Genomic DNA, 72,089 nt, shown 5'->3' on the forward strand with positions numbered 1-72,089 from the left:
TCACGCCGATCGGTTCAGTAGTTTTCGATTCTATAAGAAACATAGGGACAGACACAGACAGACAGAAATCCATTTTTATAGGTATAGATTTGTAGTGCACGCCGTTTTAAAGAATTAGTGCATCATACAGGCTAACAAATAACAACTTTGAGCTTTGTTTATGTTTTGAACATGAAGAAGAAATGATGAATTCGTGTTGCTAGTTCCAATATATTGGAACTATAGCGCGACTTGCAGCACTTGTACAATAAATAATTATTATACTAGAAAGTACTTACTTACTTGATTGACCTAACGACTTACGACAAGGCATGCGCAGTATAATTTCTCTATCTGTTTTGGTCCATGACAGCTAGTCTCCAGTTCCGCGGGCACCTAGTGCTCGCCAGATCTCGTTCCCCCTTGGCTTGCCACCTCGCTCGCTGTGCCCCTCTTCGTCTTGTTCCTACTAGATTTGATGCGAAAACCATTATTGCAGGATACTTGTCCGGTATTCTAGCAACATGTCCTGCCCAACGTATCCGTGCTGCTTTAACCACCCTCTGAATACTTGGTTCGCCGTAGAGACGCGCGAGCTCGTGGTTCATTCTTCGCCTCTATACATCGTTCTCTTGCACTCCGCCAAAGATGGTTCTTAGCACCCGCCGTTCGGAAACTTCGAGTGCCCGTGGGTCCTCTTCTAGCAATGTTCACGTTTCGCGCCTGTAGAGGACAACCGGTCTAATTAGCATTTAGTACAGTGCGCACTTTGTACGGGGACTCAAATTGTTCGACCGCAAGTGTTTGTGAAGTCCGTAGTAGGCCCGACTTCCGCTGATAAAACGTCTTTTAATCTCACGGCTGGTATTGTTGTCCTCTGTTGCCAGTGAGCCAAGGTATACGAACTCGTTGACTATCTCGAACTCATCCCCGTCGATTACCACGGTACTGCCCAAGCGGGCCCTGCCGCGCTCGGTCCCGCCGGCCAGCATATATTTCGTTTTAGACGTATTTATCTTCAATCCAATCTTCTCTGTTTCGCGTTTTTGTCTGGTGTACTGATCTTCCACCGCCTCAAATATTCTGCCGACAGCATCCACGTCGTTAGCAAAGCAGATAAATTGACTGGATTTATTGAAAATCGTGCCCCGCATTTCGATCGCCGCTTACCCGGAAAGCCGTTTTAGTCCAAAGTTTTCCATAGCTCTTGTCGGTTTACGCTATCATATGCGGCTTTGAAACCGATGAACAGGTCGTGCGTGGGGACTCGGAATTCGCTGCACTTCTGGAGAATCTGCCGCAGGGTGAAGATTTGGTCCGTTGTAGACCGGCCCTTCATGGAGCCGACCTGGTAACTTCCCACCAATCTATTAATTGGCTATTGGCGATAGTCGATAAAAGATGATTTGGGACAGCACTTTGCAGGCGGCATTCAGAATAGTGATTGCTCAGTAGTTCTCACAATCCAGCAGATCCCAGGGTTCCTGGCTGGTCCGGGGTGGTCCAAACTCCTTCGATATCGTGGTGCAATCAGGTCCTACATCGACCGATGCATAAGCGGAGAAAAAGCAGAATCCAGTGGGTTGGTAGCCAGCTCACAAATTCCAGATGGGTCCAATGGTGTGCCAATTCGGATTGTTGATAGCCGAAATAATACGCTCCGTGATAGTTATAAAACCAAGCGTTTAATGATGACACCCAGTTTCCAACTGGCAATAATATGCATCGACATGCACTGCAACCCGGCTTTCAGTTCGCGCCAAAGTCGCTCAGTTTCGAAGATCGGGGACGGACCACTCCCGAGATGCGTGAGAGAGCAACTCATGCTCATATCGTCGCTATCAGCTGCTGCTTGGGTGTCACTGAAGATGATTTTCATGATGATGACGGATCCCCACTATCGTCCGCCACAAATAGAGATCGACGAGTGTGTCGAAGCCGAGATGAAACGTCCCAGTGTTTCTCACACGACGTAATAGTAGTAGTAGTAGTAGTAGTAGTAGTAGTAGTAGTAGTAGTAGTAGTAGTAGTAGTAGTAGTAGTAGTAGTAGTAGTAGTAGTAGTAGTAGTAGTAGTAGTAGTAGTAGTAGTAGTAGTAGTAGTAGTAGTAGTAGTAGTAGTAGTAGTAGTAGTAGTAGTAGTAGTAGTAGTAGTAGTAGTAGTAGTAGTAGTAGTAGTAGTAGTAGTAGTAGTAGTAGTAGTAGTAGTAGTAGTAGTAGTAGTAGTAGTAGTAGTAGTAGTAGTAGTAGTAGTAGTAGTAGTAGTAGTAGTAGTAGTAGTAGTAGTAGTAGTTATACGTTATTATTTTCTATGCAAAAATATACGAAAAAAGACAAAAACGAAGGAAAATTTTTTTGGGCGGTTTTCGGAAATTCCATTGTTCGAAATTCCATTTCTGTTTGTTTCGTGCTAGAAGCACAGAGAACAGACTACCAGGTAATTAACAAAAAGTGTGTTAAAGGTTTTTCTGTAATCTACGAGTAATCCTTCAATAGAGCACCCCTCGAGCCCTAAGTGGCAAACTAAATCTTGATGTCGCTGCCATCGCTGCTATGTAACTCCAGCACAAAGAAATATTGATAAAGGTACATGGATATTTTTTGATGTGTTTGGCAAACTATTCCTGGAGGGCGCTACCGACAGATTTTACACACAAAAAGTCGATTACTTCCTTCGAGCCTGTTAATCTGTTCCCTGTGCTAGAAGCGTTAATTCAACTCGGAGACACATTTTTCGAGTCAATCGATTTTATAAAAAGAAATTTGACTCATATCCTACAAATTATTTTTTTTGCCCCCCGATTTTTCAAGCCAATTTTCAAGGTGGGGGGGGGGGTGTGACAAAAACTTTAAATATGATTTGCAATGGCCTTATCAAATGAATTTCGCACTAATGCTGTTACAGAAGGGCCAAAAGGGATTGGGCGGACCCACAAGCAGAGGCACTTGTGCGCATTCCGGGGTTATAAGAGTCGCCTTCCAGCATTTGGATCCTTCCATGTAATGATCAATTTCATTGTACCAGCTTTAACCCACCTGATGATTTGTTTGTTTTGAATTGAGAAGTGCCAAATTTGCTTCAGACCTGGATTCAGGTTGGCAATCCACTCCATCATCCAGCCTTCCACATATATAATATCAATAATAATATGATAATATGATATTAAGATGAAATGTGGTATATATTGGTAAAAATAGAACAATCTCAGCAGCAGTCCTTCGTATGAAATAGAGTAGCGTCCTTTGAGGTTCCATAAGTGCTTCTAATAGTTAATTTAATTTTTCATTCTGGTATCCATGCGCAGTATTAAAACTCGTTTTGGCTAAAGTTTTTACTGTATAGCAGGAGATGCCTCATAAGCTAAAACGAAAAAAAAATAATTAAAGTAACTTATTAGGCTTACCTATTAGCTAGGCCGTGTGGCTCCGCCGTCTGCCCAAAACCGCGGTTTTGAGATCAGGCAGCCGGGAACCACCCAGCATCGCACCTCCTAGCTTGGCTACTCAATAGAGCATTACCAGGTATGGCTACGTGGAGGCGCTAGGTAGGGGCTTGGGATAGCTAGAGCTATATTGGACGCTCCTCATTTGCCTTCCCCATTTCATATCCTATGCTTGGATGGATCGTTGTAGTCACTAACATCACCTTTCTTGTAGATAGGGCAGATAACCCCGTCTTTCCACTCCTCCGGTAGTCGTTGCGTATCCCAAATCTTGATAATCAGTTAATGCAGACAGCCGGCCAACTTGTCCGGGCCCATTTTAAAAAGTTTCCGCTCCATTGCCATCCTTTCCCGCTGCTTTGTTGTTCTTCAGCCGCTGCCCAGGTAACCAATAAGCATTTCCAATGCAATTTATATGCAAGCCAATAAGCATTTAAGTTGCCTTAAATGCTACTCAAATGCTATTTTGGCAAAATATGCGGCTACTTTACTGCTAGCCCTCTTATAGTGCTGACAATGCTTATTTGCAGCTAGTTACTGACAAGAAGAATTTAAATAGAATTGTGGATGCCAATTTACAACAGTTATGCAGTCAAAAAGCTGATAAACAGCAACCTGCAGTACAAAACGCCAGGGATGCTAATATACGATTGATTTACTGCTTATACTAATGCTTATTGGTTACCTGGGTGGATGGCTTCTTTAACTTCCCTTATCGATGGAGGTGGCACATCTTCGTTACTTGCTGTACCAATGTGGTACAATATACTAGACAGTACGTACAAAGTAAATTTGCATCTGTACGATGTTATTTTCTGCTATATGCTATATAAAATTGAAAATTGTGAAAAATTCCACGTGCCTTCAAAAGGCAGTTCGATGCTTGTGTATTAACTAAGCATTTCCACCGGATATCTTTAAAAAGCGATAGATGCATTTATGGTTTGAAATTACATTTATACTCATAATGTTGCAAGCAACCCCGTTTTTTTTAACGAGTAGGGAAATCTGCTATCAGACACCTGAGAAGACAACTCAGGGAGTGGGGTTTGGTATCCCGACCCCCCTACTGGGGCGTGAGGATCCAGACCCACTAAAACCCTACTCGAGTCTTCAGCCTCAATCCCCCCTGGCACCACCTTATCGGTATTACTTCAGGGAGGGGCTATTGTACTTAACGCACACTCTTAGATAACTACTGGACTATGGTAGTTAGGCTATTTATTCGCCGTTGATCGGCTTTCCAGCGGTTTTGTAGCTCAAGTACGATCGCTCCCCAGACGTCCGAGCTAGAACACATCTTTTCGACTAAGTTTTCCGGAGTAGTGTCCTGTCCGCTCACTGCCATCATGTTGCTTCTCACGCCCGCGAAACGAGGGCATATGAAAAAAGCATGTTCTGCAGTTTCCTCAACGTCCGCGCATGCGGGACAGCTACATGCAGTGAAAAATGAGTTTTTTTCAAAAAATCTGAGAAAAATAGAGAAGTGGCACTGCAAGAGGGATTCATCAATCCGTACAAAAATTTGAGAAATGGAATGTGGGGTCGGAATGAGTAATTATACCAAATTTGGTTGAAATCGGAGGTGGTCGATTACAACGGGTTAGATCACTTGAGAGGAAAAGACCCCTACGTAAACTTAAAAATTGAATTTTTCAAAAAACCCAAGATAGAATATTTCAAGACCTTTTTTAAATTAATCGTTTTGATCAATACTAACATCCTGTGAAGAGAAATCTGAGGTGTACGAAAGTTAGACAATAAGTGCCTTCGGACATAGCGGCGGTCTGTTTTTAGATTTTTGATATTTGATTATTTGTTTGAAATTAGATTGTTTAGCATTTTGTATAAAACTTCCTGCAATATATTGGAACCTTTTTTTGGAACCGGGCTGTCCGTTAGGAGTCAATAATCGAATGTCGACGCCATGTTGAATTCTAAGACAGCGAATGCTATTCCAGATATTTTGGTCATTTAGCATTAAAGCATGAAAATAATATAAACTTTTTTGGAATGGAATAGACTGTCATGTTTGCCGCTATTTTGAAATCCAATATGGCGGATAGCTATTTAAGATAACTTGGTTATTCATTGCGCCTTGCAGCAAATTTATGAGTCCTATACTAGTCCTATACGTAAATTCATATTTCAATAATAATTATCCTGTACCAAATGCATTAAAAATATCTGATATTAAATAAAAAGGAAACTTATCCAATTTAATTCTGCTATGTATATTTATTCGCGGCAGATACGTATTTCGCCTACGACTTGCAGGTTTCATCAGAATCTGTTTTCGAACTACAGACGGACACGAAAAAGAAAAAAGACACTGATGAAGCCTGTAAGTCGTAGGCGAAATACGTATCTATCGCGAATAAATATACATAGTAAAATTAAATTGGATAAGTTTTCTTTTTATTTAATTTCAGGTTTCGTATTCTACTAAGACGCTCCAAAAACTTCATTAAAAATATGCTTGTCAAGCTACTGTGTTACCTGACTCACAACAAATATACGTTATATACGGGGGAGGGTCTCGTAACTCACAAACTTTGTGGTTTTTCGTTTAATCTATACCTATAAAGAAGGATGTCTGTCTGTCTGTCTGTCTGTCTGTCTGTCTGTCTGTCTGTCTGTCTGTCTGTCTGTCTGTCTGTCTGTCTGTCTGTCTGTCTGTCTGTCTGTCTGTCTGTCTGTCTGTCTGTCTGTCTGTCTGTCTGTCTGTCTGTCTGTCTGTCTGTCTGTCTGTCTGTCTGTCTGTCTGTCTGTCTGTCTGTCTGTCTGTCTGTCTGTCTGTCTGTCTGTCTGTCTGTCTGTCTGTCTGTCTGTCTGTCTGTCTGTCTGTCTGTCTGTCTGTCTGTCTGTCTGTCTGTCTGTCTGTCTGTCTGTCTGTCTGTCTGTCTGTCTGTCTGTCTGTCTGTCTGTCTGTCTGTCTGTCTGTCTGTCTGTCTGTCTGTCTGTCTGTCTGTCTGTCTGTCTGTCTGTCTGTCTGTCTGTCTGTCTGTCTGTCTGTCTGTCTGTCTGTCTGTCTGTCTGTCTGTCTGTCTGTCTGTCTGTCTGTCTGTCTGTCTGTCTGTCTGTCTGTCTGTCTGTCTGTCTGTCTGTCTGTCTGTCTGTCTGTCTGTCTGTCTGTCTGTCTGTCTGTCTGTCTGTCTGTCTGTCTGTCTGTCTGTCTGTCTGTCTGTCTGTCTGTCTGTCTGTCTGTCTGTCTGTCTGTCTGTCTGTCTGTCTGTCTGTCTGTCTGTCTGTCTGTCTGTCTGTCTGTCTGTCTGTCTGTCTGTCTGTCTGTCTGTCTGTCTGTCTGTCTGTCTGTCTGTCTGTCTGTCTGTCTGTCTGTCTGTCTGTCTGTCTGTCTGTCTGTCTGTCTGTCTGTCTGTCTGTCTGTCTGTCTGTCTGTCTGTCTGTCTGTCTGTCTGTCTGTCTGTCTGTCTGTCTGTCTGTCTGTCTGTCTGTCTGTCTGTCTGTCTGTCTGTCTGTCTGTCTGTCTGTCTGTCTGTCTGTCTGTCTGTCTGTCTGTCTGTCTGTCTGTCTGTCTGTCTGTCTGTCTGTCTGTCTGTCTGTCTGTCTGTCTGTCTGTCTGTCTGTCTGTCTGTCTGTCTGTCTGTCTGTCTGTCTGTCTGTCTGTCTGTCTGTCTGTCTGTCTGTCTGTCTGTCTGTCTGTCTGTCTGTCTGTCTGTCTGTCTGTCTGTCTGTCTGTCTGTCTGTCTGTCTGTCTGTCTGTCTGTCTGTCTGTCTGTCTGTCTGTCTGTCTGTCTGTCTGTCTGTCTGTCTGTCTGTCTGTCTGTCTGTCTGTCTGTCTGTCTGTCTGTCTGTCTGTCTGTCTGTCTGTCTGTCTGTCTGTCTGTCTGTCTGTCTGTCTGTCTGTCTGTCTGTCTGTCTGTCTGTCTGTCTGTCTGTCTGTCTGTCTGTCTGTCTGTCTGTCTGTCTGTCTGTCTGTCTGTCTGTCTGTCTGTCTGTCTGTCTGTCTGTCTGTCTGTCTGTCTGTCTGTCTGTCTGTCTGTCTGTCTGTCTGTCTGTCTGTCTGTCTGTCTGTCTGTCTGTCTGTCTGTCTGTCTGTCTGTCTGTCTGTCTGTCTGTCTGTCTGTCTGTCTGTCTGTCTGTCTGTCTGTCTGTCTGTCTGTCTGTCTGTCTGTCTGTCTGTCTGTCTGTCTGTCTGTCTGTCTGTCTGTCTGTCTGTCTGTCTGTCTGTCTGTCTGTCTGTCTGTCTGTCTGTCTGTCTGTCTGTCTGTCTGTCTGTCTGTCTGTCTGTCTGTCTGTCTGTCTGTCTGTCTGTCTGTCTGTCTGTCTGTCTGTCTGTCTGTCTGTCTGTCTGTCTGTCTGTCTGTCTGTCTGTCTGTCTGTCTGTCTGTCTGTCTGTCTGTCTGTCTGTCTGTCTGTCTGTCTGTCTGTCTGTCTGTCTGTCTGTCTGTCTGTCTGTCTGTCTGTCTGTCTGTCTGTCTGTCTGTCTGTCTGTCTGTCTGTCTGTCTGTCTGTCTGTCTGTCTGTCTGTCTGTCTGTCTGTCTGTCTGTCTGTCTGTCTGTCTGTCTGTCTGTCTGTCTGTCTGTCTGTCTGTCTGTCTGTCTGTCTGTCTGTCTGTCTGTCTGTCTGTCTGTCTGTCTGTCTGTCTGTCTGTCTGTCTGTCTGTCTGTCTGTCTGTCTGTCTGTCTGTCTGTCTGTCTGTCTGTCTGTCTGTCTGTCTGTCTGTCTGTCTGTCTGTCTGTCTGTCTGTCTGTCTGTCTGTCTGTCTGTCTGTCTGTCTGTCTGTCTGTCTGTCTGTCTGTCTGTCTGTCTGTCTGTCTGTCTGTCTGTCTGTCTGTCTGTCTGTCTGTCTGTCTGTCTGTCTGTCTGTCTGTCTGTCTGTCTGTCTGTCTGTCTGTCTGTCTGTCTGTCTGTCTGTCTGTCTGTCTGTCTGTCTGTCTGTCTGTCTGTCTGTCTGTCTGTCTGTCTGTCTGTCTGTCTGTCTGTCTGTCTGTCTGTCTGTCTGTCTGTCTGTCTGTCTGTCTGTCTGTCTGTCTGTCTGTCTGTCTGTCTGTCTGTCTGTCTGTCTGTCTGTCTGTCTGTCTGTCTGTCTGTCTGTCTGTCTGTCTGTCTGTCTGTCTGTCTGTCTGTCTGTCTGTCTGTCTGTCTGTCTGTCTGTCTGTCTGTCTGTCTGTCTGTCTGTCTGTCTGTCTGTCTGTCTGTCTGTCTGTCTGTCTGTCTGTCTGTCTGTCTGTCTGTCTGTCTGTCTGTCTGTCTGTCTGTCTGTCTGTCTGTCTGTCTGTCTGTCTGTCTGTCTGTCTGTCTGTCTGTCTGTCTGTCTGTCTGTCTGTCTGTCTGTCTGTCTGTCTGTCTGTCTGTCTGTCTGTCTGTCTGTCTGTCTGTCTGTCTGTCTGTCTGTCTGTCTGTCTGTCTGTCTGTCTGTCTGTCTGTCTGTCTGTCTGTCTGTCTGTCTGTCTGTCTGTCTGTCTGTCTGTCTGTCTGTCTGTCTGTCTGTCTGTCTGTCTGTCTGTCTGTCTGTCTGTCTGTCTGTCTGTCTGTCTGTCTGTCTGTCTGTCTGTCTGTCTGTCTGTCTGTCTGTCTGTCTGTCTGTCTGTCTGTCTGTCTGTCTGTCTGTCTGTCTGTCTGTCTGTCTGTCTGTCTGTCTGTCTGTCTGTCTGTCTGTCTGTCTGTCTGTCTGTCTGTCTGTCTGTCTGTCTGTCTGTCTGTCTGTCTGTCTGTCTGTCTGTCTGTCTGTCTGTCTGTCTGTCTGTCTGTCTGTCTGTCTGTCTGTCTGTCTGTCTGTCTGTCTGTCTGTCTGTCTGTCTGTCTGTCTGTCTGTCTGTCTGTCTGTCTGTCTGTCTGTCTGTCTGTCTGTCTGTCTGTCTGTCTGTCTGTCTGTCTGTCTGTCTGTCTGTCTGTCTGTCTGTCTGTCTGTCTGTCTGTCTGTCTGTCTGTCTGTCTGTCTGTCTGTCTGTCTGTCTGTCTGTCTGTCTGTCTGTCTGTCTGTCTGTCTGTCTGTCTGTCTGTCTGTCTGTCTGTCTGTCTGTCTGTCTGTCTGTCTGTCTGTCTGTCTGTCTGTCTGTCTGTCTGTCTGTCTGTCTGTCTGTCTGTCTGTCTGTCTGTCTGTCTGTCTGTCTGTCTGTCTGTCTGTCTGTCTGTCTGTCTGTCTGTCTGTCTGTCTGTCTGTCTGTCTGTCTGTCTGTCTGTCTGTCTGTCTGTCTGTCTGTCTGTCTGTCTGTCTGTCTGTCTGTCTGTCTGTCTGTCTGTCTGTCTGTCTGTCTGTCTGTCTGTCTGTCTGTCTGTCTGTCTGTCTGTCTGTCTGTCTGTCTGTCTGTCTGTCTGTCTGTCTGTCTGTCTGTCTGTCTGTCTGTCTGTCTGTCTGTCTGTCTGTCTGTCTGTCTGTCTGTCTGTCTGTCTGTCTGTCTGTCTGTCTGTCTGTCTGTCTGTCTGTCTGTCTGTCTGTCTGTCTGTCTGTCTGTCTGTCTGTCTGTCTGTCTGTCTGTCTGTCTGTCTGTCTGTCTGTCTGTCTGTCTGTCTGTCTGTCTGTCTGTCTGTCTGTCTGTCTGTCTGTCTGTCTGTCTGTCTGTCTGTCTGTCTGTCTGTCTGTCTGTCTGTCTGTCTGTCTGTCTGTCTGTCTGTCTGTCTGTCTGTCTGTCTGTCTGTCTGTCTGTCTGTCTGTCTGTCTGTCTGTCTGTCTGTCTGTCTGTCTGTCTGTCTGTCTGTCTGTCTGTCTGTCTGTCTGTCTGTCTGTCTGTCTGTCTGTCTGTCTGTCTGTCTGTCTGTCTGTCTGTCTGTCTGTCTGTCTGTCTGTCTGTCTGTCTGTCTGTCTGTCTGTCTGTCTGTCTGTCTGTCTGTCTGTCTGTCTGTCTGTCTGTCTGTCTGTCTGTCTGTCTGTCTGTCTGTCTGTCTGTCTGTCTGTCTGTCTGTCTGTCTGTCTGTCTGTCTGTCTGTCTGTCTGTCTGTCTGTCTGTCTGTCTGTCTGTCTGTCTGTCTGTCTGTCTGTCTGTCTGTCTGTCTGTCTGTCTGTCTGTCTGTCTGTCTGTCTGTCTGTCTGTCTGTCTGTCTGTCTGTCTGTCTGTCTGTCTGTCTGTCTGTCTGTCTGTCTGTCTGTCTGTCTGTCTGTCTGTCTGTCTGTCTGTCTGTCTGTCTGTCTGTCTGTCTGTCTGTCTGTCTGTCTGTCTGTCTGTCTGTCTGTCTGTCTGTCTGTCTGTCTGTCTGTCTGTCTGTCTGTCTGTCTGTCTGTCTGTCTGTCTGTCTGTCTGTCTGTCTGTCTGTCTGTCTGTCTGTCTGTCTGTCTGTCTGTCTGTCTGTCTGTCTGTCTGTCTGTCTGTCTGTCTGTCTGTCTGTCTGTCTGTCTGTCTGTCTGTCTGTCTGTCTGTCTGTCTGTCTGTCTGTCTGTCTGTCTGTCTGTCTGTCTGTCTGTCTGTCTGTCTGTCTGTCTGTCTGTCTGTCTGTCTGTCTGTCTGTCTGTCTGTCTGTCTGTCTGTCTGTCTGTCTGTCTGTCTGTCTGTCTGTCTGTCTGTCTGTCTGTCTGTCTGTCTGTCTGTCTGTCTGTCTGTCTGTCTGTCTGTCTGTCTGTCTGTCTGTCTGTCTGTCTGTCTGTCTGTCTGTCTGTCTGTCTGTCTGTCTGTCTGTCTGTCTGTCTGTCTGTCTGTCTGTCTGTCTGTCTGTCTGTCTGTCTGTCTGTCTGTCTGTCTGTCTGTCTGTCTGTCTGTCTGTCTGTCTGTCTGTCTGTCTGTCTGTCTGTCTGTCTGTCTGTCTGTCTGTCTGTCTGTCTGTCTGTCTGTCTGTCTGTCTGTCTGTCTGTCTGTCTGTCTGTCTGTCTGTCTGTCTGTCTGTCTGTCTGTCTGTCTGTCTGTCTGTCTGTCTGTCTGTCTGTCTGTCTGTCTGTCTGTCTGTCTGTCTGTCTGTCTGTCTGTCTGTCTGTCTGTCTGTCTGTCTGTCTGTCTGTCTGTCTGTCTGTCTGTCTGTCTGTCTGTCTGTCTGTCTGTCTGTCTGTCTGTCTGTCTGTCTGTCTGTCTGTCTGTCTGTCTGTCTGTCTGTCTGTCTGTCTGTCTGTCTGTCTGTCTGTCTGTCTGTCTGTCTGTCTGTCTGTCTGTCTGTCTGTCTGTCTGTCTGTCTGTCTGTCTGTCTGTCTGTCTGTCTGTCTGTCTGTCTGTCTGTCTGTCTGTCTGTCTGTCTGTCTGTCTGTCTGTCTGTCTGTCTGTCTGTCTGTCTGTCTGTCTGTCTGTCTGTCTGTCTGTCTGTCTGTCTGTCTGTCTGTCTGTCTGTCTGTCTGTCTGTCTGTCTGTCTGTCTGTCTGTCTGTCTGTCTGTCTGTCTGTCTGTCTGTCTGTCTGTCTGTCTGTCTGTCTGTCTGTCTGTCTGTCTGTCTGTCTGTCTGTCTGTCTGTCTGTCTGTCTGTCTGTCTGTCTGTCTGTCTGTCTGTCTGTCTGTCTGTCTGTCTGTCTGTCTGTCTGTCTGTCTGTCTGTCTGTCTGTCTGTCTGTCTGTCTGTCTGTCTGTCTGTCTGTCTGTCTGTCTGTCTGTCTGTCTGTCTGTCTGTCTGTCTGTCTGTCTGTCTGTCTGTCTGTCTGTCTGTCTGTCTGTCTGTCTGTCTGTCTGTCTGTCTGTCTGTCTGTCTGTCTGTCTGTCTGTCTGTCTGTCTGTCTGTCTGTCTGTCTGTCTGTCTGTCTGTCTGTCTGTCTGTCTGTCTGTCTGTCTGTCTGTCTGTCTGTCTGTCTGTCTGTCTGTCTGTCTGTCTGTCTGTCTGTCTGTCTGTCTGTCTGTCTGTCTGTCTGTCTGTCTGTCTGTCTGTCTGTCTGTCTGTCTGTCTGTCTGTCTGTCTGTCTGTCTGTCTGTCTGTCTGTCTGTCTGTCTGTCTGTCTGTCTGTCTGTCTGTCTGTCTGTCTGTCTGTCTGTCTGTCTGTCTGTCTGTCTGTCTGTCTGTCTGTCTGTCTGTCTGTCTGTCTGTCTGTCTGTCTGTCTGTCTGTCTGTCTGTCTGTCTGTCTGTCTGTCTGTCTGTCTGTCTGTCTGTCTGTCTGTCTGTCTGTCTGTCTGTCTGTCTGTCTGTCTGTCTGTCTGTCTGTCTGTCTGTCTGTCTGTCTGTCTGTCTGTCTGTCTGTCTGTCTGTCTGTCTGTCTGTCTGTCTGTCTGTCTGTCTGTCTGTCTGTCTGTCTGTCTGTCTGTCTGTCTGTCTGTCTGTCTGTCTGTCTGTCTGTCTGTCTGTCTGTCTGTCTGTCTGTCTGTCTGTCTGTCTGTCTGTCTGTCTGTCTGTCTGTCTGTCTGTCTGTCTGTCTGTCTGTCTGTCTGTCTGTCTGTCTGTCTGTCTGTCTGTCTGTCTGTCTGTCTGTCTGTCTGTCTGTCTGTCTGTCTGTCTGTCTGTCTGTCTGTCTGTCTGTCTGTCTGTCTGTCTGTCTGTCTGTCTGTCTGTCTGTCTGTCTGTCTGTCTGTCTGTCTGTCTGTCTGTCTGTCTGTCTGTCTGTCTGTCTGTCTGTCTGTCTGTCTGTCTGTCTGTCTGTCTGTCTGTCTGTCTGTCTGTCTGTCTGTCTGTCTGTCTGTCTGTCTGTCTGTCTGTCTGTCTGTCTGTCTGTCTGTCTGTCTGTCTGTCTGTCTGTCTGTCTGTCTGTCTGTCTGTCTGTCTGTCTGTCTGTCTGTCTGTCTGTCTGTCTGTCTGTCTGTCTGTCTGTCTGTCTGTCTGTCTGTCTGTCTGTCTGTCTGTCTGTCTGTCTGTCTGTCTGTCTGTCTGTCTGTCTGTCTGTCTGTCTGTCTGTCTGTCTGTCTGTCTGTCTGTCTGTCTGTCTGTCTGTCTGTCTGTCTGTCTGTCTGTCTGTCTGTCTGTCTGTCTGTCTGTCTGTCTGTCTGTCTGTCTGTCTGTCTGTCTGTCTGTCTGTCTGTCTGTCTGTCTGTCTGTCTGTCTGTCTGTCTGTCTGTCTGTCTGTCTGTCTGTCTGTCTGTCTGTCTGTCTGTCTGTCTGTCTGTCTGTCTGTCTGTCTGTCTGTCTGTCTGTCTGTCTGTCTGTCTGTCTGTCTGTCTGTCTGTCTGTCTGTCTGTCTGTCTGTCTGTCTGTCTGTCTGTCTGTCTGTCTGTCTGTCTGTCTGTCTGTCTGTCTGTCTGTCTGTCTGTCTGTCTGTCTGTCTGTCTGTCTGTCTGTCTGTCTGTCTGTCTGTCTGTCTGTCTGTCTGTCTGTCTGTCTGTCTGTCTGTCTGTCTGTCTGTCTGTCTGTCTGTCTGTCTGTCTGTCTGTCTGTCTGTCTGTCTGTCTGTCTGTCTGTCTGTCTGTCTGTCTGTCTGTCTGTCTGTCTGTCTGTCTGTCTGTCTGTCTGTCTGTCTGTCTGTCTGTCTGTCTGTCTGTCTGTCTGTCTGTCTGTCTGTCTGTCTGTCTGTCTGTCTGTCTGTCTGTCTGTCTGTCTGTCTGTCTGTCTGTCTGTCTGTCTGTCTGTCTGTCTGTCTGTCTGTCTGTCTGTCTGTCTGTCTGTCTGTCTGTCTGTCTGTCTGTCTGTCTGTCTGTCTGTCTGTCTGTCTGTCTGTCTGTCTGTCTGTCTGTCTGTCTGTCTGTCTGTCTGTCTGTCTGTCTGTCTGTCTGTCTGTCTGTCTGTCTGTCTGTCTGTCTGTCTGTCTGTCTGTCTGTCTGTCTGTCTGTCTGTCTGTCTGTCTGTCTGTCTGTCTGTCTGTCTGTCTGTCTGTCTGTCTGTCTGTCTGTCTGTCTGTCTGTCTGTCTGTCTGTCTGTCTGTCTGTCTGTCTGTCTGTCTGTCTGTCTGTCTGTCTGTCTGTCTGTCTGTCTGTCTGTCTGTCTGTCTGTCTGTCTGTCTGTCTGTCTGTCTGTCTGTCTGTCTGTCTGTCTGTCTGTCTGTCTGTCTGTCTGTCTGTCTGTCTGTCTGTCTGTCTGTCTGTCTGTCTGTCTGTCTGTCTGTCTGTCTGTCTGTCTGTCTGTCTGTCTGTCTGTCTGTCTGTCTGTCTGTCTGTCTGTCTGTCTGTCTGTCTGTCTGTCTGTCTGTCTGTCTGTCTGTCTGTCTGTCTGTCTGTCTGTCTGTCTGTCTGTCTGTCTGTCTGTCTGTCTGTCTGTCTGTCTGTCTGTCTGTCTGTCTGTCTGTCTGTCTGTCTGTCTGTCTGTCTGTCTGTCTGTCTGTCTGTCTGTCTGTCTGTCTGTCTGTCTGTCTGTCTGTCTGTCTGTCTGTCTGTCTGTCTGTCTGTCTGTCTGTCTGTCTGTCTGTCTGTCTGTCTGTCTGTCTGTCTGTCTGTCTGTCTGTCTGTCTGTCTGTCTGTCTGTCTGTCTGTCTGTCTGTCTGTCTGTCTGTCTGTCTGTCTGTCTGTCTGTCTGTCTGTCTGTCTGTCTGTCTGTCTGTCTGTCTGTCTGTCTGTCTGTCTGTCTGTCTGTCTGTCTGTCTGTCTGTCTGTCTGTCTGTCTGTCTGTCTGTCTGTCTGTCTGTCTGTCTGTCTGTCTGTCTGTCTGTCTGTCTGTCTGTCTGTCTGTCTGTCTGTCTGTCTGTCTGTCTGTCTGTCTGTCTGTCTGTCTGTCTGTCTGTCTGTCTGTCTGTCTGTCTGTCTGTCTGTCTGTCTGTCTGTCTGTCTGTCTGTCTGTCTGTCTGTCTGTCTGTCTGTCTGTCTGTCTGTCTGTCTGTCTGTCTGTCTGTCTGTCTGTCTGTCTGTCTGTCTGTCTGTCTGTCTGTCTGTCTGTCTGTCTGTCTGTCTGTCTGTCTGTCTGTCTGTCTGTCTGTCTGTCTGTCTGTCTGTCTGTCTGTCTGTCTGTCTGTCTGTCTGTCTGTCTGTCTGTCTGTCTGTCTGTCTGTCTGTCTGTCTGTCTGTCTGTCTGTCTGTCTGTCTGTCTGTCTGTCTGTCTGTCTGTCTGTCTGTCTGTCTGTCTGTCTGTCTGTCTGTCTGTCTGTCTGTCTGTCTGTCTGTCTGTCTGTCTGTCTGTCTGTCTGTCTGTCTGTCTGTCTGTCTGTCTGTCTGTCTGTCTGTCTGTCTGTCTGTCTGTCTGTCTGTCTGTCTGTCTGTCTGTCTGTCTGTCTGTCTGTCTGTCTGTCTGTCTGTCTGTCTGTCTGTCTGTCTGTCTGTCTGTCTGTCTGTCTGTCTGTCTGTCTGTCTGTCTGTCTGTCTGTCTGTCTGTCTGTCTGTCTGTCTGTCTGTCTGTCTGTCTGTCTGTCTGTCTGTCTGTCTGTCTGTCTGTCTGTCTGTCTGTCTGTCTGTCTGTCTGTCTGTCTGTCTGTCTGTCTGTCTGTCTGTCTGTCTGTCTGTCTGTCTGTCTGTCTGTCTGTCTGTCTGTCTGTCTGTCTGTCTGTCTGTCTGTCTGTCTGTCTGTCTGTCTGTCTGTCTGTCTGTCTGTCTGTCTGTCTGTCTGTCTGTCTGTCTGTCTGTCTGTCTGTCTGTCTGTCTGTCTGTCTGTCTGTCTGTCTGTCTGTCTGTCTGTCTGTCTGTCTGTCTGTCTGTCTGTCTGTCTGTCTGTCTGTCTGTCTGTCTGTCTGTCTGTCTGTCTGTCTGTCTGTCTGTCTGTCTGTCTGTCTGTCTGTCTGTCTGTCTGTCTGTCTGTCTGTCTGTCTGTCTGTCTGTCTGTCTGTCTGTCTGTCTGTCTGTCTGTCTGTCTGTCTGTCTGTCTGTCTGTCTGTCTGTCTGTCTGTCTGTCTGTCTGTCTGTCTGTCTGTCTGTCTGTCTGTCTGTCTGTCTGTCTGTCTGTCTGTCTGTCTGTCTGTCTGTCTGTCTGTCTGTCTGTCTGTCTGTCTGTCTGTCTGTCTGTCTGTCTGTCTGTCTGTCTGTCTGTCTGTCTGTCTGTCTGTCTGTCTGTCTGTCTGTCTGTCTGTCTGTCTGTCTGTCTGTCTGTCTGTCTGTCTGTCTGTCTGTCTGTCTGTCTGTCTGTCTGTCTGTCTGTCTGTCTGTCTGTCTGTCTGTCTGTCTGTCTGTCTGTCTGTCTGTCTGTCTGTCTGTCTGTCTGTCTGTCTGTCTGTCTGTCTGTCTGTCTGTCTGTCTGTCTGTCTGTCTGTCTGTCTGTCTGTCTGTCTGTCTGTCTGTCTGTCTGTCTGTCTGTCTGTCTGTCTGTCTGTCAGAAAGAGCAACACTGCCGTACACAAGCCCATGGCAGACAACCATGTTCTCGCCGCCAACATCTCGTGTGTGCGAAAATGAGATAGCAATTCAGCACTATGCGTTTCACTCAACTGCCAGCAGTCTGATTTGGGCCCGCTGTCAAATTTGGAGCCCCGGACATGCTGTCGCTGACGTTTACTGCAGCTCGATAGAGATGTCGATGGGGTAGCCGTACAGGAGAAGAGTGCCCAGTTTTGATGTATGCAGAGTTGTCAAAAAGATTGTTCACATATTACGAACACAATTTATAGCGTCCGCCATTATAGCGCGTAAAAAGCTGCATTTAGTCACTCTAAAACCTACACTGATAAAAATAGACACGGCATTACCAAGAGATCTTACACATGAATTTCAACGTACAAATATTGATAATCTTGTTGCATTTGTCAATCATTCGGGTATCAAAAGCGTTTCCCTTCGATTTAACGTGAAATGAAATATTTCATATGGGAAACACGTTAAACAACCATGTTTTTCCAACAAACCTTCAATCATCATGGTAATCACTGCTTTCGCACTGCAAATCCACGTGTTTCACCATTAGATCGTATCCTGTTGCAATCCACATGAAATTAAGGTTTATAAGGTTTTGCACGGGCGAGCATAACCTCGCTTTTTTGACGTCTATCAGTGGTTTGTTTACATCGACTTAGAATGCGGGTTAAAATGATTAAAGTAAATACCCAGGTAACCAATAAGCATTAGTATAAGCAGTAAATCAATCGTATATTAGCATCCCTGGCGTTTTATACTGCAGGTTGCTGTTTATCAGCTTTTTGACTACTTAACTGTTGTAAATTGGCATCCACAATTCTATTTAAATTCTTCTTGTCAGTAACTAGCTGCAAATAAGCATTGTCAGCACTATAAGAGGGCTAGCAGTAAAGTAGCCGCATATTTTGCCAAAATAGCATTTGAGTAGCATTTAAGGCAACTTAAATGCTTATTGGCTTGCATTTAAATTGCATTGGAAATGCTTATTGGTTACCTGGGTATTGTTAAAGGCGTCTGCGGCAGGTCAGAAAAGCACAAAAACTGCCAATCCGAGTAGTTTAGAGGGCGACACTGCTGGACAATACGCTTTTAAAACGTTTAACTTCAGTTTATGCATATTGTGTTTGCCTAACAAATAGTAAACAAACCACGAGTGGATGTCAAATGGATGAATTGCGTTAATTCGTGACGTCACCTTGCAAAACCTTATTGCTCTTTGCATTGAAAGTTGGATTTTGAACACACTTGTCCAGTCACACATTTTGTAGGTGAGAAATGTTGCCAAAATTTCGTGGGAAAAAACCATGAATCTTGGTTGATTTCTATTTAAATTCTAATGCTTACGTAGAGTTGTTATCGACGCTAAGAATAATATAAAAATAGTTTCTAAATACATAATTCCACGCATAATTTATAACTTGAATAAATATGCAGCATATATGAAATAAATGAAAAATTAAATACTATTTGCTTTTCCTACAACTGGTACTGGCGCCACTGCTAAATCAAATGTCAGCTCAGATGGGAGAGTTGTAATGATGGGAAATGTCGGTCAAAATCTATAACGATTATTGATAAAGTTTTGTTATCGTTAATAATTAATAACGATAATATGGCAGAATAAGCAAAAATACGTAAGAAATAGAACAAAAATGTTCAAATATCAACAAGCCAAGAAGAAGATTTCACTTTAAACCCTCCAATTTTCGATATTCTTCCGTGACGATAAAGTTTTATGGTATTATCGATATAAGATTACTAGCGATATTATCAGTAGCACACTTTTCATCACAGTTTTGAAGGTTGCACTTAATAACTGTGCAGTCCAATAGAGTGAACGAGCGCAATAAGTTTTTATAAATATTTCACTGGTTTTACACGTTTAATTAAAGGGTAACTCTGATGAAATGTCGTTCTGTTTGAAATTCACGTGGCTTTCACGATGAATTGATGTGAATATCAGGTCATCTGAAAGTGTTTTACCCATGGTTTTAACATTGAATATGATTCATGTGTTATTCCTATGAAACTGTACCCAGGTAACCAATAAGCATTTCCAATGCAATTTAACTGCAAGCCAATAAGCATTTAAGTTGCCATAAATGCTACTCAAATGCTATTTTGGCAAAATATGCGGCTACTTTACTGCTAGCCCTCTTATAGTGCTGACAATGCTTATTTGCAGCTAGTTACTGACAAGAAGAAATTAAATAGAATTGTGGATGCCAATTTACAACAGTTATGCAGTCAAAAAGCTGATAAACAGCAACCTGCAGTATGAAACGCCAGGGATGCTAATATACGATTGATTTACTGCTTATACTAATGCTTATTGGTTACCTGGGTAGTGATTAGTATAGTTACTGTATATATAGTTCGGCGGATACAAAAATCGGGAGCCAAATAAACGTCAAAAGCGGAGCCAAACGTTTTTCAAAATTCGAATTGTGGGACTAATGTTAATAAACACACTTTATTTTAATAGAACTAGTCATTTTCAACACCCACTAGCGATTATTTTCCGTAAAAACCTGCACATTTCTCCATAATTTCAAATTTAATTTCAAAAATCAGAGTTGCCAATTCGCCTGGTTTTCTATCCACCGAACTATACACGGAGCGAAAAAGCTCCGGTTTGTTTCAAACAAAATGATTGTTGTTTTAAGCCTCAATAAAATATTTTTATAACAACCTGAAAATATTGTTGTTTCCAAACGAGATTCTGTTTGAATCAAGTAAATAACAGTTTTGAATTAAAAGTAAAGTATTTTCAAATTTGAAGTTGACATTGATGTAACAATAAATATTTTCATTTCAATCATACATTTCAGTTTGAAACAAAACGAAATTTTTGTTTGTGCGTAAAACAACCATAAATATGGTTGAAACTACATTTTTATTCTCCGTGTATATATAGTAACTAGAGTGACTATATACAGAGTGGCGACAATGTCAAAATTGGAATGATAATTATCTGTCAGTGTCATTCCAATCGAGCAGACAACCTATCCAACGCGTATGCAGGAAAGAGAAAGAAAAACCTAGGATAAACCGCATTGCATACATTTGGGATGACTTGGCGCCACTCTGTATATAGTCACTCTAATAGTAACTATAGTGATTAGCACCGAGAATATCTATGTGATCTGCACATTGAACGCACGTGTATAGTTTTTTCGGTGTACTGGTAACGCCTATAGTTACTATATATATTGTGCATTTACTTGACTGATGGATTCCGAGGGGAGTTCAGGTACTGTTTCAAACGTTCCAAAGGTAAAAAAATGACTAAATTGGCAACACAGTTCGTAATGTTTTATCGCCATAACTGGCAACACAGGCTCATTGCGTTTCTGTCGCAACCTTAATCGTGACTTCGTGTTAATCATACAAAAGCATTAAACAAATTGTTTTCGAATACGAACGTTACCCAAGGAACAATTTTTGCTTATTAAACGTTTTACCGACAGCTTTTATTCAGCACATGCTATATAGCTGCTTTTCAACTATGTCTAAACAACTCTGTTCAATGCTTACACAGTTGGTTTTGGAGAATTTAAACAGCACAGTGCTGAATATGGACGTGGAAGATGCGTTTGTATGACTGTTATGCAACGTATAGTAAAATGTTTATTCAGTACGTATAGATATGTTTATTAAACTTCTGCTGATGGCACTGAAGCTACGTTTATTCCACAGCAGTTCAACATTTAGCAAGCAAAAAGAAAAAAAATATGCAGGAAGTATTTTTATTTTATTTTGTGGGTTTCGTTATTTTCATGGCCATGTTGCATATATTATAATTTAATAAGAGGCTTAGTAGGAAATCATTGGTTGACTCAAAATTCATCAAGCCTGCCATATACTTTTTTCATTCACCCGGATTCGAACTTACATCCTGTCGGTCGGAAGCCGTCAACGAACACATCTGAGATAATCTGACATATGACAGGCGCCGAGTTTTTAGCCGATGTGGATTTACCAGATTAAATTTGTCAAGCGTGGAACAAAAATGGGCTAAAACACATTTAAGCGCTGAAGAGTAGTTTCTTAAATCATGTTTGGCATCTGCTATACTAGATTACTTTAGAAGTATTTATTCCGCACATGTTAAACATTTAATAAACTATTTGTACTAAAATAAAGCATTTCGCTTGTACCACCAGCAACATAACACAGTCACAACGCCGAGGACTTTTTTATTTTGAATATTGACGACGGTGAGCGTAGTGATGTCCGTTAATCGTTCGATTAATTCAACTAATCGAATAACTATAAAAATATTCGAATAATTTTTAATCGAATACTGCCAGCACGAGTAGTTGAATTAATCGAATAGTTCAAAGGAAATAATATGAATGCGAATAATTCCCGAATAATGGCCGCTAATCGTTCATAATCGTTCGATTAATCGAATTAATGAAAAAAGTATTCGAATATTTCTAATCGAATACCGCTAGTACGGATAATTGAATTAATCGATTAGTGCAGACAACGCTCGCCGATTAATCGGTAATCAAATAATTGAAAATTTCGGACATCACTAGGTGAGCGGTGCTACTGAATAAAATTCACTGGAAACTAGAAATCCAGAATGTTCGGCTAGCGATTGTTCATTTAGTTAGCAGTGATGTGATTAGCAGCAGCAGTGATTACACAGAGAACAGACATCCAAGCGAAAGGTCCCCACTTGGATAAAACTTATGTCAAATTAGTTGGCAAACTATAGTGATGATGTCGCTCAAGGCGCATAAAATTCTACAATAAACTCACAACAGCTAGCTTCTGGCGCTAGCATAACGGTTACAGTCCATATATACTAACGCCAGAGGAGCCAAAGGTTGTCAGTGTGCAAATCAAAAGAATCATTTAGTTGGGAAACTATAGTGGTGGTGACGCTAGCATATTAGGTAATTTAAATTTGAAATTTTATCCAAGAATTCCCGAAAAATTTGTTCCTGAATGGATGCCTGTTCTCTGTGGTGATTAGTTAACAGCAGGAGTGATTCGTGCTAGTACTTTGCTGAGCTTATTGCTGCTTTAAGTCGCTCGCTGTCTGTGCAAATCTATTTGTCATCGGCTCTGATTTAGTTTTTTCATCCAAAAAACAAAAAGGAGCAGCGGATGGCACGAGAAGCAGTGGTGTTTTCGCGCACCGGCAGCGGGAGCTAGTCACACGATTACGGCGCTACCAGCAGTGGTGGTGGTATCGCCACTATGCCACCCGATCATAACAATTCTGGCGACTTCAGCCCGACGAAATTCATCTCACTGAGCAAATTCATTGTGAGTGACTCGCAAAGTGTCAAGCAGCCAGCTGTCTTTGGATATAAGTTTGTTAAATTTATCGGTAGGACGAGGGATAACGACACGCCGAGGGCAAAAATACACACCGTACAGGCAACAACACCTAAAAGGAATTCCACGACCAGCAAAGATTTGCGGCGACTAAAAGTAGTTATGCAAATGTTTTCTATTCTGATTGTATCTAAAAATAAAATAAAAATAAAGTGTACCTAATATAAATTTAAAGCATAAATTATAAAGTGTAAAGTATAAAGTATAAAGTATAAAGTGTCATTCAAGTTATTGGTGTTATTGGCTGCCATCAAGCACCTTTTATTCCACACCCGCTCTTGGTGGTGCTACCGATACGTTTGTGTAGGGAACGAGCCAAGCCTGAGAATTAGCACAAATATAAATCTAATGAAACTGATTTATTTGCCTCAGTGTAACAGAAATTCCGTTGCATGTGTTGTAAGAGTTCGTCGTACGAACGATAAGAGGCAAGGAGAAGGCAAATCATGAATCATACGCATACTGGGGCATGATATAGCATATACTCTAAGCAAGAGCCAGTTTTTGGACTAACGTAGACTGGAACGGACGTCGTTTAAATCGTGTTGCGGGGATTCTGCTCAAAACTACCGACGGATACGACATTGGCGCAAGAAACGCTCCCAAAGGGTGAGTATAGTTTTCTCGACAAAATATTGTGTGCAAAATCGTTACTGAGCCGCAATTTGGAAGCGGCTTTGTGTTGTAAGCGATATAGCATGTGATATTGGAAGAAATGAACGGATGCTTGTGCGCATCTATAAGCTTTTTAGACTGCCTCTGGAAGGCTACGAAAATGCGCTTGTGTGAGCTGTATGAACGCCTCTGAGAAGGCTATGAAAAATGCGCTTGTGTGCGCTGTTTGAACGCCTCTGGGAGGGCTATTAAAAATGCGCTTGTGTGCGCTATTTGAACGCCTCTGGGAGGGCTACGAAAAATGCGCTTGTGTGCGCTGTTTGAACGCCTCTGGGAGGGCTACGAAAAATGCGCTGTTTAAACGCCTCTGGGAGGGCTATTGAAAATGCGCTTGTGTGCGCTATTTGAACGCCTCTGGGAGGGCTATGCAAAATGCGCTTGTGTGCGGTACTTGAAAACCTCTGGAAAGGCTATGAAAATACGCTTGTATGCGTAGTTTGAACGCCTCTGGGAAGGCAATAAAAATTCGATTGTGGGAGAGAGTCGGAGAGGCATCGGCTTATAATTCTTGTGTGCCTCTGCGAAGGCTACTTTTTGTGACTATAGGATTGTGTACAGGAAACGAGTACTGTAAGTGATTATTAGATTTAAACTTGTTTTCTGTAAATCGGTACTACGATTCGGATATTTAAAAATAAAGCATAAAGACGATGTGAAGATGATTATGATTTAGATGATTTTCATCATGTTGATAATTTTGACGATATCAATTGCCAAGTTAGACCAAGTTAGTTAATTAATAATGACGAAAATGATGATTGCAATGACTAAAGTCATGATAAGACAAAAATGATGGTAGTAATGATAAAAAATGAAAATGGTAAGATGAAAATGATGATGGGAATGATGAAAATCATAATGGTAATGACGAAAATCATTATAACGGAGAAAATGATGATGAGAAAAAATGATAAAGGCAATGACGAAAATGACGTTAGTTATAACGGATATAATAGTGACGTTAAAAATGGTGATGGTATAGATGGAAATGCTAATGGAAGGATGGAAATATTTATAGTAATGATGAAAATGACCACAATTGACGAAAATTATGATGACAATTACGATATTAATTATGTTAATGAAGAAAATGATGGTAATGATCAAAATTATGTTAAGACGAATATAATGCTGGGAATAATGAAAATCATAATACTGGCGAAAATGATAATGGAAATGACGAATAGGATGAGGGTCATGACGAAAATGGTGAGAGGAATGATGAATATTATAATAGTGACGAAGATAACGATGGTGGAAATGATGAAAACTATAATGGTAATGTCAAAAATGAAAATTTATGACGAAAATGATCACGAATGACGAAAATCATTACGGTAATGACGAAAATGATTATGATGAAAAAAATGATGGTAATGATGAATATGATAATAGTGAAAATGTTGAAAACGATAATGGTTATGTCAAAAGTAAAAAATAGTAATGATGAATATGATCATGATTGACGAAAATGTTCATGATAATGAAGAAGATGATGATGGTAATGACGAATATGATGCTGGTCATGACGAAAATTGTGATAAGAATGGTGAGAATGATAATAGTGACGAATAAGAAGAATTGAAAATAGTAATGATGAAAATAATCATGAATGACGAAAATCATGGTAGGGATGAAAATGATTATGATGATGAAGAAAATGATGACGATAATAGTGATGACGAAAATGATAATGGTGATGATGAGAATGATGCTCATAATGACGAATATGATAATAGTATTAACGAAAATGATGATAAGGAATTTTTTCCGATCATTTACTAGAAGAGTAGAAAAGGGGGTGAATGTAGGGAACGAGCCAAGCCTGAGAATTAGCACAAATATAAATCTAATGAAACTGATTTTTTTGCCTCAGTGTAACAGAAATTCCGTTGCATGTGTTGTAAGAGTTCGTCGTACGAACGATAAGAGGCAAGGAGAAGGCAAATCATGAATCATACGCATACTGGGGCATGATATAGCATATACTCTAAGCAAGAGCCAGTTTTTGGACTAACGTAGACTGGAACGGACGTCGTTTAAATCGTGTTGCGGGGATTCTGCTCAAAACTACCGACGGATACGACAGTTTGTACGACGATTATTCGACACATACTCCATAATTCCTCTTAGCAATGCAGCTGATGCGTTTGGGCAACTTTAATTCCACTCTTATTCTACACTCGCTCTCAGCAATGCTGCTGATACGTTTGCGCAACGCTCATTCCACACTTATTCCACTTTTATTCCACACTTAATCTCCGTAATGCTGCTGATACGTTTGCGCAATGCTTATTCCACTCTTATTCCACTTTTACTCCACAATTGCTCTTGACTGACACGTTTGCACAACGTCTATTCGACATGCATTTTCATGGTAGCTTTTAAGCAACCATTGTTCCACACCTGCTCTTAGCCGTACTGCCGATACGTTTGCATAACGTTTATTCGACTCTTATTCTGCACTTATATAACAACGTATAGATGTTGATTAGAAGCTAGAAAAAATATAGGATATGACGTTTAAACAACAGACAATTCGGCAAATTCGCTTATTCAGCACCGAATGCTACCATACAACTCTTATTCCACACCTGCTTGTTTAGGTGCTGCCGTTTTGTTCCTTGGGTATTGCTTTGTTATTGCTTGTTTGGATAATGAAGGATAAATGGATAAACTACGCTTTATTCACTATGAAATTTCGGCAAACCGGCGTTGAAAATACAAATTCATTTCATGCTGAATTTCATTCCGTTTCTTCTGATAGAACGGTAATTCCTAAGTTTATTTACTTTGCTCGATTGGTTCCAATAATGAAACAGCGATGACACAATTTGACATTTTATCTGTCAAAAGCTAAAAACGACCCTTTTTACGACCGTTCAGAAACACGACTGTTTCAACCGTCGTGTCCAGTAAGGGAATGCGCGCACAATAATTCGGCGGATACAAAAATCGGGAGCCAAATAAACGTCAAAAGCGGAGCCAAACGTTTTTCAAAATTCGAATAGGGCTTTTGCTACACACACATGCAAGACATCTGTTGGGCACACTTTGCATTTTTGCCTATTCAATGCAGCAAAAACCTGCCGGATAAAATTATCATTTTTTCTAAAATTATTCATCATTTCAAAGCAATTAATAGTTAAAGTAACCGACAAATGTTCCCTGAAATATATGCTGATATTTGGTAACTAGGGTTTTGGTGAATTCGGGTTAAATCGGTGTCCCAAATGTACTGTTTTTGAAGTAGTATACGGTATTGGCCAAGTTGAAAGTTACGGAATATAAAATTGGTTTAATCATAATAAATTGCTTTCTTAGCCGAAAGCAACTGCTGGCTATTGATATTTTGTTAGTTTTATCCCGCTAATATAGGTCATAGTTACATTTTTGATCATTGCTCCCGCGTCTTAGCTTATTTGTTGAAAATAATTGTTTTATTGGCTGGCAAAGGGTGAACATGTGCATTCCATAACCTCTGTTCATTAACTCCTATTCCTACCTCCACGAGGTGCCGGCTGGGGTACGCAACTTCGGTTGTCGTATGCTAACAGGAAAGGGGGCACAGTGGCTCCCGCCCACATTAAGATGGCAGCCCCATCAGCGGGATAAGGACCTTAGGTTAACAGCCTACTGTACCAGAACACACAAAAAGTTAATGAAAATGAAAGAAGAAATCTCTCCGGATTATTGGCAACGACCTTTAGCATGAAAACACGGACACGAATCGGAACATGGAATATACTGACCCTTGCCCAGCAGGGCAAGCTGGCTCAACTGGCAAGGGAAGCTAGCCGCCTGAAGGTCCTGGGGCTGAGCGAGGTCCGCTGGCCGGGTACTGGCGAACACAGGACATCATCCGGGCAAGTCTTGCTCTACTCTGGCATACGAGGTGAAAATGCTACTCGAGAAAGAGGAGTTGGATTCCTATTGAGCCCAGGGGCACATGCGGCCCTGATGAAGTGGGAACCAATAAATGAGCGAATAGTCGTTGCCAGATTTAGAACACGGGTTAGGAACCTTACGGCAATCCAGTGCTATGCGCCAACAGATGCTGCCGACCTGCAGGAGAAAGAGAGCTTTTACAGCCAGCTGAACAGCGTGGTTGAGAAAATCCCGAAGGGGGACATCCAAATTCACATGGGCGACTTCAACGCGAAGATTGGCTCAAACAACGCGGACCTTGAACGCGTCATGGGATGCCATGGCCTAGGAGAGATGAGCGAAAACGGGGAGCTGTTTACAGAATTCTGTGGTAATAACGATATGGTCATTGGTGGATCGCTCTTCCCCCATAGACCAGTACATAAAGTCACGTGGGTTTCCCGCGACGGCCGAACAGAAAACCAAATCGACCACATCTGCATCAGCCGGAAATGGAGAAGGAGCCTTCTTGATGTACGCAACAAACGCAGCGCTGACATTGCATCCGACCATCATCTTGTTATCGCTGAGATACGTCTGCGCGTCGCACGTGTCCAACGACGGGAGGAGAAAGTTGGGTGCCGCTACGACGTCCGCCGATTGGAGAACCCTGAGGTGAAAAGGGCCTTTGTTGAACAACTTGAATCTCGAGCCTCGGAATTGCCATCTGGTGGTACCGTCGAAGAGCAATGGACCGGCATCAAGAACGCCTTCATCACGACCAGTGATGAAACCCTCGGCAAAGCGCGCAGTGGGCGGAGGGAGTGGATTTCGGATGAAACTTGGAGGAAGATCGACGAGCGGAGAGAGGCGAAAGCCGGCAGAGGCTAAGACAGCTGCCCGTCAACGATACGCCGAACTGGAGAGGGCTGTTAAACGTGCTTGTAGGCGGGACAAGAGAGCCTGGACTAACTCCCTAGCCGAACAAGGAGAAACCGCCGCCGCCAATGGTGATATCCGTTTGTTGTTCGATATTTCTCGCCGCCTTAGTGGTGCCAGGATGAATACAAAGATGCCGCTAAAGGACAGAGCTGGTCAGCTATTGACTGACCGTACAGAACAGCTTAAGCGATGGACTGAACATTTTGAACAACTCTTCCGAGTTTCAAATGTCAGAGACCAACAAAACCAGCAGCGTACGACGCCTACAGTTCGTCGAATAAATCGCGTGAACTCGGAGGCGCCATCGCTGGATGAAATTGTAGCTGCCATCAAGAGTATGAAATCCAATAGAGCGCCAGGGATAGATCGTATTTCAGCCGAAATGCTCAAAGCTGACCCATCTTTGTCAGCCCAGATGATGCATCAGCTTTTCAGCAATATTTGGGAAACCGCAACTTTTCCGGTGGACTGGATGCAGGGCATATTGGTCAAAGTCCCTAAGAAAGGAGACCTAACGGAATGCGGTAACTGGCGTGGCATCACGTTGCTCTGTATTACTCTCAAAGTACTCTGTAAGGTAATCCTCAACCGGATTCAGGAGAAGATCGACGCTACTCTCCGGCGGCAGCAAGCTGGATTCCGTGCTGGCCGATCATGTGTAGACCATATCACAACGCTCCGCATTATATTGGAGCAGATCAACGAATTCCAGGACTCTCTTCTGCTGGTGTTCGTTGACTTCGAAAAGGCGTTCGACCGACTCAATCACGAAAACATCTGGGGCGCACTTAGGCGTAGAGGAGTTCCAGATAAGCTAGTCCATCTCATCGAGGCTCAGTACGAGGCGTTCTCGTGCAAGGTTTTGCACGACGGCGTCTTGTCCGACCCCATAAGGGTTACTGCTGGCGTGAGACAGGGCTGCATTTTATCACCGCTTCTGTTTCTCATCGTTATGGATGAGATATTAGTTGGAGCAATTGACAGTAGACCAAATCGAGGATTGCCTTGGAATCCTCTAACGATGGAGCAGCTAAATGACCTCGACCTAGCCGACGACATTGTCTTGTTCGCACAACGCCGAAACGATATGCAGAGCAAGTTAGACGACCTCTCCGAGAGCTCCCAGGCAGCAGGTCTCAGAGTCAATGTAGCGAAAACTAAGTCTATGGTAGTGAACACTGACAATTCCACCAACTTTACAGTAGCGGGACAACAAGTTGAGCAGGTAGCCGTCTTTCAATATCTTGGTAGCCAAACAACGCCCGATGGTGGTACCAAGACTGATATAGCCACACGGATCAGGAAGGCCAGGGGTGCCTTTGCAGGTCTGCGAAACATTTGGCGCTCAAACCAGATCACTCTATGTACGAAAACCCGAATCTTTAATTCAAACGTTAAATCCGTACTGCTGTATGCCTGCGAAACGTGGTGCGTCTCAGCGGAGACAACGCAAAAACTGCAGGTATTCATTAACCGGTGCCTGCGATATATTATTCGTGCCTGGTGGCCTGATAATTGGATATCCAATGAGGAACTCCATCGTCGGTGTCATCAACGGCCGATAGCCACAGAAATTCGTGAGCGTAGGTGGAAGTGGATCGGACACACCTTGAGGAAAGGAGCGAACGAGGTTTGCAGAGCAGCACTCGACTGGAATCCACAAGGACAGCGTAGAAGAGGTAGACTCAGAGGCTCATGGAGACGGAGCTTAGCCAACGACATCCGGGCTGTAGACGAGAACCTGTCCTGGCGACAGGTAAAAGCCATGGCGGGTAACCGTCAGCAGTGGAGATCTCTGATTTCATCCCTTTGTTCTGCTGGACCGGCGGACATGGACACATAAGTAAGTAAGTAAGTAAATTGTTTTATTAAGTAAACAGATATATTACCTTGCCATATGTATGAAGCAATTTGTAATTTCTGTTTTAAATGAAGAAAATAAATCATTTAAAAAGTCTTGCTCTTCCCTGCCCGTGTGTTCTATATGGAGCTGTCACTTTTCCTGCCCAACAGATCTCCAATACATATGCACTTTTCAAACACCTTATAAAGGTTTTGCAAGGTGACGTCACGAATGAAGCGGAATGAACGCACTTCACCCATCTGACATCCTCTAAATGGTTTGTTTACTATTTGTTAGGCGAACGCGATATGCATAAATTGGAGTTAAACGTTTTAAAAGCGTATTATCCAGCAATGTGGCCCTCCAAACTACCCGGAATGGCAGTTTTTGTGCTTTTCTGACTGCCGTTAAGGCCTTTAAGCAATATTCAGTTTCAACATGTTAACCCATGTAGTCCATGTAAACCAGAGATGCCATATTTTCTGAACAAAAGTCTGGAACTGCTCGAAAACCGAAAAAATCGAGCAGTTTTCCGGCTACTCGAATTTTCTGGTTTGAAAATAATCTGCGAAAATCTGCACACTTTTTTAGGAAGTCAGTGAAAGTTTAAAGAGCTTCGAACAAAAATCTGCACCAAAACAATAAAAGTCATAAAAACTGCAAATATCTGCAAATTTATAATGATCTGCAAGACCGTTCCAAAAATCTGGAATTTGCAGACAAATCTGCAAATCTGGTATCCCTGATGTAAACAAACCACTGATAGACGTCAAAGAGTGAGGTTATGCTCGCTCGTGATGCAAAACCTTATTGTGGGACTAATATATATAGTAACCAAGGGGTTTCCAACAGCAGTGATCACTACGCACCATAGAAAAAAGTTACTTTTGATTACTTTACTGATTACCTCTGATTACCACTAATCAATCTCTTGTGATTATTGCCCCTTTTATGACTATTTAGACTACTGTGATAATCATTTAATGCAACGTACCGCATTTTTCACTGTTAATCTGACACTAGAGTGGATGTTAGTTTGATCTACTAATGAGTTTGACTTCTTTTAACTTCTTCCCCTGCCACAGCTTCTGCGCGAGGAGTTTTGCCAAGACGATCACCGGCGAAACCAGTCCAAGGGGGTCGAAGAATTTGGCGATCTCGGAGTACACCGTACGTTTCGTTGGTGGTTGTTTCACAGGTGGATTCGGATGATAGGCGATCTTCAGCGTATCGGCGGTTGGGTCCCAACGCAAGCCTAACACTTTTATGGTTTCGTTCACTCCTTGCTCCCCCGGAGTCATCGTCTCACGTTCATCGATAGGAATGTTCTCCATCAGCTGTTGGGAGTTAGAGCACCATTTTCGTATAGGAAAACCTCCTCGACTTAGGAGTTCCTTTAACTGCTGTTTAGCCACGATAGCATCTTCCACCGAGTCAGCTCCTGACAGTACGTCGTCCATGTAGGTCTCCTCCTTCACTATACGAGCGGCGATGGGAAAGTTCTCGCCATCTTCCTTGACGAGCTGTACCAAGCACCTGTTTGCTTGATAGGGGGCCGATGCGGTACCGTAGGTGACAGTGCACAACTCCAAGACACGCAAAGGCAACAACGGCTGCTCTCGCCAGAAAATGCGCAAGAATCGACGATCCGATGGGGCTTCGACTACTTGACGGTACATTTTACAGATGTCTCCGGTAAATGCTACCTTGAATTTACGGAATCGTAGCATGATGTGATGTAGATCGTTTTGCACTACTGGACCGACGTGGAGTACCTCGTTCAGCGAAAGATGCGACGGCGAAGATTTGGCACTTGCGTCAAACACGACACGGCATTTCGTGCTCGAGCTGGAAGGTCGAAGTACGGCATGGTGAGGAAGGTAGTAGCTCTGCTGGTTGGGCGGGTCTTCAGATTCCATGATTTCCCGGCAGTGACCGAGAGCCTCGTACTCCCGGATGAAATCCACATACTGAATTCGAAGTTCTGGATTGCGGACGAGTCGTTTCTCCAACATCAGAAAACGCTTTCGGGCCAGAGCACGACAGTCGTCCAGGAGGGGAAGATCACTATTGAACGGGAGCTGGACCATGAATCTTCCAGATTCATCACGCTGGTAGGTAGACAGAAAGTGGGCTTCGCATGCTATCTCTTCGGTCGACAAGTTGGGGACGTCTGGTACTTCCTCGATTCGCCAAAACTGTTGCATGTTCCGCTCGATGTCTGCAACCGATGCGTGGGCGTACATGGGAGAAACGTTGGATGCATGTGGTGGTTCGATGATGACGCCAGCTATTATCCACGCAAGCTGTGTGTCACGTAGCTGTGGTAATCCATCTGCTAGGCTGAGGCACAGAGAACAGACATCCAAGCGAAAGGTCCCCACTTGGATAAAACTTATGTCAAATTAGTTGGGAAACTATAGTGATGGTGTCGCTAAAGGCGCATAAAATTCTACACTAAACTCACAACAGCTAGCTTCTGGCGCTAGCATAACGCATATAGTCCATATATACTAGCGCCAGAAGAGCCAAAGGTTGTCAGTGTGCAAATCAAAAAAATCATTTAGTTGGGAAACTGTAGTGGTGGTGTCGCTAGCATATTAGGTGATTTTAATTTGAAATTTTATCCAAGAATTCGCGAAAAATTTGTTCCTGAATGGATGTCTGCTCTCTGTGGCTGAGGTGACCTGGCTTCAGCAAATCGAAGAATAATTCCCCACCAATCAGCAAGTCCACTTTGTCGGGAATGTGGAACTTGGGATCGGCAAGGACCAGTCCTTCTGGGATCATCCAATGGGCGATGTCGATCTTGGAAGTTGGAATTGTCCCAGTCACTTTTGGAGTTACCAGACACTCCAGGCTGGCGTGGAACGTTGATACACGGGATCGAAACTTGATGGTCACCTTATCACGAGCGTGGGTTCGTAGGGCGTTAATGCCAACAATTGGGTCCTAAAGCCCTATGTCGTTTTTAGCTTGAATCGATGAGGTTAGGGTTAGGAACACATATTTTGATATTCAATTTTATATTTTTAGGCTATTGCCGTTAAAAACCTTTTTTTTTAATTTTGTGAAATTTTGAACAAAAAATAAACATTTGGGCAACCTTATATAGACAAACTATAGTTGTGCATGGTTGTGTCAAGCGGTGTCTAGACAACACGAATTATAAAAAGAAACCATAGTATGTCTTGAAATGTCACGGTAAACTTTTTGTTTACCTTCACGCTCATGTGATAGTGTGTCAAAAAGTCAAAAGCTGCAAAGTCAGGAAATGGCTTGGCAATCGCGACCTAAAACATTTTCTGAGTTTACAGCTCATTTTCCGGTTCCGGTCATCTCAGTTTAATCACAGATAACAGACATCCAAGCTAGAACAAAAAGCTTCGTAAACCGTGTGTAAAATGACTCTAGCGACATCTAACTGCTTATTGCCACTTGCATTCTCTTAAGTGATTGAAGCGCCCGCTTGCGATACCTGCAGCTGGTGTTGGGCAGAGCTGCCAGATATCCCGCTTTTTTCAGCTTACCACATATTGTACACATATATTATAAATACGGCATGGTTAAAAGATATGTTTATATTAGAAATCAATATATTGCAAATTGCACCAAAAACGCGAAATGCAAGGAACTTGCAGATAGCATGTTAGTAGAATCCCAACAGCGAACTGTCTATTATTTTTGCCAATTTATTGCCATTGATAGCTCGCAATGAGTTGACATAAATATTTGACAGCTCGCTGCTAGGATTTTACTCGCAAACTGTTTACAAGATTCCTGTGTTTCGCGTTTTTGATGCAATTTGCAATAATTCCAAATAGATGAAACAGAATGCACAAAATCATTGTTTCCGTGATTCGGCGTTAAAATTCGATAAAGAATAATTCTTTTAAAAAATATCTGGCAGCTCTGCAAAGTGTTGCTGATATTTTGAGGTTTGTTCATGACAAAAAAGGAAGGAAATATTTTTTCCTTTTGTTCATCTGCCCGTTTAAGATTTCGTGCAAGTGCGAGCAGGCTCTTCCGCGAAACTAAAAAAAGACGTTCAATTCTTTTCGCACTCACACGAAATCTCATTGTGGATTGGCAATACGTGCGTGATGTCAAAAGTAAAATATTTCCTTCTGTTTTTTTCTCGCTAAAAAGCTAAACATCCATGATTCGCGGTTTTGCTGATATTGTTCAGGTCTTTGCGTGAGAAAAAAAGAGAGAAGTATTTTTGATTTTGTCGTTACTCACACGTTGACAGTTCGTTACGAGGTTTTCTGTAAGTGCGAGCAGCCACGAAATCTCTTTTACTGCTTTCAACGCGAATTCGTGACTACAAAAGTGAAATTTTCAAGCCTGTTCGCACTTACACGAAAACCCATGCCGAATTGTCCAAACTTGTGGGAAAACAATAGCAAAAATACTTCCTTCTCTTTTTTCTTACAAAAACCAAACAAATGTCAGCAACTTCGTAGTCGCGAATATGTATGCAAGAGATCGTGTAGGGTGTAGCTTCGTAGTCGCGAATGTGTATGGGGTTTCCTGTATGAGCGAGCGGGTGTCGATTTCTTTTAATATACACTAGGGCCCCCAGCTATATAGTATTTTGTGTTAGTGTGAGCAGGCTTCAAATTGCTTTTGCGCTCATGTCTTCGAATGAACATTTTAGGTGATCGCAGTGCCACCATACTGCTTATTGCCACTTGCGAAAAACCGTTGCAAGTTTTTACACACGGTCCAAGCCTAGCTTGGATGTCTGTTATCTGTGCTGTTACTCACAATTGTACAAGAAAAGCAAAAAGCGAAGAAAAGCAGTTTATTTAAGCATGTAGGTATAGTGGTGTATAGAATCAAAAATACTGGTGAGCTGATTTTTCCAAATAAATTTGTACAAATTTCAAACAAATTCTGCGCATCAATAGATGCTCTTTTCAATCAATAGATACTAGACTTAGAAATGTTATATAAAAAATAGGAAGTAAACGTTGCACGGCAGAAATTTTGTAAGATTTGTTTTCGTTAGTGATATTTTAAAGGACAGATGTCATGTTTTAATAAATAAATCAAAAAAAGACAAGCACTAGGAATCATATCGATCGTATTTCCCACTCTCAAGCATGTTTATGGCGCAGCTTTGGCACTATTTTTCGACCTCATCTAGTTTTCCTAACCCTCTAACATTGTAAAAACGATGCGATCAAGCTAATGACTATCTTTTCATGAAAGTACATTAAAAAGAAGCTTAAGTTTTGATTTTCACGCAAAAATAATTATCTGAAGGAGCGCTAGCTAAGAAATAGTTCCATTTCTCGTTTTCATATCTAATGCTCTATTCAGTAATTTTTTTTTAGTTCAGATATATTGCAAAATTGAAGCCAAGCAAACCAATAGTAAAATTTTGAGATCAATAATTTTGTTGTAGATATCCTTTTTCTTCAAAAGCGAAATATAATAATAATTTTACTGAACTCTTGTTTTTCAAAGATGCTAACTTTTGAATGCATGGTATCAATATCAAAATATCAAAAAATCTGCTATGAACAAATACTTCATATTGTCAATTCAAAACAAGTTTCGTATGTGGCTCTGAAGCCCGATAGTTAAGGCCGTCTGTAGACCCTTTAGAGGGTTAATTTCTAATTTTCTATACATATTCATTCAAGTCTGTAAAAATTATCTTTTATGTTTACATTATTTTTCTATAAATATTATAAAACTAAATAAGGTGTTCATCAAGTAACATAAATGACGCTTACATGTATTTACGCACCCAAGGAAAGAAAATATAATTCTACACAATACGTTGTGAATTTTACTGGCAAATAAGGATTTTGAGGAATACGAAACGGATATTTAAAAATATAGTCTAATATAACATCTATACATCTACAATTAAGTTCCTGAGAAATTAAATAATGATTATTGTGGCAGTAGAAAGGCTATGTCACGCCGCTAGGTGGATTAATTCGGGTTTTAATGTCAGCAGTCCTCGGAAATGGCTCTCCACTATGGCTCGTTTGTTGTCGTAGCGGTCCATCAAGACGTTCCAGGCCTGTTGGTAGTTCCCTTCACTCAGGATTTTGGCATCTAGTACACCTGCGGCATCTCGAATAAGCGCTTTGTCCAGATGATACAGTTTTATGGCGTCTGTATCACCCGAATTGGCCATCAGATCGGTAAAAATGGCCTTAAACTTCGGCCATTCAGTATAGCTTCCACTGAACGTTGGAATTGGCATCTTGAGGGCCTGTTGCTGGATAATCACTTGTTGAGATGACGGGTTAGGTGCAGATGTTGGTACTGCACGGTTCTTTGCTTCCAGCAGCAGCTCTTCCACGGCGTTGCTCACATTGTTGTAGATATCTTCGAAGGCATCATATTCATTTTCCTCCTGGAACAGGTCTTCATCCGATACTAACGATTGCACCTTGCTATGGAATCCACTGTACTCCGTGTATACAGCAGAAAGCGTTTTGGATAGCACATTTAATTGTGCTAAACCAATTGCTGCACTGGCGATGAGCGTTCGTTGAATACGCACAAATTTCTGCTTTACTTGAGAGCGCTGACGGCAGACCACACGATATTCCTTTTCGGTGACAGGATCCATAGCAACAGCAACAGCACCAGCTTCTTCAAATCCGTGAAATGATGCTGAGTCCTCTTTTTCACCGTTTTCCGAACGCGACGGCGAATGCATTACGGGCATCGCTTAATCAAAAATATTTTTGACGAATTAATCGCAACGCGACGAGCGAAAATCGTGACACGCCACACGTTTAAACACGTTCACTTTTTTCAAAATGTTCAGTCAATAACGGTTCGAACACGTCCAGCAGGAACGAACACGTTCAAAAAGTTCACTTTTCGATAATGGTGGAAGGTTTCGAACGCGAGTGCAAACGAACACAATTCGGTATGAACGAATACGTTCAAACAAGTTCACTTCAATAACGGTAGCGGTGTGGCACGTTTCGAACGCGAACACGATCGAACACGTTCAAACAAATTCTTGCGTGCACGCCGCAGCGGTAGCAATTCGGTTCGGTAACAAGTTGTTAGCACAGAGCCGAATGCTGCTTTTTCCACCAGGTTCAATCCTTTCCGGCACGAGGTGCGGCGTCGGGATGGCTTCTAATCCGGTTCGAAGGACCAAAAAGATGTTTGCCTCTGAACGATCTTCTGGCAGTGGACTGTATGGTGCGGCAGCGAAAGCAAAAGCAAAAGTCTCGGTGAGAAAATTAACTCTTCATATAGCGCTTATAAGGGCTGGGGGTTGACTTTGCTCGCTCTCCCTTCAGTGGGAAAATCCAGTGGGGAAGTGGACAGTGGACCAAACAAACACCGGCTGCTATGCTAACAAAACTTTATTCTAATTTTCTTCGGTTTATTGCTACTGCTGCGAAGTGAACGGCTGGATGGTTGAAAACGGAATGGGGTGATTTTCTCTGGGTGGGCTGCTTTTATAGCTGCGGGATGATGACAGCCCAGTAAACCATTTGGTTTGTATATCTCGATTGCAACTGAGATATACGAAATCATATCTGAACGAAAAAGTTATATTTCACGCCATATAAGAACATATATGTACCACAGATAACAGACATCCAAGCTAGGCTTGGACCGTGTGTAAAAACTTGCAACGGTTTTTCGCAAGTGGCAATAAGCAGTATGGTGGCACTGCGATCACCTAAAATGTTCATTCGAAGACATGAGCGCAAAAGCAATTTGAAGCCTGCTCACACTAACACAAAATACTATATAGCTGGGGGCCCTAGTGTATATTAAAAGAAATCGACACCCGCTCGCTCATACAGGAAACCCCATACACATTCGCGACTACGAAGCTACACCCTACACGATCTCTTGCATACATATTCGCGACTACGAAGTTGCTGACATTTGTTTGGTTTTTGTAAGAAAAAAGAGAAGGAAGTATTTTTGCTATTGTTTTCCCACAAGTTTGGACAATTCGGCATGGGTTTTCGTGTAAGTGCGAACAGGCTTGAAAATTTCACTTTTGTAGTCACGAATTCGCGTTGAAAGCAGTAAAAGAGATTTCGTGGCTGCTCGCACTTACAGAAAACCTCGTAACGAACTGTCAACGTGTGAGTAACGACAAAATCAAAAATACTTCTCTCTTTTTTTCTCACGCAAAGACCTGAACAATATCAGCAAAACCGCGAATCATGGATGTTTAGCTTTTTAGCGAGAAAAAAACAGAAGGAAATATTTTACTTTTGACATCACGCACGTATTGCCAATCCACAATGAGATTTCGTGTGAGTGCGAAAAGAATTGAACGTCTTTTTTTAGTTTCGCGGAAGAGCCTGCTCGCACTTGCACGAAATCTTAAACGGGCAGATGAACAAAAGGAAAAAATATTTCCTTCCTTTTTTGTCATGAACAAACCTCAAAATATCAGCAACACTTTGCAGAGCTGCCAGATATTTTTTAAAAGAATTATTCTTTATCGAATTTTAACGCCGAATCACGGAAACAATGATTTTGTGCATTCTGTTTCATCTATTTGGAATTATTGCAAATTGCATCAAAAACGCGAAACACAGGAATCTTGTAAACAGTTTGCGAGTAAAATCCTAGCAGCGAGCTGTCAAATATTTATGTCAACTCATTGCGAGCTATCAATGGCAATAAATTGGCAAAAATAATAGACAGTTCGCTGTTGGGATTCTACTAACATGCTATCTGCAAGTTCCTTGCATTTCGCGTTTTTGGTGCAATTTGCAATATATTGATTTCTAATATAAACATATCTTTTAACCATGCCGTATTTATAATATATGTGTACAATATGTGGTAAGCTGAAAAAAGCGGGATATCTGGCAGCTCTGCCCAACACCAGCTGCAGGTATCGCAAGCGGGCGCTTCAATCACTTAAGAGAATGCAAGTGGCAATAAGCAGTTAGATGTCGCTAGAGTCATTTTACACACGGTTTACGAAGCTTTTTGTTCTAGCTTGGATGTCTGTTATCTGTGTATGTACCAAAGTGGAGGCGATATACGTGCGAAAGCTTTGACAATTATTTGTAATTCTTTTTTGCGTAGTTTTTATAACACGCAACTAAATACTCCTGAATATATGATTAAGATATAATCAAATATTGCAATCGTCTATACAGTGGACCCCCGTTCGTTTGAACGATTCCTCATGCAAACTAACGGGGCTAGTTTTTAATTTGAACAACTGGTAACCCTAAATATGCTGGAACTTGTGTGAACTGGCTACCCTGCTCTTTGTTATTGTTTTGGTGGTTTGATTCAGTTGGCAGTTGCAAGCAGCGAATATTTCATTCTCCGATCAGATTTCTACCATAATCGTTGGGAAAACGCATTGTGAAACAGATTGAACACGCTAGATCAGTACAAACAAATCGTGTTTATGTGCATTGTCTGCATAAGCAAATGATGTCATATTGAGAATGACATTTGAACCATTTTTAATTTGCACATCGTGCAAACCAACGGGGTTCAAATTAAAAAGTGTTCAGATTAAAAACGGTCAAACGAACGGGGGTCCACGGTACTGCTTTATAATTCACAGTCATGAATTGTATATGAAGGCACGCACGACTGCAAAACAACTTATTGTTTACTTCGATTTGACATACTCTAATTATTATACAATTCCAATGTGAAATTGACATGAAAACGATTTATTATGAACTTTCTATTACGATTTTGTGTTATCTGGGAGTGTGTGTTGCGCGATGCCAGCAGTGCATGCTGCTGGGTGCAGGTTATTTTCGGCTGGAGACGGAACACCCTTCTTTTTCACTTTATTTTTTTTGAGCGAAATCGTGTGCGAGATTTGACTGTGATAATCGTGTAAATCGGGGTTGTCTAAATAGGGGCAAATGTCGCAATACTAAAAATTAATTATGATTATCAATGATTACCCAAGTAACCAGTGAGCACTTAAAGAAGCAGAAATCTAGCTTTTTATTAGCCTATGGTGCACACCATATCGTGCAGCATAGTTCAATACCCAGGTAACCGCTAAGCACTGAATTAATCTTGAAAGCTGCTCTATATTTGCAAGTTACATGCTGCCAGATATAATTCAGCATTGTCAATGCATAGCAGCTTTAAAATGGCATTCTCAATGTTGAAATAAAATTTACTTGAAGCACTATGAAAAGCTGATTAGATGCTCTAAGCAAGCTTTATTGCCGTTACCGGCATCAAAAGAGATTTTGAACACTGCTCACACTTGCAGGAATTCTGCTTGGGAACGTACGTGTGATAAAAGAAAAAATGCTTCCCTCTTTTTTTATTTTATATTAGAGGTTTTCAGCCTGCGACTGGTTCGCCTCTTCTTCCCTCTCTTTTCATCTTACGCACAATCCTACACCGCCGATAGAATAAACATCAATACGAATCTATATGGCATATGCAGACGGATTTTACAAGAAATATTTCTATGCATGTATGCCATCACATAAAAAGAAAATAAAAGGTAGGTAATTCTCCCAAAGCGCAACTTATGGAAGAAATGTAAAAAATAAAATCTTTCCCTCCATTCCACCTCGATAAGCAAATCAAACATCCGAGTTAAGAATTTCGGTAATTTAAGTAGAGCTATTGGCAGCTGACTCGCAACTACCTTTTACAGATCAACTGGTAAAGGCGTTGCCCTACTCCTCCACTCCAAGCCACGTAATCGACAGATTTGGCTGGCTGGCGGTTCAATTCTAGCGATTCTAGCCGAAAAAGAAAATAACAAAAGAGCAATCTTGAAACGTCAACAAAGTACGCCATATAAGCATAACAGAGAGGGAAGATAAAAAAAAGGATGTACAATTTCGCATTTTTTTATGTTTGACGTTTTACCGTTACGCAACAGGCGTTACGTTTTATGACAATATATTTTTCGCATTTTTTTATGTTTGACGTTTTACCGTTACGCAACAGGCGTTACGTTTTATGACATTTGTAAATCTCCAAGCACTAATGTGCTTGGAGATTTACAAATGTCATAAAACGTAACGCCTGTTGCGTAACGGTAAAACGTCAAACATAAAAAAATGCGAAAAATATATTGTACATCCTTTTTTTTATCTTCCCTCTCTGTTATGCTTATATGGCGTACTTTGTTGACGTTTCAAGATTGCTTTTTTGTTATTTTCTTTTTCGGTTAGAATTGAACCGCCAGCCAGCCAAATCTGTCGATTACGTGGCTTGGAGTGGAGGAGTAGGGCAACGCCTTTACCAGTTGATCTGTAAACGGTAGTTGCGAGTCAGCTGCCAATAGCTCTACTTAAATTACCGAAATTCTTAACTCGGATGTTTGATTTGCTTATCGAGGTGGAATGGAGGGAAAGATTTTATTTTTTACATTTCTTCCATAAGTTGCGCTTTGGGAGAATTACCTACCTTTTATTTTCTTTTTATGTGATGGCATACATGCATAGAAATATTTCTTGTAAAATCCGTCTGCATATGCCATATAGATTCGTATTGATGTTTATTCTATCGGCGGTGTAGGATTGTGCGTAAGATGAAAAGAGAGGGAAGAAGAGGCGAACCAGTCGCAGGCTGAAAACCTCTAATATAAAATAAAAAAAGAGGGAAGCATTTTTTCTTTTATCACACGTACGTTCGCAAGCAGAATTCCTGCAAGTGTGAGCAGTGTTCAAAATCTCTTTTGATGCCGGTAACGGCAATAAAGCTTGCTTAGAGCATCTAATCAGCTTTTCATAGTGCTTCAAGTAAATTTTTATTCAGCATTGAGAATGCCATTTTAAAGCTGCTATGCATTGACAATGCTGAATTATATCTGGCAGCATGTAACTTGCAAATATAGAGCAGCTTTCAAGATTAATTCAGTGCTTAGCGGTTACCTGGGTACTTAAGATCATCATTGATTACTTTACTGATTACACTCAATCCCCGCTAATATGAAAAACACCACGTTCAGATCAGGCGAATTCATTTTTAATCTGAATATTTGGTAACTCTATTCATTTTCACGTACGCGCAAGGTGCGCACCCTATAAACTTGTTGTTTTGATTTGACGAAAACAAACGTTTTGAACAAATGTCAAATTTGCGCGAATTCTTAACATCCAGATTGTAGAAGAGGGAATTGGTTCGACAGTTTCAACTAAAATGATCTATTTAGAGTGCTGGAGAGAGATAAGTTGCATATGAGCTATATTGCCGAAGTTGCTGAGCAAGAGGAAACGTATTAAGATTTTTTGCTTTTTTTTCAATTTGCCCGGTCAACTTAACTGTCAACTGAGTATTACGCTTGATCAGTTTTTAATGTGAACGCATTCATACCAACGGGGTTCAGATTAAAAATGTTCAGATTAAATAAGGTCATTCCAGCGGGGGTACACGGTACCTTGGATTACCTATAACCAAATCAAGGTGACGTCATCTGGCAGATACTGGCGCCCTTGTTTACAAACAGACCGCAGAGTTCAAAAAAGTTTCAGCTGTTAAACGGCAAGTTTGTTGTTTAATCAGCATTAGGACTGAATTTAAAACGCCATTATGCCTGTAAAATGTTAAAACACACGCTATATTCGCTATAAACGAAAAGGAAAATTTTCCAAAATGTAAACAAGGGCGCCACTATCTGTCAATTGACGGTATGATGATTTGGTCTATAGACCAAATCAAGGTGACGTCATCTGGCAGATACTGGCGCCCTTGTTTACAAACAGACCGTAGAATCCAAAAAAGTTTCAGCTGTTTAAACGGCAAGTTTGTTGTTTAAGTCGAGTTTAAACAGCATTGGGACTAAATTTAAAAGCCATTATGCCTGTAAAATGTTAAAATACACGCTACATTCCCTATAAACGGAAAAGAAAGTTTTCCAAAATGTAAACAAGGGCGCCACTATCTGTCAATTGACGGTATGATGATTTGGTCTATAATCAATTCGTAAATGATTACAAAAGTAATCTCTGGTTACTACGCACTAATACGCCTTGCTGGAAACCCCTTCACACTTATCAAAAAGCACCGAATTCGGTAAAATTTTACCGAAATCTAAACAGCTGAACGTTCGGTAAAAATTTCGATGGTGCCAATCGACGTTTACAGATCATTAATAATGTTTGGTGCAATAAAAAATTTTACCGAACGTTCTGCTGTTTAGATTTCGGTAAAATTTTACCGAACCGATTAAGTGTGTTGATAGTAACTATAGTAACGCCGTGTCTATTTTTATCGGTGTACAAAATTGAATAAAATGTGTAGCTATTTAGAATTTAGAGTTAAAATGAATGAACGTGTATTACTTCATTTTCATCTTTCATCTTCATGTCATGTAACATGACTTATGTTTGATGTTTCACTGTGAGCTGAAGTCTGAACATCCGTTTCCGTAGTTAGTCTTGTTTTATGCGTTTTGCTTATCTGGTGTTTAGCTAGTGGGGAGCATGTTGTAAAGTGTTATTTTCGTAGCTTTGATTTGAAGAATGTAACTAATGGAACTTAAGTTTATTAACGCAGAGAATTGAAACAAAGATATTTTTTTTCAAAGAGAAAATACACTCATTTTTAGGAAAATGTTTGTTCTTTATGAAACGCCGGCCGGCTATGCTATTTTCAAAGTAAGTAGCGACATAATATTGCATTTTTTGAATGATAAAGTCGATCGGTTGAAACCACAGTCGGTTATTTACTATCGTAGAACCATATATTAAAGCTTTAACTGGGTTAGTGTGCCTGAAAACCTATAACCCAGGTATGGTGTGTAAAGTGTAATATTTGTCACGTGTTTTCTATTTTTGGTTGGATACTTATACTTGACTGAGTACTGCGTTGTCGGGTTAATAGAATTTTAATTATTCGCATTGTTTTATATTTCAAGGTAAAGCTCGATTCCTCGAATTTTATCAAGCCCATTCATGTGGTTAATGACCACGTGGTTAAAACCACATTAAAATAAATATCAAGCATTCATGAATATTTGGTTCCCCATCAGCTAATAGTATTGAGTGGTATTAATCTGTTACATATGCTTAACTCTATTAACGGATTGTATTTTCTCCAATTCCAGGTTTTGGATAAAAAGAAAATTCAAGAAGTGGATAACCTATATCTTGAGTTTGAGACACCTGAACAGGCTAATAAGATGTAAGTTGAACTAAACCGTTTTATTTATTTCTTTGCGACGCATAGTTCCACATATTCCTCAAAAATATTTGAATATGTTTTTAAAAAGCGTCGAAGAGAAAATGTGTTCACTTCACTCTACTTTTTTTTTAAGAAAATGAAAAGTCGATTTTAATTCACAGACATTTTTATAGCTTTATTGCAAAATTTATAATTCTAACTCGTTTTAGTGTCAAGTTAAAACATTTCGAAAAGTTCTTTGATACTACGGAAGCATTGTCTGCTGCAACAGCAATCGTTGAAGGAAAAATTTCTAAGCCATTGAAAAAAACTCTGAAAAAACTCATTTCCGATGATGTTCAAAATCAGCTTCTTGTAGCTGATGCCAAATTAGGCAGTGCCATTAAAGACAAATTAGCTTTACAATGTGTGTCTAATTCAGCAGTACAAGAGCTCATGCGATGCATACGCTCGCAATCGGAAAGCCTCCTCTCAGGAGTGCCAAAAAAAGAGATGACCGCAATGGCGCTGGGTCTAGCTCATTCCTTATCACGGTATAAGTTGAAGTTCTCTCCAGATAAGATTGATACAATGATTGTACAAGCGCAATGTCTTTTAGATGACTTAGACAAGGAGCTAAATAATTATATGATGCGCGCAAGAGAATGGTAAGTTTGCAAATTGATCAACATGATCAGTCCTCATATTCACAGTAATCATAGTACAATCAAGTGATGTTGAAAGTGTTTTGCATGAAAATAGTTTAATTACTATAAGCAAACGTGTTTCACACTGATGATGTACTTTGTTTCACAAATGAACAATCATAATTCGCCGTGTTGATAGTATTGTGCCACGTTTTCAGGTATGGTTGGCATTTTCCTGAACTAGGAAAAATTCTCACGGATAACATTGCGTTTGTAAAAACCATTAAAATAGTTGGAACACGCGACAACATGGCTGCTGCTGACCTCTCAGATGTCTTACCTGAAGAAATCGAAGAAAAAGTCAAAGAAGCAGCAGAAATCTCTATGGGAACTGAAATTTCTGAAGAAGACATTATTAACATTCAGCATCTGTGTGACGAAATTCTTTCTATAAACGAATATCGTACTCATTTGTATGATTACCTCAAAACCCGTATGATGGCTATGGCTCCTAATCTTACGGTACTTGTTGGTGATACTATAGGTGCACGCCTTATTGCTCATGCGGGTTCATTAGTAAATTTGGCGAAACATCCTTCATCTACAGTTCAAATTCTTGGTAGGTTCTTATATTAATCTAATTAAAATGATAATTTAACAGTCATCATGATGATATTAAGGAAAAGGTTTCGCGACTAATGTATGAATAAATATGATTTTATTCACCTTGGCTGTCTGATTATAATTAACTGTTGTCATTATAATTAGTTTTTACGATAGCTGCTGGTATACAATCACTATATTCTAGGTGCGGAAAAAGCGTTATTCCGGGCGCTGAAAACGAAAAAGGATACTCCTAAGTATGGCCTTATTTTTCATGCTAGTTTGATTGGATCAGCAAGTACAAAGAATAAAGGTAAAATTTCTCGATCTCTTGCTGCTAAGGCTTCTTTGGCAACACGAGTTGATGCATTTGGAGAAGATGTGACTATGGAGCTCGGCACCCAGCATCGCGCTAAATTGGAATTACGACTTAAAATGCTTGAAGAAGGAAATTTGTCTAAACTGTCCGGAACCGGAAAAGCAAAAGCTAAACTAGAAAAATATCACGCAAAGAGCGAAGTTAAGGTTTTCAAAAGCGGCGAAGACAGCACATTACCCATAAGTAAAAAACGAAGATTATCTGATAATAGTGATCTCGGAGTTGAAATAAAACAGGAGTCAGCAAATGAATGCAGCTCGGGAGAGTCATCAAAAAAAGTGAAAAAACAGCATAAGGTATTATTTTCACATATTAGATTATTTTTAGATTTTAAAACGAAATTTAATTACAGAGCACTGATAGAGCAAGTGAAAATGACGGTCAGTCGCCCAAAAAAATTAAAACGGAAAAAGACGAACTCTCAGATAAAGAAACGCACTCGCGAGAGAAAAAAAAGAAAAAAAAGAAGAAACGTGATAGTGGAGTGAAGACGCACGAGGAACTTCCACAAAATAACTAAATGCGCCGTTCTGAAAAAGAAAAAAATTGATATTCGTAAAGTTTTTACTATTTTACACATGTCAGTTGTTTTATTTCTCAGAAACATTAAATTTTCATTAGATATAAATGAAAGGAAATATACTTTCTAAAATAATCAACGATTGTTCGACATTTTACCAAATGATTAGAAAACTAGGGTACGGGAGGATATTTTCGGCCTGCTTCCAAAAACAGGTTATTTTCTTTCGCTAAATAAATACTTTGCCGATGTACAACTTTAACATGTTACAACTATTTTCTCAAAAATGAAACTAGTCTATTACCTATTTATTGTTAAAAGGACGTCAAAATTAGCTGACCTTCCACTAGAAATAGGCCTAGGCCAAAAAATAGAAGCAATCGCTTAGTGGGCTGAAAATACGCTCTCGTACTTTATTGTATTTTTTTACGAATTCAATATTGCGTGTTCAATTCCCTGAAACGCTGAGCAGCTTCGAAATAAACTGTCAAAAACTAAGAAAAAACTCAAATTTAGCAGCACTTCTATGTTCTATTTTTATGCTTCTACCTAACTTCTACATTCGTTGCATTTGCCTGCTGTTGGGTTTGAACCGGGTATTCCGCGTTGTAAACCTATCCCGATCCACTGCGTCACCTTTGATGTATACAAGCGATGTGAATTTTGCCAATGAGTTATTCTTAAGTAAAAGTTTGTTTTAGAACTTGTAGCAGCTTTATGCAGTGCGAGTTAATTATAGAATATAAAGTTTGGAGCCAGGCAATTAACTAGTAGTGAGATACCGACAGCATATGCTACACAACACAACACAATAATGAAGAGCATTGCATTCTAATTTATATTTGTAATTAGAAATGTGCGAGGATTAAGTGAAATAAAAATAATTGTAATCTCAAATAGTTTTAGGTTCTGCTGGTTTGATCACCAGAAATTTAAACAAAAAAGCAGCACGCAGAACTTATTGTTAGCAACAAAAGTTACTTCAGAACTTCATGTAGCATCCTAATAGCTTTGAAGTATCTATGAAATACTCACAGCACTTCTTAAAGCATTTAGTTCCACGTATACTATATATACACTACTAATCAGCAAGAAAGTTCCACGGAACTGAATTTGAACTAATTGTGAACCCTCGAGTTCGCGTGTCAAGTAATATTCGAACTTATGGTTGCTTGGGATTGCATTGCAAGCCTGTTGTCAAGTGTATGTCTGGTCTTACCCGTTTCCCAGTATCTTCAAAGTATGTATGAAAGTATAAAATATATGTAAGATAATACGACATCCGTGGAAATATTTTCCTCGAATGAAGTTTTTTCTGAAAAATGCTTTTTCGAATGTATTGATTCCTCGAATGTACTGAATTCGAAAATCAGTTTCCTCAATAGTACTAGATTCCCAAAATACAGCTTATAAAAACCAACTTCTCCAATGCCGCTTCCCCGGCAAGCATGTTTTAAAAAATAAGCCATTACTTCCACTGCGCAGCATTATAGAATAGGTGATGCAGTTTTATGCTGCAAATCTGATAAGTTTAAAATTTGATAATCTAAAAACTGGGGTTGGGTACCACAAAAGGCTGCAAATCAAAAAGTAGAAAAACACATAAAGCTGAAACAATTGAAACGTCAATGAATTTTGACGGAACATGTACACTCAAATCTCGTTTTACGTCCACTATTGGGGGACGTAAATCAAATCGATCGTCAAAAAAGTGAACGCTAATTCAAATTTCGGACGTAAAACGAGAGGACGTTAATTCAAATTTTGGACGTAAAAAAAGTGGACGAATTGACATAATTGGTTCCAACATGGAATAACTCGTGATCCTGACCGTATAGAACGTTGGTGTCTTCGACAAAGTTGTCTAGCAGATCAAGGGCTTTTCGTCGGATTATAGAATTGTCTCACTACGTGGCGCTAGTGTATATGTAGTACTCTTATGCAGGCTATATCTTGCGCTGCTGACTATCTAGAATGTTGCGGTCTTCGGGAAGTTTACTGAAATGACTGACACCTTCAAGATAGTATGGAAAATAATGCAGAATTGGCCCATTACGTAGCGCTAGCGTATATGTAGCATTCTTATACAAGCTGTATCTTGCGCTGCTGACTATTTAGAAAGTTGCGGTCTTCGGAAAGGTTACTTAAATGACTGCCACCTTCAATATAGTATAGAAAATAGCGCAGAATTGACTCACTACGTGGCGCTAGCGTATATGTAGCATTCTTATACAAGCTGTACCTTGCGCTGCTGGCTATCTAAAAAGTTACGGTCTTCGGGATGGTTACTTAAATAACTGCCGCCTTCAAGATGGTATGGAAAATAGCGCAGAATTGACTCACTACATGGCACTAGCGTATACGTAGCATTCTTATGCAAGTTTTATCCTGCGCTGCTGGCTATTCAGAAAGTTGCGGTCTTCAAGAAGGTTACTCAAATGACTGCCGGCTTCAAGATGGTATGGAAAACAATGCAGAATTGACTCATTTAGTGGCGCTATCGTATATGTAGCACTCTTATACAAGCTGTACCTTGCGTTGCTGACTATCTAGAAAGTTGCGGTCTTCGGGAAGGTTACTCAAATGACTGTCACCTTCAATATAGTATGGGAAATAGCGCAGAATTGACTCACTACGTGGCGCTAGCGTATACGTAGCATTGTTATACAAGCTGTATCTTGCGCTGCTGGCTATCTAGAAAGTTGCGGTCTTCGGGAAGGTTACTCAAATGACTGCCACCTTCAAGATAGTTTGGAAAATAGCGCAGAATTGACTCACTACGTGGCACTAGCGTATATGTAGCATTCTTATGCAAGTTTTATCTTGCGCTGCTGGCTACTCAAACGGGTTACTCAAATGACTGCCGCTTTCAAGATGGTATGGAAAATAATGCAGAATTGACTCACTACGTGGCACTAGCGTATATGTAGCATTCTTATGCAAGTTTTATCTTGCGCTGCTGGCTCCCTCCCATGGGTAGGTGGTTTGACGCGTACTTCGGCCAAACGACCTAAAAATTCTTAGTTCCGCATGTAGAATGTTTATAGTTTAAGTTGGATATATGTGTAGTATGTAGTATTGCATAATTTAGCTTTATGTGTAGCATGTGTCTCGTAAAGCGGAATGGAGCGAAATCGAACGGATTTGATTTTAAATTCAATCCGTTTGGGCCGAAGCACCGGGAGGGCTTACTCGGTTCCCTAGATGAATTGCTGGTATGCACAGAAATTTCTCTAGAAAACTGAAACCAAATCCTACCCACCATTCATGAGATTTTGACTTACTCATGAAAATTAAAATGTATCGCTAGTTAGAACGAACGAGTGTTCAAAAATGATGTGATGTCTTTATTTGCGTAATCGAGACATTTTCTATGAGATTGCCATAGAATTTGTGGCTGTTATGCGATTATGGACAGCACAGCACTGAAAAATATACACACACGTACATGTATATGTAGTATACCGTCATATTTTATAATATACTTTGGCATGTACATATAAATAATATTCAGTAGGCCTTATGACCAATCCCGCTAGTTGGGTACATAAGTAAACAATGTGCATGAGCTGCGAAGGTGGTTTGCTGAGCAGTGAAATAAAATAAAACGTTCTCTTAACATTTAGGACGTTGACTGAGTTAGACCTGTTTTACATCTTCTCTATCCGTTACCCGAAAGTCCAATAAACAGGGATTAATATAAAAGTTACAGTGGCGACGAGGATAATTCGGTTTCGCGTGTGAATAAAAGTGATTGCAGTGAGGAGTTTATTGCTACACAGAGGTGTACCGGCAAATTTTTTCCTGTGGAATTATAGGCAACAGTTTTTTCTATGGAATTTCAGCCGTAGCATCAGCAGCTTTCGGGAAAGGTTTTTTCGGACAAATTTGGTCAACGTTTACTGCAGATTAGTTTTTCAATTTCAACTGCCGGTCGCTAGCGACGCTTATTTAATAGCATCGGCTAAATAATAGCATGCTAAAGGAGAAGCAGTAGGAGAAATCTGGACCAAACGAAACGTCACTATCGGATTTTTTGCTGGATTTTTTTTGGAAAAGCAGATTGTTGGCAGCAGATATGAAATTGATTGTATCGATTATGACCGCTAGCTTTGGTTGGACGTATATACCGGTAAATTCAGCGTTACGCTTTTGGCGGCTGTTTACACTGTTTATCTATCGGCATTCAAGAAGGATAAAGTGGCGATGTGTATTATTCGTTTTTTTGAAAGTTTTGCTATACAGAAGTGTACCGATAATAGTGTCATTTAATTCGCAATGGCAGTGGATGCTTTTGGGAAGTTTTTTCCGGGCAGTTTTCATCGTTTAAACTGGTGCAGAGTAGTTCTACGTTTTTATCGCCGGTCGCAAGCGACGCTTGAAAGCATCGGCTAAATAGTAGCATGCCATTGAAAAAAAAAGACAGCAGTAGAAGATATATGAGCCATACGGAACGCCACCCGGAATACAGTTTTTTTTTGAAAAATTTTCGTGGCAGGAGAAATGAAGAAATATTTTAGAGGCTATGGATTTTGGATTAATCAGCTTTGCGCTTTTAGCAGCTGCTTATCAATTGGCATTAGGTTAGCATAAAGGTATGTAAGTTGGTTTATTGTTTTTTTTGCTTGACTATTTTATTTAGCGGGTTTGATCAGGTGCAGACATGACGCTAATGGGAAGCATGGGCTCTTACGTCATAGGCACGTCTTTTAGCAATTATGTGGAGTGTTTTGAGTGTTTTCCTGCAACAATATTGCAGAAGATAAATGTTAATATATTTTAATGAGTTGTTATGGTATGCCTAAAATATATATTCCTAAAATATTAGGATGTATATTGGTAAGAGTTCAAGTCAATGACAAGCAGGCTCAAGTGGAGCTCATTGTGCTAAACAGTTAATATCGTTTCATTTTTGATGGGAAGGTTTCTGTTTCTTTAATATGTTTTTATATGAAATCAAATCGGTTTGGTACTTCGTGAAATCGACCTGATATTAAAAAAAATAGAAATACGAAGTACTAATTAAAGCAAAATAGTTCCATTAAAAACAATAATACGCAAAAAGTTAGACATCAAATTTAATGAAACTTTTTGATATGCATTTCAGATATCGACAGAATCAGTCTTGGTCTCGGCCCATAGGGGCAGATTGGACTCGTGCCAGAATCTGAATGTAAGCGTAATGTGGCGCTTCAGATGAACCACCAAAGAAGCATGGTCAAGGGATGAAAAGACGGTGTGCGGATTTTCCGTGGATTTTCTCCAGTCTGGGAGATGTCGCCGCCAGCTAGAAGTACTGTGCATGTTGTGCAAAGTTGTGATCGAAGGAGTTTTAGCGATAGTTTGACATCTTTCAAAAATTGTAAGAAGTTCGAAAACAATTATATTTGTTTCAAGTGTAAAGCCTTGATTTCTGAAATTTCAAAATTGAATTATAGAATTACAAATTGTATAGTTAGTTGAATGTAAAATGTTTATGAATTATGTTCAATCTTAAGAGGAGAGGTATTGTAGTATACCGTCATATTTTATAATATACTTTGGCATGTACATATAGATCATTACACGGGAGCTCCTAACCACACTTTTTTGACAGCACTTGGTGGTTTATTTACATGGTGTGAAAGTTTGAATTGAGTTTTCTATCTTTGTCCGGCAGATAATGATAAAAAATTATAGTTTTTATTGTGCTTTGCAGCTGTACCTGGATTTTATTCGAAATTATTTTCTCTAATGCCAACGTATATGACAAAACAAAATAGCAACATTGGAATTGTCACTCTTTCTCTTTCTCACTCACAGCATTCGCATTGTCGCACTTTTTGTGCCAGTCGCACTTTTAGACTGCGGTGTCCAGTAAGGTGCAAAATGCGGGATATTTAAGAGAAAGCACCTTACATGCATTTTAAAGCACCTGATGCAGTAATCCTTCACGAAATTTCAAATCGAAACCGCTGGATGTGACAAAAAACATGTAAACAAACCACCAAGTGGTGTCATTTGACGGCAAAATGACGTCATCGCAAAATGATCTATAAATAATATTCAGTAGGCCTTATGACCAATCCCGCTAGTTGGGTACATAAGTAAACAATGTGCATGAGCTGCGAAGGTGGTTTGCTGAGCAGTGAAATAAAATAAAACGTTCTCTTACATTTAGGACGTTGACTGAGTTAGACCTGTTTTACATCTTCTCTATCCGTTACCCGAAAGTCCAATAAACAGGGATTAATATAAAAGTTACAGTATACATGTGTATGCATGTATGAGTGTGCATGGGTGTATAGGTACGAATGAATATATGTTTGAGTGTTCTATGATGAGTCGGAAATTCTTATACCTATGCTGCCAAATTACAATTATTAATGGGCAGGAAGTTATAGTCAGTAGCTGTGTTTCCTGTATCAGTTTCCTATGCTATTACTATTATTACTAATATTGCTATCGTTGCTGTTACTGTCACCTCTATTGTATTGTTTTGGATGTAATTATAATTTTTTTTTTCTTATTTCCCTCCTTTATTAGAATGATTTGCATGTCTTGTGACTAACCGCGTTAACGGTATTCAACTAACAACATAAAATGATCATGTATGACGCTGTTTGTCTCCCAAGGGCCTTCCTAATGCTGATGAGCCTCTGTCGGAGAGTCCATCAAGTCGAACGGTGGCAACTCACCGGCGGCCTGCTCCTCTCCATTCTTGCGGCTGTCGTCGCGGTCGGACTTAGTGGATCACTCGAAAAGATTTATAGCCTCGATATATATCTTGTTCTGTCCATTGCCCAATGCTGGCAGACTTCAACTGAAATTCCATTTCTAACTAAATCTTTTTAGAGTTAAAACTTCTTCAAGTAAAAACAGGTATTCGATTCTCTGGCTGATTCAAGCGATAGCGAAGGGCTGTCCTCAATCATTTCCACTTCCTAAAATGGGGTCATAGTACATAATATATGGCCGTGGTATGAGGATTTATTTTTCGATTCAATACCATCCTCACAGAATTATCAACGTCGTTAACATCTTATTAAGTTTTGCTTTAGTGACAGCTTGCACTTAAGACCTAACACGGCATATATACATATCTCCAAGTGAAGTTCTTTTTGATCCACCTCATCCCTTCTTAGTTACAGAATCATTTCAATTGACCACGGTCTGAAGAGCATTCCGACAAATCGGTTGACTACCGCTACAAATATGCAATTAATGCCACCGGGAATAATACGAGCGAGTACCAGTCCCCATTACATCGCATCTGCTCTATTTTTCGGAAGTTCAAGTAGTTTTTCGATAGTTCTGAGCGATAATATTGCTCTTGAATAATATTCCGCACAAAATATTCGAAAATTTACGCCATCAGCTACAATACTGCAAAGATGGGAGATAAAGAGGCGGCTGTGGCTTTTAATGAGCATAGGTTGTGGAACAGCGCTGGGTCAATCGTGATGACATGGGTATTTGGGAGATGAGTAGCGTCCAGCCTAGCGAGTAGTTAGTCGGTAGTAGCATAGGTGATGGACAGACATAGAATTCTCGTGATATTACTAACTTGAAAATTGCAATCAACATGTTGACTAAAAAATTCCTCTTTTCTTTTCTTTTCTTTTCTGCCTGATCTCTATCGCTTCTTCTCACGGCAGCAATAATGTTGCTGTGAGGGGAGGCAAGAGACCAGCCACAGATGACCACACTGGTGACAACGATGGAGAGGACGGCCGGCGTGGAGCCTGCTTCAGGTTTAATCAAGATTGACTACGAACAAGATGAGGAAACAAACAAAGGAAGGAGAAAACAAGATAAGTACAAGCCATCTTATGCTATATTGACCAAGCACACAATTATATCAAGCCAAGTTCTGTCACTCTTCTTCCGCCCATTAATCCATAATCACCAATACATTATGGAGCTAGCGTAATCCGCACGGATTCTTTTAACATTATCACAACCACCTTATCTCAGCCCTGGACAGACTTGGCTCTAACTGCCCCACCTTGTGCTGCAAACAGAAACAGAAACAGAAGTTTTATCTTGCGCTGCTGGCTATTTAGAAAGTTGCGGTCTTCAAGAAGGTTACTCAAATGACTTCCGCCTTCAAGATGGTATGGAAAATAATGCAGAATTGACTCACTACGTGGCACTAGCGTATATGTAGCATTCTTATGCAAGTTTTATCGTGCGCTGCTGGCTATTTAGAAAGTTGCGGTCTTCAAGAAGGTTACTCAAATGACTGCCGCCTTCAAGATGGTATGGAAAATAATGCAGAATTGACCCATTATGTGGCGCTAGCGTATATGTAGCTTTCTTATACAAGCTGTACCTTGCGTTGCTGACTATCTAGAAAGTTGCGGTCTTCGGGAAGGTTACTCAAATGACTGACACCTTCAAGATGGTATGGAAAATAATGCAGAATTGACTCATTATGTGGCGCTAGCGTATATGTAGCATTCTTATACATGCTGTATCTTGCACTGCTGACTATCTAGAAAGTTGCGGTCTTCGGAAAGATTACTTAAATGACTGCCGCCTTCAAGATGGTTCAAATTCGAATATAGGTCACTGAAGAGTTTCTGTGCTACAAGAATTTTAAAATAATTATAGGTCTGTATTACACAGTCGAATAAATCCTAACTAAACATATTTTCGTTCCCACTTGCCCCGGGGTATCTTATATGTTTTAGTTGGGTCTACACGGAAAAAAATCGCTTCTGTTTGCATGAATAAAAAATCATGAAAAGAAAAAGCTAGAAATGTTTAGAGATTCTTAGTTTTGCTGACGTGAGCTGTGTGTTAAAAGTGATGAATGTATGAATGAATAGTGATGAATAGTTCAATGGAAACCAATGGAAGGAAGAATCCCTTACGATAAAAGTGAAGGAGGATATCCAATATTCTAGATATGCAAATTAAACTATCGGTCTATTTTAATGACGGCAGTTCCGGTGAGGTAACAATGACGGCCACTTTACTCGACGTCGCAAGTGTTGTGGTGAAAGAAGAACCTATGTTTCAGACATCCTCGACGCAGTCGAGAAAGCAAAAGTATTTATCCAATTCTTCATTGAATGCAATGATGGCTATGAAAATACGTGGACGGGGGTTCATAAATACAATGCCTGCAACCATTGAGACATAGTGATTTCTTTTAAAAATCACTTGTGTGCATCATAAAAGTTGAAATAGTAATGAATGAACAACCCAGCATTGTATTATATATGCTTATGCGTAGCATGACATGTTTCAATAATCTTACTTTAACTCGCATGTGGCCTTTAAAAGGGCCATTGGTTACAAATAACATTAAAGCTCAAGCGCGTTCATCGCAAATATGACGTGCCATTCGAATGTCGTTCTCTTTTGACATGAATGGCAACAGGCACGTAAGTTAGCGGCGTCGATTCACTATCTTTTGTTCCGAGAAGGTTTTACTAGTTTACTTTCACAGTTTACCGCTTGTTACGTAGCAGAAAATATGCAAAAAATTCTGTTTTATTTGTATGAGAGTTTTTATCCTCGTACCACAGGGGTGAGGGGTCTCAAAGCATCATAAAATAAATTCATGTCTCCAAAAACACCCACAAGCCAAATTTGGTTTATTTGCTTGATTAGTTCTCGAGTTTTAAGGAAATTTGTTTGCATTTGTATAGGATCCCCTCCTCTTACGTCCTTCTTAAAATTGCTCTTTTACCCATCCATAAAATTGCTGGACATTTTATCTATTCAACGACATATAAATCGTTCAGTTTCGTTCAGTAGTTTAGTAGTTCGCATTTGAAATCTTTCATTCAAACGTTACACTTCTATTTTCGGTTTCACAAAGTGCTAGCCAGTCCCAGTATAGTAAACAAAGACGTAGTCCTACGTCAAAATATTTTAAATGTTTGGGCAGTCACTTAAAACCTTGAGCTTTAACTCCATATTTGGTACCAAAATAATAAAAATCAATTCAGTGGGTCAAAAGTGATAAATTATTAAAGAAGGAAAGCTTGACAAAAGTTGGGATTTTTTGGGACCACTCTTTCTCAAAACGGGGCTCCCTAAGTGCCAAATGGAAAAATACGGGCGTAAATTTTGTAGAATTTTTATGGACGGTTGACCAAGTGGGAAAGAGAGGGATAAAGGGTTAATTCAAATTTTGAACGTAAATAGATAGGACGTTAATTCAAATTCCGGACATAAAATGAAATCACGTAAAATGAATGGACGGTTCGGTAACTTAAAAGAAAAGAACTTCTTGTACAACCAAGATCATGAGTTATGGCAAATACAAAAAAACATACACTACTGCCGCCGGTTCCATACCATCTTGAATTTTCCATACCATCTTGAAGGTGGCAGTCATTTGAGTAACCTTCCCGAAGCCCGCAACTAGATAGCCAGCAGAGCAAGGTAGAGCTTGTATAAGAATACTACATTTACGCTAGCGCCACGTAATGAGTCAATTCTGCGCTATTTTCCATACCATCTTCAAGGCGGCAGTCATTTAAGTGACTTTCCCGAAGACAATCCAAATTTCGGAAGTAAAACGAGAGGACGTTAATTCAAATTTCGGACGTTAATTCAAGTTTTGGACGTAAAAAAAGTGGACGTTAATTCAAATTTTGGACGTAAAACGAGAGGAAGGTAATTCAAATTTTGGACGTAAAAAAAGTGACGTAAAACGAAATCACGTAAAATGAACGGACGTAAAACGAGATTCTATGTAACATACTATTTAACATTACAAAACAAAACCAGTTTTCACATATTCTTGCTCATAAAATAACTGCTGCTCGTGCGGAATCAACTGAAAATTAGTTACTACGACTGGGTATGCGGAAATTCACAAATTCTCGGGTACTTTTTCATTTCGACGTATCTGCAAATGAGAGATTCTCTTCGTGCCTCCTCTCTTGCGCTGTTTACGGCGATACTAATGCATTTTAACACATCAGCTTTGCATGAATCGGTTGCCGGAGTCAGTAGCTAGTCAAATGGTTTGAAAATTTTCTTTTTAATGCATTAGTATCGCCGTAAAAAGCGGAAGAGAGGAGACCCGAAGAGAATCTCTCATTTGCAGATACGTCGAAATGAAAAAGTACCCGAGAATTTGTGCGTGCGAAAGTCTGCTACATCCAACGGTGGACTGGCTATCATTTTTCTTGGTGAATAGATGGATCATTCTTCGTGAACAGATGCAGAAGTTTGACCTTCTTAGGTCTCTTGGTATGATTTCCAACGTATAAAAGAAAAATCGTTTTCGGATCATTTAGGTAAGGCCAGTGCCGTAGCGTGCGGTTGTCAGACTAGCCACCGCCTAGGAGGCTAGGTCTTAAGGGTGCCTAAAAGCAAGGCTCCAATAATAATTACAACCATTTTTTGCCATACTTTCACACGAAACACTATGTAAAGGTCAATTAAGGGTAATAACATTATATTTCATGAAAAACTGAAACACAATTCTTAATTATTTCAATGATATTCTCGCATTTTGCTATTGATAGTTGATACCGCTCATCAGACGGCGCACATCTTCTTCAATTACGGTCTAGGCCAGCAAAGTCGCTGGTGATTGCTTTCTTCTTTCATCTTCAGGCATAGAATTTAACTCTTGCAGTAAGGAAATATCGACTGTATTGCAAAACATTAGCAGCCTTCGGTCTACTTAATTGTTGGTTATATGCTGTCCTTACTCGCTATCGCTCGTTCGGACTCAACTAAAGGATAACCCCTACTAGTCAGTAAACCTAGGAAAACATGCATATACAGTCAAATTTCGTTAATCGAGCTAAGCTTTAACCGATTTTCACAAAAACTTTCATTAATTAAGCTGTGCTGTGATAGGTATAAGTTCAATTGATGTTCATGTTCATTTTCTTTGTAGTGCTAAACTAGACGGTGGACGTCATCATTCTTCGCTTAGCAGCGTGAATCGGAGAGATCGATCGTGGATTTGCCTGAAGGAGGCAAGATTGAGACACTCAAACCTGAGCGCTATCGAGCGGGCACACTAGCTGCAAGGAACTCATCACTACAGTACACCAGAAGGCAGTCTGCACGATCGGCGCGGTACCTTGACAACGAGCGCTCTCGCATGCCGAGATGCACGTAGCTGTGCAGCGACTGTAGGAGTACTTTCAACGTTGGTGCAACGCTGCATGGATGCACCCAGTATTAAGGCCGGTATGCAGTAGTCGACGTGCGTGACATCGAAGGTGATAATGGGGGGCCCCCATTAAGTGTTCAGGTCAGATTAGCTTTAAGAAACATAGTTTTTAAAACAATATGAAAATGTTCAAATGCTTCCTTTGTATCTGTGCGTTAATTTATCGGCTGCTCAGGCCTTTCAGCCGGCAAGTTTAAGAGTCTCTACCTGAAGGGCACGAACACCTGATGATCTGTTAATTGAATTGAAATACGACACTTACCAATGAATGTACCATTTGTTTTATCATTGAGCATTGCTTCCTTATAGCGTTTTGACAAGTCCTGTTACTAATAACAGAAAACTGTTACATTGGCACCACATCGGCACATGAAATACGACACTTACAAATGAATGTACCATTTGTTTTATCATTGAGCATTGCTTCCTTATAGCGTTTTGACAAGTCCTGTTACCAATAACAGAAAACTCTTGCATTGGCGCCCATACAGAAAAACCCACTTCCGCATAAATTGTAAATTACTGGAATTGTTAATGAGTGATTAGTGAACATTAAGCAAATAGTCAGTAATACAAGTAGAAATCATCATGGATTTAGAACATCTCTTCCAAGATGAATTGGATTTCGAACTGGCAGTGAGAACAGTGCAAGGGCTAAGAGGAAAGGACCGCCACTGGAAAACGGCACGATTAATTCAACTTTTGAACAAGGAAAACAGCGGAGAACTCGAGGTACCAAAATCCTCTATACACGTTCTATCTGATGCAGATAATATATACCAGTGTCAAGCGAAGCTTCCACCAATCAATCATGCTTTAGAAGCGGCTTTTCGGAAGAGTGAGAAGGAGCAAGTAATAATATGTAGATCCCGCTTACTGCACTACAAATTCCGTTTTTCCCTAATAACGGATTCGATGCTAACCGAAAACGGTAATAAGACGATGCTGAAAATCAATACAACTTTGCACAATATAGAAGAATTTCTCAATTTGGTGAGTCAGAGTCAACACGACGGGCAGATAGATCACAATCCAGAAGGAGTTCCGGGAGATCCAGAGATGCGACAAAGACTCAAAATATCGCAACTTCAGTCGAGTATATTGGAGACCTCTCAACAGCAGCACCAATCAGAGCAGGATCCTCAGCAACAGCAGTCTCTTACATCGAACAACCAAATAACACAAGAAACGCCATTAGGACAAGAGATTCAAACTCAACAACGGCGGGCAAGTCAGCAGTCAATCCAACAACAACAAGAGCAGCGACGTCCAGAACAAGAGCAGCAGCTTCAACAACTGCGGCGAGACCAGCAGATCCAACAACTGTTGAATCAGATGCAACTGCAACAACAACACTTAGAACAACAGTTACGCCATGAGCAGAACCAACGCCTACAGATGGAATCGCAGCTTCAAGAGTACCGTGTAAGCACCATATTCAAAACAGTGCCTAATTCTGAACAGTTGCAAATTTTTCTTAAAAATTGTCAAAACTCTAGTTATTTGAACCATTTAAATAACAGGAAATGATCAGATGTAGTGACTAAATTGTTTAAATAGCTGGAATTTTGACAATATTTATGAAAAATTTGCAACTGTTCAGAATTAGGCACTGTTTTGAATATGGTGCTTGCACGGTACCGGAGTCAAGGTTTCTTACCGTCAGCAAACTTAAACAATCAAGCTAGAGATGATTCCGTACGGTTCCGGAGATCATTTAGCGCGGATATCCAACAACCAATTACAAATAGGTTCTCCCAACCAGTACATAAATGGCCTTTCGAATACGCAGGTCAATCAAATATCATTCAATTAGGTGAATTCCTTAATCAAGTGTACACTTACGCCGATACGGAAGGCATTGATGAACAATCCCTGCTTCGTTCAATTAAACACTTACTTAAGGGCCGAGCGCTACTCTGGTATACACGCTCCTATCTTCACCTTACTAGTTGGGAAGTATTCAAAGGGGAGATCAAGCAAGAATTTCTACCACCGAATTATTCCGAGATAATTAAACAAGATTTGTATTTACGCTTTCAAGGTCCAAACGAATCTTTCACAACGTTCTATCGAGATCTTCTAGCTGCCTTTGAGATTGTAGAACCAGCAATGTCAGAATCAGAGAAATTGTCCATCGTAAATTCTCATCTAAATGCAGACTACATTCCAATAGCCACAGCTTCCCGTAAAACTACTATCAAAGAATTAGTCGCGGCTTGCAAAGAATTCGAAGTGTCACGGTTATACTCGGTCAGAGGTAGAGCTTCTACTATTCCTCGTATACCTTGGAGCAGATCTGAACATGCATCCTTCCAACGTCCACCAACAAACAGGTCAGAGAATTTTGGTCGATCCTCATTTGGTAAGCAACAATTCAACAGAGAACTGTAGTGTCCGGCAGTGTCAGTCACTTTCAATTTCAACTGAAACACTTCGGAGCACAAAACAAGCACATCCATTAAAGTCTACGTTCATCTAAAAACTGACTCTTTGTCTAAGTGCATAATATATCATGCCCCAGTATGCGTAAGAGCTAAATTGAACGATTTATGATTTCTCTCTTTGTCTCTTATCGTTCGTATGACGAACTCTCGCAACACATGCAAAGGAATTTCAGTACACTGAAGCAAATAATTTAGTTTCATTAGATTTAATTTTACACTGATTCATCTAACTCGGCACGTTCCCTACATTCACCCTCTTTTCTACTCTTCTAGTAAATTATCCTAAAAAATTTTATTATCATCATCATTTTCGTCAACATCACTATAATTTTCATCATAACCATCAACATTCTCCTTACTATCAGTCATTTTTATCATCATCATCATCATAATCATCATTTTCATCATTACCGTTATTGTTTTCGTTATTTCCTTCATGATTTTCTTCATTACTATCTTTATTTTCATCATGACCATCATCATTTTCGTCATGACCATCACTATTTTCGTCATTACCATTTCCGTTTTCGTCATTTCTGTCATTTCTATCATTATCGTCATTTTCATTACCATATTCGCCATTACCATTTTCATTTTCGTCATTACCATCTCCGTTTTCGTCATTACCATTTTTTATTATTACCATTACCATTTTCGTCATAACCATTACTATCTTTATTTCCGTCATTCCCATCATCATTTTCGTCATTGCCATCTTCATATTCATCATTTTCATTTTCGTCATCATCATCATTTTCATCATTACCGTCATTATTTCTGTTATTTCCTTCATGGTTTTCTTTATTACCATTTTTATTTTCGCGATTACCATCTTTTTTTCGTCATTTTCATCGTCATTTTCGCCATTGCCATGTTCATATTCGTCATTTCCAGATTAATTTTCGTCATCATCTTCATGTTTGTCATTATCGTCATCATTTTCGTTAATTTCTTCATGGTTTTCTTCAAAGCCATTAGAATTTTCGTCGTTACCATCTTCATTTTTACGATTACCACTTTTATTTTCGTCATTACTGTCACCATTTCCGTCATTATCATTAACATTCTGGTTATTACCATCACCGTTTTCGTCATTGCCATCTTCATTTCCGTCAGTTCTATCATCATTATCACTTTTATTACCATTACCATTTTCGTCATAACCATGATTACTTTCGTCATTACCATCTTTCTTTCCGTCATTTCCATCATCATTTTGTTCATTGCCATTTCATATTCATCATTTCCATTTTCATCATCATTTTCGTCATTACCGTCATTATTTTCGTTATTTCCTTCATGGTTTTCTTCATTACCATAAACATTTTTGTCATTACCATTTTCATTTTCGTGATTTCCATTTTTATTTGCGTCATTTCCATCATCATTTTCGTCATTACTCTAAACATTTTCGTCATAAGCATCTCCGTTTTTTTTGTCATTACCATCTTCATTTCCCTCGTTATCGTCGTTTTCATTATGACCATTACCATTTTTGTCATAACCATCATTATCTTCGGTATTACCATCTTTATTTCGGTTTGTCATATTCGTCATTTCCATCTTTATTTTAGCCATTTCTATCGTCATTTTCGTTATCCTTATCATCGTGTTAGCATCATCCTTTTGCCAGAATAATGTTGTGAAATTGATGTACTCCGTGCTTCTCATCTCAATACTCAAGAGAAATATATGGGAAAAGCTGACAAAAAGGACACACACAAGCGAGTTATTTACTAGAACGTTCTTCTCAAGGGAGCTATCGTACAGAAGCAATTCACAGCATTCACAGAGGCACTCAAACCATGCACACCAGTGCATTTCAATAAAGTAAGACGCGCACAAGCGTCTATCGCACACAAGCGATTCATACGCACAGGAGCGATTTCCAACAGCCCTCTCAGAGGCGTTCATCTACGCATACCAGCGTATTTCAATACATTATTCTGCCTTCCCAGAGGCACGAATTTCAATAGCCCTCCCAGAGGCGTTCAATCTACGCATACCAGCGTATTTCAATACATTATTCTGCCTTCCCAGAGGCGCAAGAATCATACATTTTAACAGCCCTCCCAGAGGCGTTTAATCTACGCATACCAGCGTATTCTATAAAGGCGACGAATGATGTACGCAAGCATGCGTACGTGCGAAAGCTAATTTTCGTAGGATTTACAAAGCAAAAAGACGCGCACAAACGTCTTTAATCCGTGTCAAATAAGCGTCTGTCAGACGCCATCGTGCATTCACTCAGTCTATCTAGAAACTTTACTCACCCTTTGGAAGCATCTTCCTTCTGCGCCAATGTAGTGTCCGGCAGTGTCAGTCACTTTCAATTTCAACTGAAACACTTCGGAGCACAAAACAAGCACATCCATTAAAGTCTACGTTCGTCTAAAAACTGACTCTTTGTCTAAGTGCATAATATATCATGCCCCAGTATGCGTAAGAGCTAAATTGAACGATTTATGATTTCTCTCTTTGTCTCTTATCGTTCGTATGACGAACTCTCGCAACACATGCAAAGGAATTTCAGTACACTGAAGCAAATAATTTAGTTTCATTAGATTTAATTTTACACTGATTCATCTAACTCGGCACGTTCCCTACAAGAACAAGCTAACGCAGTTGAATTAATCACAAAAGAAGAGGATTGGAACCAACTTGACATTCGAGAAAGAGAAGCTTTTCAACAGAACACCGCATTACAATATGAGACAGCTGCCAATGCAACGGAAGAAGTGAACGCAGTTCGCCTGCAAAATAACTGGAGAGAGCGACAAAATGTAAATTCTGCGGAACCAAACAACGGAGAACAACCTAGAAGGGACCAAAGATCAATCATCATCTGTTGGCAGTGTGAAAAGCCAGATCACACGTATCCAAACTGTCCCAACCAGAAACAGTTCCTCTTTTGCTACAGTTGTGGGAAAAAGGGAAGTACCACTCGTAACTGCGAAAATTGCATTGCAAGATGGATGCAGCTGGACTCGGCAAATGCTTCACAGCAGTCGGGAAACCGCAGGTGGGAGACTCAATAACGAAGGGTGTAGTCTCTCCCGCTACAACCAATGTCCCTTCACTTATTAAAATCACCGCAATCTTCAAAGCCGAATCAATCCTTATAGATCCAAACAACCATGACAATCGTCCATATGCACATATCAACATCCTAGGTCGTCGGCTACGTGGACTCCTGGATAGCGGTGCCACTTGCAGTTTGATAGGTGGTTCACTATGTAAAATATCAGCCGAATTGGGATTAACCAAATTTCCCGTTAACGGAGAAGTTAAAACAGCGGATAATTCTGCTCATTCAGTATCGTTTTTCTCTCTTGTCCCCATCTCCTACAACAACAGGAACATCACTATGCCGATGCTCTTCATCGAGACGATGCCAGCAATTGTCATTCTGGGGATGGACTTTTGGTCCAAATTTGGTGTCACAGCAAGTGTGTGCGGAATCCTGACCAATAGCAAACCCGAATCCTCAATTATTGACTCATTGTCGATACCCGACAGACAGCGACTGGAAACAGTTATTCAAAAGTTCCCTACTTCGCAGAAAAGGGGAAGTCTGGGAAGAACAAACCTCTATTATCACAAGATCGATACAGGAAACGCACCCCCTTTCAAGCAAAAGCACTATCCGATGTCCAAATTCGTGTTGGAGCAATTGAACGAAGAAGTTGACCGTATGTTGGAGCTGAGAGTAATCGAGAATGCCATATGTTGTCCATGGAACAACGCGACGGTAGCAGTTAAAAAGAAGGACGGATCCATGAGATTATGTTTGGATGCACGAAAACTAAACTCGGTGTTGGTGCAAGAAGCATATCCGATCCCTCACATAGCTTCGATCATGAATAATTTGAGTGGCTCAAAATTCTTATCTTCCATTGATTTGGAATCAGCATTCTGGCAGATACCACTCGAAAATGAGTCTAAGCAAAAAACCGCGTTCACCATCCCTCAGAGAGGACACTTTCAATTCACTGTAGTTCCCTTTGGGTTATCAACGGCCAGTCAGGCACTTTCACGCATCATGAGTCACCTGTTCATCGACCTCGATCCGAAGGTCTTTATATATCTTGACGATTTGGTTTTAGCCACCGAAACTCTCCAGGAACATTTGGACCTCCTGGAGGAAGTCGCACGAAGGCTCGAGAGCGCAGAGTTGACGATCAACGCAGAAAAGTATTTTGTAGGAAAAGCTTGAAATATTTGGGCTGTGTGTTGGACGAAACGGGATGGCACGTTGACGACGAAAAAATAGAGGCAATCAGCAAGTTTCCTACTCCAACTACTAAAAAGGAAGTTCAACGGTTTATCGGAATGTGTGGTTGGTACCGGAGATTTATTAACCGTTATGTGTTCGACAAAAAAAAACACCTTTAAGTGCTCGACAAGGGTACCCGGGTACCCACAAATTGAAACGCTTGTAACTTTGGCAATTTTTGACCGATTCGGACACTTTTACCACCAAAAGATTCAGGAACTTATCCACTTCCAGTGTGGTTATAACAGAGCCGGAAGTGGCTCATCTGGTTCCCGGAAATCCGGCAGTCCAAGGATGTGTTCCGGAATTAAAGCACTTTTTATATTTTTGGATGTAATTATAGTAATATGGGTGTCCAAAGTTCTTCCAATTACTCCGAAAGGTCATTCTTCATTGTTTTAAGACAATACAATGATATATCCTTGGAATGGCCATTCTGTGACAAGTTCCCGTGGGACCTCCTGTGGCCATAAAACTGTTTGGTTTGCAACACTGGCAATATGGGTGTCCAAATTCATGAAATTACTCCAGAAGGTCATTTTTGATTATTTTGATTCTATCTGATGATTTTTCCACGGCATGGCCATTCCGGAACATATTCCCGTGGGGCTTCACAGTTGTCCAAAACCAAAAATATGTGCGCATTAGAGTTTTGAGTGGGAAAACTTGATTTTAGGTTTATGGAACCTTTGGGAGAGTTTCTTGAAATTAAAAGTTCTATCGTATGGTGAAATTAAAATTTTGAATAATCCCCCTAAAAGTGAAATAAAAAATTTATTTTTCTGCAGCTTCAATATAACACATTGATGAGTTCTGCAAAGTTTTAGAGCATATTATTACAAGAAATTTTGCTGAAGACCGTAACCTTCTATCTCTTCAGCGAAGATAGAAAAGTCCTATTTCTTATATGTGAATCTTCAAAATCAGTTTTTCTATTTTAGCTCTTTTTGTAGTTGTTGTATGATTTTTTCATGTTCTATAAAGTTGTACAAATAGTAAAAATAAACAACTTTGCCGAATGTAGTATACCTCTATCTTTGCTTATTTAGGAGCTGTAAAACTTTTGTTATAATAAATACCCTAATTTTGATCCCCAATTACGCGACTATGCACAGACGGATACAAATCAAACTTCCTGACTTTTTGTAGTTTTTTAGTTAGTTTCAGATTCATGTAATGTAATTTGTATCTGTTTGTGCATAGTTGAGTAATTCGGGGTCAGATTTAGGATATTTATTATAACAAAAGTTTTACAGCTCCTAAATAAGCAAAGATAGAGGTATACTACATTCGGCAAAGTTGTTTATTTTAACTATTTGTACAAATTTATAGAACATGAAAAAATCATACAACAACTACAAAAAGAGCTAAAATAGAAAAACTGATTTTGAAGATTCACATATAAGAAATAGGACTTTTCTATCTTCGCTGAAGAGATAGAAGGTTACGGTCTTCAGCAAAATTTCTTGTAATAATATGCTCTAAAACTTTGCAGAACTCATCAATGTGTTATATTGAAGCTGCAGAAAAATAAATTTTTTATTTCACTTTTAGGGGGATTATTCAAAATTTTAATTTCACCATACGATAGAACTTTTAATTTCAAGAAACTCTCCCAAAGGTTCCATAAACCTAAAATCAAGTTTTCCCACTCAAAACTCTAATGCGCACATATTTTTGGTTTTGGACAACTGTGAAGCCCCACGGGAATATGTTCCGGAATGGCCATGCCGTGGCAAAATCATCAGATAGAATCAAAATAATCAAAAATGACCTTCTGGAGTAATTTCATGAATTTAGACACCCATATTGCCAGTGTTGCAAACCAAACAGTTTTATGGCCACAGGAGGTCCCACGGGAACTTGTCACAGAATGGCCATTCCAAGGATATATCATTCTATTGTCTTAAAACAATGAAGAATGACCTTTCGGAGTAATTGGAAGAACTTTGGACACCCATATTACTATAATTACATCCAAAAATATAAAAAGTGCTTTAATTCCGGAACACATCCTCGGACTGCCGGATTTCCCGGAACCAGATGAACCACTTCCGGCTCTGTTATAACCACACTGGAAGTGGATAAGTTCCTGAATCTTTTGGTGGTAAAAGTGTCCGAATCGGTCAAAAATTGCCAAAGTTACAAGCGTTTCAATTTGTGGGTACCCGGGTACCCTTGTCGAGCACTTAAGGGGTAAAAAAATTCGAAGCCCCCCCATTCCACCCCCTTAAGTACTACATGAAAACTTATTTTATGAAAAGTTGCAATTCAACTAGTTCTTAGATGTCACAGAGTTTCAGTATCCTTGATCAAAGAAAACTTTAGAATTTCGTACTTTGAAAGCTGAAAAGGTACCCGGGTACCCTGTCGAACACATAACGGTTAAAGACTTCTCACGAACCGCGGCTCCGCTCACAGAACTCACCAAAGCCAAATCCAAATTCCGGTGGACAGAACAATGCGAGAAGGCCTTCCAAACTCTCAAGTGTCATCTCAGCACGGCACCAGTTCTCTCAACTCCTGATTATTCAAAACCCTTCGCAGTTGCTTATGACGCCAGCGACGTTGCCATAGGAGGCGTGCTTACGCAGGACATAGAAGGCAAGGAAAAGGTGATATGCTATTTCTCCCAGAAGCTTTCGTCCTCCGAACGAAAATACTCTGTGACCCAACGAGAGTGCCTTGCCGTAATTCGGTCCATCGAAAAGTTTCGAGGATACCTCGAGGGTACGCACTTCACCGTCTATTGTGATCACTCGAGCTTGACGTACTTAAAGACGATGAAGAACCCTACCGCTCTCCTAGCCAGGTGGATTCTTCGTTTAAACGCCTATTCCTTTGATATAAAATACCGGAAAGGAATTGCAAACGTTGTTCCAGACTGTTTGAGTCGAGTGCAGATAGTGAACACACTCCAACATCCAATATCCACGCTTCCAGTAACGTCAGATCCATGGTACGATAAGCTTGTGCAAGACGTTCAGGCGAATCCCGATAAGTTCGTGGACTTCAGAGTTGTCGGAGAGCACCTCTACAAAAATTGTATAACGAAGAACGAAGCGGGAACCAAGTGTCATCGATGGAGGAAAGTGGTTCCTACGCATCTACGGCGAGAGATACTGTATCGAAACCACGATATCCCCACGGCAGCCCACCTTGGCGGAGAACGTACGCTAGATCGTACACAGCGGGACTATTATTGGCGACAGACGTGCGAAAGCACGTGCAAGCTTGTGACGTGTGCAAAGCCAGCAAAGCACCCAACAAGACGTTAACACCAACTTTGGGAAATCCAAAACCAGCTCACCTATCATGGGAGCTAATATCAATCGACTACGTCGGCCCGCTCACTCGTTCGAAAAAAGGAAATACTGTACTGTTAGTCATCGTAGACTGGGTAACCAAGTTTGTCATCGCGGAACCTTTTCGTACTGCCAACGCTCAACAAATGTCCAACTTCCTGGAGCAGTACGTTTTTCAGCGGTTCTCCACACCGAGGATTATAGTTTCAGATTCTGGCTCACAATTCCTCTCTCACGTGTTTCAATCAATGCTAAAACGGTACAACATCATCCACATGCGAACAGCCTTCTACACTCCGATGTGCAACGCTGCGGAGAGAACGAATCGTACATTAATCACGTGTGTAAGAGCTCTTCTAGATGAGGACCAAAGAGACTGGGACTTACACATTCAACATGTAGTTTGCGGCATCAACACGGCGAAACACGAAACTCTCGGATGTAGTCCTTACTACTGCAACTTCGGCCGTGATCATATTCTGTTCACGGATCAATATCCTCTAGCCACGTTAAACTCCTCTCAAAATGCCACGGAAGCACAATCAGCAAGAATCAAATCAATCCAGAACATACACCAGTTCGTTATCGCTAAAATTAAAGCAGCTCATGAAACCAGCAAAAAGCGCTACGACCTGAGGGCGCGAAGCAGAGGGTTCCAGGTAGGAGAAATTGTATGGAGACGTTCATTTGAGTTGTCTCATACAGCAGAACACCGCACAAAGAAACTTGGAGCAAAGTTCATACCGTGCATTGTTCGGCAAGTTCAGGGCTGCAGCAACTACTTGTTGGAAGATATTAAAACCTCGAAGACCGGAGTTTACCATGCAAAAGACGTCAAAGCAGATTAATCGTCCTATTTTTCCAGCTATGTACGCAGTTTAACTGTTGACCAAGAGCGAAAACGCCACAAACCTGGAGCTGTTGCCCGATCAGCGGCCCTATCCCTATTAACATTGAAACCCTATCGGCAACAGTCACTTAAAATACCTCGCAAATGTCCATCGATCCAGTTCCGAACCCGGATTAAGCTGTTGATTTATCCCGAAGGAGAAAAATGCAACAAGTCCCAAAAGTTCAGGTGGCTGGACCTTGTAAACGTGATTTACGAGTATTCAGACGCCGCAGTAAGAAACTTCTTCCCTGTAATCACGGAGCAGGCCACATAACGGCTCGGAGAATCAGCGCACAAAGTAAAAATTACTCACTCAACCTGGTCAAATTAAAACGCTTGATAGGAATATGAAACGCAATCGCTCTAAAATTGACTCTAAAATAATACAGATACATGTATTAAAGATACCGCACCATAAAATTGTTTACTCTTTGATTAGATACTTTCCTCGGCACGATTCAGGCGCCCAAAATAAAATTGTAACTCAGATGTTGAAAATGCGATTAACCGTAGAATTAGTAAAGTATTATTAAGGTAGCATTAAAATATTCCGCCAGAGTGCGCGGTGATAAATAGAGATTCTTGTAATGATTTGGCACAAAGTGTGTATGAAGAATGAAAATACCATTAGCTAATAATTGAAGGATACCGTAATATGACAACCGCAGTACTCGATGTCCAAGGATGGAGCAGATATGTTCGATGCTGTATAGAATAAGAAACAATCAGCCTTTTTAAGATCTTATCGCAGGCGATAATGCGAAATTTTTGTGGATCCATCCTGCATCCACAAAAATTTCGTTTCCGCTGGCATGATGTTGTGTTACATTATGAATTGCGCTGACGAAAGTCATCGGACCAAAAATTGTTCTATTACTGTGATTTTACCTATCAACCATGATACATAAAGGCGTCGATCGCAATCTCTTGCGGAAGTTCACCACGCACAAGTATATTAAACGATCGTAAAACCTCTCGGGAGCAGTTATCGCTCTCATTGGCTCTCTCTCGGCCGTGTTAACAAGAACGAACTACAAACGACTAGAAGTGTCTCATCTAGCAACCGGTGCAGTCGTGTCGTCTTACCGTCCCGTCAAGTGCGGCAAAAGAAATTGCCACGTCGTTTCGTTAGTCAAGTGCTGCAAAAGGAAAATCAGATTTGACGGGCCGCTATTGCTTTTTCGGCAGAACGCCAAAGAAAATCCAGCGGATGCGGAAATTTGGATACTTGTACCTCATAGTCGTTCAAGAAAAAATCCCGCTATTATAGCTGCACTGGGTGCGAACAGAGAAGCACACCGATTAACTAAAGGCCTTCCGAGGAGGGCCTTTTCTTTGTAGTGCTAAACTAGACGGTGGACGTCATCATTCTTCGCTTAGCAGCGTGAATCGGAGAGATCGATCGTGGATTTGCCTGAAGGAGGCAAGATTGAGACACTCAAACCTGAGCGCTATCGAGCGGGCACACTAGCTGCAAGGAACTCATCACTACAGTACACCAGAAGGCAGTCTGCACGATCGGCGCGGTACCTTGACAACGAGCGCTCTCGCATGCCGAGATGCACGTAGCTGTGCAGCGACTGTAGGAGTACTTTCAACGTTGGTACAACGCTGCATGGATGCACCCAGTATTAAGGCCGGTATGCAGTAGTCGACGTGCGTGACATCGAAGGTGATAATGGGGGGCCCCATTAAGTGTTCAGGTCAGATTAGCTTTAAGAAAAATAGTTTTTAAAACAATATGAAAATGTTCAAATGCTTCCTTTGTATCTGTGCGTTAATTTATCGGCTGCTCAGGCCTTTCAGCCGGCAAGTTTAAGAGTCTCTACCTGAAGGGCACGAACACCCGATGATCTGTTAATTGAATTGAAATACGACACTTACCAATGAATGTACCATTTGTTTTATCATTGAGCATTGCTTCCTTATAGCGTTTTGACAAGTCCTGTTACTAATAACAGAAAACTGTTACATTGGCGCCCAACGTGGGGCCCGAACCCACGACCCTGAGATTAAGAGTCTCATGCTCTACCGACTGAGCATGTGCTGTTGTGCTTCTGCCACTTCGCTGCTGTGCCTTCTGCCACTTCGAATGACTGCGCCTCGAAAAATGTAAATGTTACTACTCCAGCGCCTCTGCTTCTATACTATCAGAATACCCGTGGTTTGCGCAGTAAAATCACGGATTTTTCTTTAGCCGTATCTGATTCGCCGTATGACTGTATTATTCTGACTGAATCATGGCTAGACCCCCAAATATGCTCAGCACAACTATTTGGGTCTGAATACACCGTCTTTCGCACCGACCGTAGCCCGGCAAACAGTATTAAGTCAACTGGTGGAGGAGTGGTTGTTGCAGTCAGACGCTCATTGCAATCTGCTCTTCTAGTTGATGCTATGGATAACTCACTAGAACAATTATGGGTAAAAATCGATTCCGGGAATTCAACAGTCGTAATTGGTGTAATTTATATTCCACCGAATTTGCAAAATGAACTTGACGTGATCGAACGCCAAATTTTATCTATTGAAAAAGCTGCCGATTTGCTAGGTACAAACGATGATTTGTTTCTATTTGGCGATTATAATCGTGCAGGTCTCTCCTGGTCGAAACACCCTCGTAGCAACTATTTAATCGTGGACACGTTACATTCTGCATTCAATGCTAGCAGTACATGTTTACTTGATGGTATGGATTTTAATGGTTTATATCAAATCAATGAGATTCGCAACCACAACACTAGGCTTCTTGATCTTATATTCGTCAATCAACATACTTTGTCAGCTTGTGATGTCTGCGCTGCACCAGATGTCCTGAGTGTTATTGACGCTCATCATCCGCCTGTAATGGTTAGTTTTTACCGGAACCTCCAGCACGTATTCATTGACGATTTTGATCCTTCCGAATTCTACTTTCGACGCGGTGATTATGAAGCGATGAACGCAGACCTGTGTACAATTGACTGGACATTGATTTTTAATTGCGCCGATTTAGATGTAGCTGTTGACAAATTCACTTCTAAAATTCAGGAGGCAATCGAACGACACGTTCCTCGAATGCGCTCACGTCGTAAACCCGCCTGGAGCAACACTGAGCTTTCCCGCCTTAATCGTTTGCGAAAATCTGCTCTTCGTGCGTATAATAGAAACAGAAATTCTTCCAATCGTCTACGCTTTACAACAGCCAGTCGAAAATATAAAACCCTAAACAAGAGACTCTACCGAACCTATGTACAAAAAACAGAGCGCAATCTTCGCTTTAATCCGAAAAGTTTTTGGACGTTTGTGAACTCAAAGCGTAAGGAGGATGGTTTACCTTCTAGTGTGTATCTTGAAAACGACGAAGCTTCTACCGTAAACCGTAAATGTGATCTGTTCGCTAAATATTTTTCGGGAGTATTCAGTAATGAGTGCGCTTCACCTGAAAGTATAGCATCAGAACTACGTTTTGTTCCGAGTGATGAGATTGTAGCTGAAACGTTCAACGTTACTGGTGCTGAAGTTGCTGAAGCTGTTGGCAGAATGAAACAGTGCTATTGCCCGGGACCTGATGGCATCCCTGCTGTGCTGTTGAAGAAATGTTGTGAAGTTTTGAAATCGCCAATCGCTTTATTATTCAATCTCTCCATGCAATGTCAGCAATTCCCTCGTATTTGGAAGTCCTCCTTTATGTTTGCTGTGTTCAAGAAAGGTGACA

The 72,089-nt window shown here is 41.3% G+C and overlaps 2 protein-coding genes across 2 annotated transcripts; both read left to right on the forward strand.

The window, feature by feature from the left end:
* Window positions 1-42,422: 42,422 nt before the first annotated feature.
* LOC128736355 (nucleolar protein 58) lies at window positions 42,423-45,764 on the forward strand. The gene is made up of 6 exons (XM_053830833.1): window positions 42,423-42,679; window positions 43,129-43,205; window positions 43,415-43,852; window positions 44,050-44,450; window positions 44,640-45,109; window positions 45,166-45,764. Exons 1-6 carry the CDS (start codon window positions 42,635-42,637, stop codon window positions 45,331-45,333), a joined length of 1,599 nt encoding a protein of 532 aa, XP_053686808.1. The 5' UTR covers window positions 42,423-42,634; the 3' UTR covers window positions 45,334-45,764.
* A 12,296-nt stretch (window positions 45,765-58,060) lies between these two features.
* On the forward strand, window positions 58,061-62,957 carry LOC128745837 (uncharacterized). The gene is given in 3 exon segments (XM_053842908.1): window positions 58,061-58,890; window positions 59,161-59,867; window positions 62,530-62,957. Coding segments are annotated over 3 exon segments (1,965 nt in total).
* Window positions 62,958-72,089: the final 9,132 nt, after the last annotated feature.

The sequence above is a fragment of the Sabethes cyaneus genome, chromosome 1, assembly GCF_943734655.1.
Source record: "Sabethes cyaneus chromosome 1, idSabCyanKW18_F2, whole genome shotgun sequence".
Taxonomy (NCBI): Eukaryota; Metazoa; Arthropoda; class Insecta; order Diptera; family Culicidae; genus Sabethes; species Sabethes cyaneus.

Excerpts from the sequence above, each read along its gene's own strand:
- LOC128736355 (XM_053830833.1), top strand. The coding sequence starts at position 42,635 with ATGTTTGTTCTTTATGAAACGCCGGCCGGCTATGCTATTTTCAAA. Across the intron at positions 43,206-43,414 it reads CCTGAACAGGCTAATAAGAT|TGTCAAGTTAAAACATTTCG; the intron begins GTAAGTTGAACT and ends AACTCGTTTTAG. Across the intron at positions 44,451-44,639 it reads ATCTACAGTTCAAATTCTTG|GTGCGGAAAAAGCGTTATTC; the intron begins GTAGGTTCTTAT and ends ACTATATTCTAG.